General features: G+C 34.1%; 4 protein-coding genes across 8 annotated transcripts in view; 1 reads left to right on the top strand and 3 right to left on the bottom strand.

Annotated features, from left to right (window-relative positions):
• LOC130799902 (ATP synthase subunit epsilon, mitochondrial) overlaps positions 1–1,938 on the bottom strand; it is a 5,729-nt gene extending 3,791 nt beyond the window's left edge. Inside the window, exon 1 of the mRNA XM_057663190.1 lies at positions 1,596–1,938. Coding sequence (XP_057519173.1) covers positions 1,596–1,782 — 187 coding nt within the window. The 5' untranslated portion in view covers positions 1,783–1,938. The remainder of the gene's footprint in view (positions 1–1,595) is intronic.
• A 17,112-nt stretch (positions 1,939–19,050) lies between these two features.
• Positions 19,051–30,086, top strand: LOC130799739 (uncharacterized). 4 transcript variants are annotated; one of them, XM_057662947.1, is made up of 10 exons: positions 19,051–19,275; positions 24,314–24,414; positions 24,561–24,625; positions 25,681–25,813; positions 26,473–26,737; positions 27,863–27,991; positions 28,089–28,138; positions 28,648–28,745; positions 28,817–29,104; positions 29,457–30,086. In XM_057662947.1, the coding sequence occupies exons 3-10, from the start codon at positions 24,578–24,580 to the stop codon at positions 29,910–29,912; spliced, it is 1,467 nt and encodes a 488-aa protein (XP_057518930.1). In that variant the 5' UTR covers positions 19,051–19,275; positions 24,314–24,414; positions 24,561–24,577; the 3' UTR covers positions 29,913–30,086. The 4 variants fall into 4 exon arrangements, with proteins under 4 accessions (XP_057518930.1, XP_057518929.1, XP_057518931.1 ...); XM_057662948.1 differs by having other exon boundaries at positions 19,076–19,275; positions 24,321–24,414; XM_057662946.1 differs by lacking the exon at positions 24,314–24,414.
• A 3,395-nt stretch (positions 30,087–33,481) lies between these two features.
• LOC130799887 (uncharacterized) lies at positions 33,482–36,531 on the bottom strand. The gene is made up of 2 exons (XM_057663165.1): positions 34,399–36,531; positions 33,482–34,320 (listed from the first exon to the last, which is right to left on the bottom strand). The coding sequence occupies exon 1, from the start codon at positions 35,168–35,170 to the stop codon at positions 34,631–34,633; it is 540 nt and encodes a 179-aa protein (XP_057519148.1). The 5' UTR covers positions 35,171–36,531; the 3' UTR covers positions 33,482–34,320; positions 34,399–34,630.
• A 14,005-nt stretch (positions 36,532–50,536) lies between these two features.
• On the bottom strand, positions 50,537–54,572 carry LOC130799886 (uncharacterized). 2 transcript variants are annotated; one of them, XM_057663163.1, is made up of 4 exons: positions 53,483–54,572; positions 52,596–52,703; positions 51,163–51,235; positions 50,537–50,750 (listed from the first exon to the last, which is right to left on the bottom strand). In XM_057663163.1, the coding sequence occupies exon 1, from the start codon at positions 54,152–54,154 to the stop codon at positions 53,483–53,485; it is 672 nt and encodes a 223-aa protein (XP_057519146.1). In that variant the 5' UTR covers positions 54,155–54,572; the 3' UTR covers positions 50,537–50,750; positions 51,163–51,235; positions 52,596–52,703. The 2 variants fall into 2 exon arrangements, with proteins under 2 accessions (XP_057519146.1, XP_057519147.1); XM_057663164.1 differs by lacking the exon at positions 52,596–52,703.
• Positions 54,573–72,089: the final 17,517 nt, after the last annotated feature.

Raw genomic sequence — 72,089 nt, 5'->3', positions numbered from 1 at the left:
TTAAGTGAACACCTTTGTAATAGGAGTGGCTGTTACTCGAAAACAGTATTGTAATCTTCCTCTTTCTTTCTTTTAAATCTAATAAAATCTCTCTTCTCCTCTTTTCTCTAATCTGCTACTCAATTGAACCAGTGCATAGCATATAGCAATTTCTAAGTAATCTATGTTTCATTGACCAATGACCAATCAGCTACATAATCTCTAGTCCCTTATGTTTGCATCAAGGATCCGAAAAAGCTTTTAAAGTTAAAGTAAAGATATCAAATAATAAGGGATAGAAGGGTACTAACAGTGACAAGAAACACAACTTAAAATTAGCCCAACAAACCCATAACAACATTTATAGTGTAAAAACAAAGTAAACATCTCACAAAATTTACCACATGAAGAATATCATATGGTGAAATATTGAATCTTCATCCAAGCACAAACAACTAAAGATGTATTTTAAGTCCCTAAAGACAAAGTTCCAACAAGAAAATACCCTCCAAATTCTTAACAGCCCCTATATTTGTCGAATTCTAACAGTAACAGCTACAACGACTAAACTTATAAAGACTGTTTAAAAGCATGCCCATCTCATGAAAAAATCCAATGTCTCCATGCTTTTATTCATCCCTGCAACTTCAACTCTAGTTGACTCCAAACATAGAGTCTAGAAAGATTTTGATGCCCTTCATGAGAACTCCTTTATTTATTATGAGGTAGGCGTCTGAGGGAGGGGAAGGACTAGGTAAGAACTCTTAAAACAATATGACTATCAAAAAAACTTCATTGCCAGAGCCTAACCGAAAATTTATCAGCCCACTTGAAGATTCTGTATCCTTCTAAATAACATAGCTTATAAAAAAGCACCACACTGTTTCATATTTCTAAATCAACAATTAACTAAAAATTTTAGGCCACTAAAAACTCCCTATGTTCATGCAACGCTTTCCTATTCTTTATTGAAAAATCCCAGAAAACACAGCATAATTTGCAAATTGCCACAATTTACCTTTCTTCATCAAAACAAATCATAAACCCCTTAGCCCCCTTCAAAAGTTCTTATGCTACACAATGCACTTGAATTCTCTAGTCAACTATCCAAATATTCCTTTAATATTTATGGGCATGAACAACAAACGTTTTTCAAAATAAAACATTGTATTACCTGATTCACCATCCCAAATTGCAACCTAATTTTGTTAAATTAGCCCAAAAATGGCCAAGGATTCGCATATTTCAGGTCGCCATTAACGGAAATAAGCGATTTAGGTGACACAGTTATATACAATCAGCACTACAAGTAAATATCTCAATTCCCAATTCTCCAATGATTAATTTGATTTCTAAAACCAAGCACGAGACTGAATAACTTGATCAGCTAAACAAAATTAAATCATATTTGACCGATTTTCAACCGAAGTTTAATCAAATGAACAAAATTTAAACCATATTTAACAAAAAAAATCGGAACCCAGAAAACCTAAATTTCTATCAATCAAATTACAGAGGGATGATCGATTAAAAATAAAATACTACTCAATATCATTAAATCATAATGAGAAATGAAAATAGATAATAGAATTAAACAAAAGGGGGAAGAATAATACTTTGTTTCTGTGGTTTGCCATCAGCGAATTTGGAAACGGCATAATGAACTTTCTCTCTAGCCAGAGCTTCAGATTTGAAAGGCTCTTTGAGACAATTTCTGACGAGACTAGCACAGATGTTAGAGTAGGTTATGTAAGTCATTCCTGCAGCCCTCCAGAATGGTGCTGCTGCTGCTTGGCCACTCATGTTTTCTCAGAATCAAAGGTCTTCTTTGCAAATGGCGATTTACAGACGGTTTGGGGTAAAGACTATTTCAGGTTGGTGTTTTTAGGTATGTCAATGGTCATGTCACTCATCTGTACCGAGGTTTGTAGTTAAGCCCCATAAGGCCTCCTTGTTCGTTTTCGATGAACACAATTAGGTATAATTGATACCTTAAAGATATAAATTGATTTCTTTCAAAGCTATAATTGATCAGTTTATTATCAATAGGGCTGTATATAAGATAGAATTTTATATTTTATTTATGTAATTTAATACTCCCTCCATACCAATATAAATGTCTTATTTCCTTTTTTGGCAAAACCATATCATTTGTTTCATTTCTATTTTTGTCCATCTTTTTTTTACTTAAATACCCTTAATTCACACACGTAATTACGAATATACCCCCACATATCCCACTTACCCAAACTAATTAGCTAAATAACCCAACACTAATAATCTTAATCATTCCCTCCCTTTTTTAATACTTTTATTCCTATTTACTCTACTGAAACCCTATCTCTCCCTCTCTCTCATCTTCATCCTCAACGTCTATGTATTTCTTCAATGATATCCATGTTCATCCCCATTCTTACTGTTTACCGTTTATCATCTTCATCTTCATTTTTATTCCACCATCTTCGTCTTCGTTTGAAACCCTAATAATTTTAGGGGTTTTTAAGATCTGGGTTTGTTCTTTACTTTTTTGGGTTCTTCGAACATGGTGTCACCAAGGTCTTGTCTTTCTTGGTTGTCTTCGTCCCAAGAAAGTGATCCCACGTTGGACCTCCTAACCCATGGTTCGACTTGTACAATCGCCTACCTCCATCTTCTACGACTTCTGTTGAAATGGATCCTAACTAGGGAAGAAGTATAACTTCAGAAGATAAAGAAATACAGGGTATGTTTGATTTACAACTGGATCTTCAAGATCTATACATTGAGAACTTGTTCCCTTCCTCAGATGAAGAATCATTGGATGAAAAAGATTTAGTGTTTAATTTTGATGTTCGAGGCCCATTTTCTTGTATGGATACATTTTTCCTCTATGACTAATGATGATATTGTTTATGTGGTTTGTATGGTATGCATGTCTATGTTCGTGTTCTGTTTTTGTTGCCCTGTGATTTTTTTTTAGGGTAAACACTTGATTATAGCTACAAAATCCCTAAATTTATTCATTTTGCCACCAATCTAGGGTTTTCAGTTCATAAGCCACCAAACATTATGTTTAGGAGGCTATGTTCTTACCAAATGTAGGAGGCAATTAGTATGGGATTTGGGTTATCTGTGATGAGTTCAATTTGTTCTCTGAGATGCATTTGTTTTCATTTTGTTTTTGAAGCCATCAATAAATTGTTGAATATGACATTTCCTTCTAAATGTTTACGGTTAAACAACTTCAAGATTTAATTGGTACGTCGTGTTTAGACCTAAACATTTACCTAACAATGTTACCCAAAAGTGAGTACAAAAGATAACCCAAAAGTATACTCATGTGTGTCCTATTTACATGTTACTGGTGTTTATGTTGGCTCTGTTGTTTCTTTTGTTGGTGCTGTTGCTTCATTTGTTGCTGGAATATCAGGTGCTGCTTCTGTTAATGTACATGGATTCGGTGTTGGCTCAGTTGTTTCTTTTGTTGGTGCTGTTGCTTCATTTGTTGCTGAAATATCTGGTGCTGCTTCTGTTGATGTACATGGATTTGTTGTTGGCTTTGTTGTTTCTGTGGTTGCTGTTGGTAAATGATGTTGATGGAAAAATGCTTCGTTTTGATCCCCAAGTAAAATAAAATGACCTCAAATGTAGTTTCATCCACCTTTGTGTCCACATAACGTATTGCCTCATAAATAATTTCCTTTTGTACCTCCAAACAATGTGGGAGTCTCCCTTTCCTTGCAAGTTTGATTTGCTCATATATGGAATGTCATAATCTATACCACCTAGTTTCTTAATAACCTCAACTTTACATGCTTGTAGTGTGATCCATACATACTTCAATGTATTTGGTTGTAGATTGTCAAATGCTGCACTCACTGCGTTTACTAACTGTGCATAGTTGTATGCTGATTTTTGATGTTGTAACGATTGTATTGATCTAAAAACCCTAAGTCAAGCACATTCATATCTGGTGAGTTAGGAGGTTGTTGAACTAAGTGGAAGCTAAATTTATCAAGTGATGCCACCTCTCTAAACACTTCATCATCATCTAAAATGTGTGGCTTAGCATTGTCCTGTTGAATGAAAATGGTTTTGCTTAAATGTGGTGGCCATTTACTTCTACTTGCTGGTAGTATGTTGTGTACAATCATGTCTCTTGTGTGTACATTAGTGACTGATTATATTGGCTTGGTCTCTGGCTCTCCAATCTTCCTGTTGTTTGAACTCCTTTGTGCTGCCACTTCATGTGTAAAAGGAAATATGCCTATCTTTCCATCAAAAATCATCTTACCATCACTAGAAAAGATTGGTCTTGCAACGGCACACATAAACATGATCTTGGGCACAAATCTTTTAGATTGGATTTCTCTATATTCTCTATTTCAATTGATTTGAATTTTTTTTCATCAAAGGGAATGGATGGCTTTCCTTTGCTGCCTTTTCTCTTGGTGTTGACAGTAATTGGTACCTGATCATTATTTTTTTGATCTCGAATCTGTCTCCACATCCTTCCTACTGTCTTCCTATGCACATTGTACTTGTTCGCAATTTCATTGATGAACCCGTGTTTTGGCTTCCCTTTAATGTTTAGTGACAGTAAAAGCTCATGAATCATTTGACTCCTACTAAAATGATCTAGCTCTTTTTTTGTAACCATGAGTGTACTTCAATGTGGCTTGGTGGAAATTTAATGTTGATTTCTTTATTTAATGTTGTCTTATATATATGCACTGATTCTTGGCGTTTTGAGGTGTTTTATGGGCGCAATTTTTTTTTTAAGTTTGGCGCCATTCCACCAAAGCTAACTGTCAACTCTCTGGATTTGTTACATATCTGTTTATCATTCATCTGCTTATTTTTTTTCTAGTTTCATTGATGGCTTCATTTCAAAATCAAAACATTTAGATTTTTTGTAGCTATTTAATTAATTTTGAACACTAAATGCATACCGTGTTTGTTTTTTTATAAATCTGAAGTCAACGAAAGATTTAATATCCGCATGCGCATGTGGCGAGAGCGTTGCTCGTTTTCAATTGCCGTTCAAAAAACGTTGAAGAAATCGAAGAAGAATTGAAGACTTAGTTTATTTTATGATTTTGATGGTTTTTGTAATTTAATTGATGAAATTTTTTGTAATTTGAATTAAGTAGTTTAATGGTCTGTTAATTATAACAATCTCGAAAATGTATTCATGTCAATTAATTCTATTGGAAATGTGAAACTCAACTTTCCCTCCAAATTTCAATTCTATCTACTTTATTAAGCAAAAGGAGGGAATCATTAACAACTAATCCAATCACTTAAAAATACCCAACTACTACCTTTTCGATGGACCCCACTATACTCTTAATATTCGTGCCCAAGCAAATGAGACATTTATGTTGGTGTGGAGGGAGTATAAATTTTTACCTTTGAAAACATAAAAATTTAATTATACTTCATTACTTTAGCATTTATTCTTTCTTAGGAAGTAAAAACAATTAAATAAAATATTAATTGTTTTTCAATTTTTAGATTAGATTCTCTTGAAAAGTTAAAATTATTGATGATAAATAAAATTTGTTAACTTTTATGTACAATCCTAAGGACTGCAAATATCATAACCCTAAAATTAATTATAAATTACGGTCTTCAAGTTTAGGGTTTTGCGAATTTCAATCTTGATTTTTTATTTTTGCGAATTACAGTCTCGAAAGTATCAAAGTGTACATCATTCAAGCCAAGTGACCAGTGACCAACCCATATGACCTTTTACCAGCCTGAATGACCATTGAGGCATTGACCATTACTAATTATCTTTGACTTTTGTTGATCATCCCTAATGACTTTTGACTTTCCAAATTACCAATTGTACCCTTGTGTTTTAGCATTTTAACGTCGTTTTTATCCATCATAACGTCGTGTATTAAAACACAAGGGTACATTTGGTAATTGGGAAACTCAAAGGTGATTAGGGGTGGTCAACAAAAGTCAAAGGTAATTAATAATGGTCAACGGTCATTTAGGCTAGTCAAAGGTCATATGAGTTGGTCAACGGTCACTTGACTTGAATGGTCTACTGTGTACGCTTTGATACTTTCGAGACTGTAATTCGCACAAAACAAAAAGAAAAAAACATCAATGTTATAATTCGCAAAAACCCTAAACTTGAACGTTGTAATTCGCAATTAATTCTATTATATATAATTGATCACTTTAAATTCCAAATTCATCATTTTAACATCGAAATTGATTATTTTAAGATAATTGATTCATATAAGGTTATAAACCTAAGTAGAAATTGATTACTTTAATGTCAAAATTGATTACTTTAAGGCTAAAATTGAAATTTTTTATTTTAATCGATCTTTTTATGGTTTACTTTTAGTTGAAACTGATCACTTTAATGTCAGGATTGATACCTTTGAGGTCAAAATTAAAATTTTATTTTATTTTTTTTAGCTTGTGCGCCATTTTTATTTTTTAATTTTTGGCTTTTGGGCCTGCCCAATAGTATCGTCTCATATGAGGCGGTCTCTCCCAAGTTTTATTTTTATTTTTTAATTTTTGGCTTTAGGGCCCGCTTAATTGATACCTTTAAGATCACATTTAAATAATTTCCATCCCGATAGACTATTCCCCAACTCTCTATTAAGGTCGATTATTTCTTTATCAGTTAAGAACATTGGATCAAATACCCACAGTACTAGTCCTAGTTTAAGCAAACCGGATATTCACATGAAAATATTAATTCCGAGGCATACGTGACACGTCGGACATTTAAGTTAAACCGTTTTCTAGGACTGACGACGTTCTAGTGATAAAGAAATAAGTAAACAATAGAAAATAATAAATCAGCGGAAATCTTAATATTTACAACTTAGAGAACCTACTGGCCTCGTTAAAATTAATTAATGTTCAAAGCAAAATCATACTTGTGATGGAAATATAGCAAAGTTCATTCGAAAAAATAATATAAGTTTATGTGCGACAGTCAGCTCAATTACAGGTTCTATTGCTTGATTTCTCACACACAAGTCCAACCTACAAGTAAACCAACTAGTGTTCGAATGACGACAACATAGCAAGTTCTAAAGAACATAAACCAGGACATGTTAGAGACATCATACAATACATTATATAGGACTTGTAGGTTACATACGAGCAATGAATTCCTTCTAGCATGCAAAGACACTAATAGTTTAGATGTCATATTTGACTTTTCAAATCCTAACCCATGTCGTTGTCCGTCCAGTTCGGGTCACCAGAATATTACCACAGTTGGAGGAATACACATGGGAGAGCTATTCCAAGGCAACCTCCGACCTAAGACGTTGCCTGTCATGTTCAAGTCGTCAAAGGCAAAGTATGCATACCCCCATGGTGACCGTAATGATCTAAAACTGCCATGGGAACGATAATAATAGTAAATATTTTCAAATCCAATATAGTAACCTCATATGGGTAATCAATGCAATCATCCTCAAATTTCTAAGTTAAACTCCTTTCAAATTATTTTTAGTGTCTAAGCGTTAGGTGATATACAACATCACATCATAGAATGAATATAACATTACTTTAGATAAACAATTTAAAAAGTATGGTCTAAGCGTGTACCTTAGTAGCACGTTAGATCTACACAAGCACTTCACGAAGGAAATCTCAACCTCTTATGAACCGAGGTCCTAAACACAAACGCACATACAAAGATCACGTATTAGTACGTGTTTACACATTTAATCCACTTTATAACATCAACACTTCACTAAACTTTATAATTTTAATTGATTAAATCATAATCTCAATAATTTCCTAAATTCTAAAACAACCAGTAATTTTACTGTCCTTTTTGGACAGTTTAGAAAATTATAACAGAAAATCCGACTTCACCACTGCATCCAAAAGGCATCAATTACGTCAGGTACCGGATTTCATAAATTTTAACGCTCATTTACAATTTTAAATTAATTTTAGCATTTAAACGAATTTTAATGCAATCGGTGAGCGAAACGACAAAAATAACGCACTTAAACCCCGAGGTTGACTCCTCAGACAAAAATGTCACTATCTAGAATGTTTTCTATTTTGTTTATTTATTTTATTTGAATAATTAAATCCCTTTGATCTTCTTTTATAATTCAATAATTTTTATCCACAACACGTGCAAATCAACATATACAACCATTATCTAATCACAATAATAAAATCTGTTTCTGTTATGAAACGAGGAAGTGCAAAAGACATTTAAATACTTGGATATAAGGTGTAATCGAGGGTAACTTTCAGTATGCTGAAAGAGCTTATGATCCTTCCGTTGATGACCTCAAATCCTGCAATACAACGTTAGCCTTGTTCGGGGGTGATTTCCCGGAAAACCCTCAAGTCAGATCGGGAAAACGAAAGTAATGAATATATGATAATTAATGAATGTGTTATATTGGATGAAAACAAGATTAACGGATTATAGGATGAGTTCAGATCAATTGAAGGATAGTTGATTAAGAATATAGATTGTAAGTAGGACGGTAGTGTGTTTTTTGTGGAGTAATGGTAGGAATATATAAACTTAGTCCGGTGCAAATGATGTATGCAACATGTATTTATAATGGTAGAATGGAGGTTGGATGGTGAATTAATGTGGGAATCATGGGTATGATGGGTGAGTGGTAGGTTATGGTGAGTAGTGGGTAGTTATTTTAAGAAGTTATTGGACCGAGCTGGGTGGTTAGGGTTTGACTAAATAAATTATGGGTTTATTTATTTGACCCCATAACAAAATCAAACAAAACTTTAACAAATTCATAAAACAAAATATGCACATTTACATATACACTAAATTTCATCACCAAACTAAATTATGAAATAAAATATAAATAATTATTAAATTAGAATATTCTCAACAACCATCAATGTTTTTCCTATGTATGTAAATTAAAAATCATGACATCATTCTTCTAGCAAATTGAAATTTTGCTAAAACATCTTAAGTTATGATGACTAAAATAAATAAATGTAGACACATAATTCTTCTAACAAATTGAGATTTTGTTAATAAATTAGGATTTCATAAAAACCTCATCAATTAAAAGTATAAACACAATCCTTTTAACAAATTGAATTTTGTTAAGAAACATGAATTCATAAAGAATTATACTAATAGAAGGTATTAACATAATTCTTCTAACAAATTGAATTTTGTTAAAGAATTAAGAAGCATGAAAAATAAATAAACTAATGCTATGAACAAAATTCTTTTAACAAATTAAAATTTTGTAATATAGTGTTTGGGAACAAGTATTTCATTTTAAATTATGAATTTTAATTATGAAATCATAAATGAAGAATTTGAAAATGATAAAGTTTGGGTAGTCACTTTCAAATCCTCAATTTTAACTACTTTGAAAACAATGATGGAATTTGATTCAAATCCAAATTTAAAAATTTTTAATTTGCCAAACAATAGATTTAAGCCAATTCCAAATTTTCAAATAAAATCATTGTTCTCAAATATAGCATAAAAGAATTATGAATCAACGACTTGCATCTTTTAAGGATTAAAAGTTGAATTAGCACAAGTGAATACCCAACAACCAACTTAAGAATTTTAATCACTTTTTCCTCTCTTTTCTCCCTGTTGGCCGAAATTCTCAAGGCTTTTTGAGAGTAATTTTTCTGAATTTTTTTCCTCTATTACTCACTCACATGCAAGCTTAAATTTCACTAATTAATTTAAGGAATAAATGCCTACTGTTAATTGCTTATTTATCATGTAATTAGGGAGGAGTTACGTCAACTTCTCCATACTCACTAAGAACCGACCACCCTTTGAAATGCCTCCACATTTTATTTTTTTAATTTAAATAATTAATTGTTTGTTTCAAATGTAAGATGTAAAAGCCATTATGCGATAAGCTTGCTATACGATAAATTTGTTACGCGACAAAACGCGCGCACAATAAAAATATACTCAAATAATTATTTAATATATTAATCGACTAATTATTTATTAAATAATAACTTTTTACCCGGTATTTTAACGCGGTGTTATACAGAGTGATAAAACTTATAGCCTAAGTTGCAAAAAGTTGTTTAGCCAAGTAAACTTCTTAATACCGTCTTGTACCCAACTCAAACGACTTGAAATTATTATGAAGGTTAACTCGACTAGTGGTGACTTATGGTAACCTATTCCTAGTGTGATTTATGACAACCAAGTAAATCTCCCAATACCATCATAATGAGAGCGTTTCATACAACTATTAATGTTCAAAGATTGACGAACAGGTAGTGACTTTTTATAGACTTAAGTATGACTTGATGTTTGACTTATAATGTGATATGTATACTCGACTTAGATCAACAATCAAATTTGGACTATAACATGGCAAAGATTTTTATTAACCAAAATTTGATCGACCTTAACTTGGTAGATATTTGATATAAAAAAATTTCTTAAAAGGCATAAAATACAGTTTGAGTTACATAGATATCAATTGACTCGAGATAACCTGACATATTATTTATTAATTTATCTAATTACTTTATGTAAATCTTTTTGTGTTATGGGTCAAATAAATAAACCCGTAATTTATTTAGTCAAAACCTAACCACCCAACTCGGTTCAATAACATCTTAAAATAACTACCCACTACTCATCATAACCTACCACTCACCCATCATACCCATGATTCCCACATTAATTCACCATCCAACCTCCATTCTACCATTATAAATACATGTCGTGTACATCATTTGCACCAGACTAAGCTTTTATATTGTTGTCGTTACACCACAATAAATATTCATTCTCCTACGTACAATCTATACTGAACCAAATATTCCTTCAATTGATCTGAACTCATCCTACAATCCGTTAATCTTGTATTCATTCATTATCATATATTCATTACTTTCTGTCTCCCGATCTGACTTGAGCGTCGGAGGGGTTTTCCGGGAAATCACCCCCCGGACAAGGCTAACGTTGTATTGCAGGATTTGAGGTCTCATCAGCGGAAGGATCATAAACATTTTCAGCATATTGATGGTTGTACCCGATTACACCTATCTCCAGGTATTTTAAGTGTCTTTTGCACTTCCTCGTTTCATCACCGAAACAGTTTGGCGCCGTCTGTGGGGATACAAAACATAAAAGTCATGTCTGTTCTACCAAAAACACAATCAGCCTAGATCATTTTGTTTTTTCCAATTACGAGAGTTTCTAGATGAACACATGCACTCTTAATTTTTTCCCCGAAAATTACCTGCTCAAATGACGAGTATTTTTACACTAAATTAAGAGCCACCATTTTCTTTTATGCTATTTATTTCTGATTTTCGCGAGTAAGGGCACGTGACTGGCTATGCTTTCTATAATTATCATGGAAAGGATAAAAAATGCCTAATATATCAACATTTTGTGTCAAAGTGCATCCATTATAGTGACATGGCCTGGGTTTCCTAATCTACTGTTTCTTAGTCTTAAATATTTTGACGGTGCAAATGGAAGTTTTATTTTTGTCCTAATATTTTTTCTCGACCAGAAACAAAGACAATCATGTTTTGGTTGAGTATTCATCATCATTGGGGGCTAATGACTAACACTATAGGTAAACAAGAAGAACAATGATGATGATCATTCATGTATTTTTACCAATCAAAAAATGCATATATTTTTCATGGCTTGTTCGGACTCTATTTAGTCCATGAAATCATGAGTGGGAATAAATTAAATTTTTACCGATCAGATCTAGAATATTTGGGCCAAATCATTTCACGTGTTTGTCATTATTCAAGGATATAAAGTTGGATCTTATTGCTCTTATTCATCAATGTATACCGTTTCAATGTTGAGTTTGGTTTGATGCACCTTCTAAAGGGTTATTAGATCCGTAGAACGTTTCCAAACAAACTTCAATTGACTAAAAATTCCAGTCTTAATGTTGAAGTTCGGTTTGATGCACATTCTAAAGGATTAGATGACCCATAGAATGTTTCCAAACTAGCTTCAACTAAGTGGTTTCGGTCTAAAGGACCATCATCTTATCTTTACTGTGTCGTATGTGAATATTTTCTGAATTTTTCTCGGCACCCATTATTTTTGAGGATTCGGAAATTATTTTTTAATGATGAAGATTTGATTTGAAGATCATTTTGCTATGAGGAAAAGAAGGTTCCCACTCGTGTGTGACCGTCTAATTAAGTGATATATTTAATGCAGCTCTTTAATTTCACCATTTTTTGTCAACTCCAGCTATGTGACCGTCTAATTAATAAGCTATATATCATAAGCGATTCGGATGCGATGAGTTATTCTGTACCATCGAATAGCCGGATTCTCTTGTCTAAGGTTATTATACAAGTTTTGTCTTTTGCCGTATCATCAATTTGTCCGAAATATTAAAAACTCGGACCCCCCAAGGGCCTCCAATAATTTCGCAAAATTGTCTGAGTATTGAGAGTAGCTGAGTTATGCTATGACCGAATCATCGAAGACCCAGTTGAGTAATTGTCATGATGTATTATTATAAAGTCGGACCCAAGTTCGGTTTGATTCACCTTTTAATGGGTTATTAGATCCGTAGAACATTTCAAAACCAACTTCAAATGTCTAAAAAATTTAGTCCCAATGTTGAAGTTCGGTTTGATGCACTATCTAGAGGATTAAATGATCCGTAGAACATTTTCAAACTAGCTGCAACCAAGTGCTTTCCGTCGAAAAAATTACTCCAAATATTGCCCAATTCAACGTATTAGTTGGATTCGGGTACGATCTGACAGTGGTTCAAACTATATTAATCAGATCCCCGGAAAACTACCTATATTGATTGTAATGGCTGGATCCGGGTATGATCTGACAGTGGTTCGAACCATCCACCCGTGAGAGAACAATCTCAGGTAACTTGATACATAAAGCAAAATCATCACCATGGCCATCTAATGAAATGCTACATAAAGGATGCAAATCTTTGACTAGTATTGCCAAGTGAAGAATATATTGTATTAATCTAATGATGATCATATGGTTATTCTTACTTTTATTCATCAACGTATATCGGGTGTTCCGTATTTGTTGTATTCATGGGTCGATGTGGAAAGTGATCAAGTATGATATTGACACATATTAAAAGAATTATTTATTATTTATGCGTGGAAATTCAATACTTCACCATTATTATTCTTAATATATTGGGTCTTACTTATATGTGGTTTTCAATGATAAGTGTATAAAGTCATCTGAGTTTTCACCTAGTTTGAAAGTCATATTATTATTGAAGTTCCAACACGTGGGCGTTATTTGTCACATTATGGAATCATCTGAGCTTTCAACTAGTTTGAAGTCATATTGTTACTAAAGTCCCAACATGTGGGCATTATTTGTCATATTATGGAATCCTCTAAGCTTTCACCTAGTTTGAAAGTCATATTATTATTGAAGTCCCAAAATGATTGATTTTGGGCGATATATTCAAAGTATTTATCTTAATTATCAAACTTTCACCTAGTTTGAAAGTGAAATCCTTGCGAGTGTCACCTAGCTTGGTAACTCGGACTCTTATTAAGCCCCAAAACGAGTGATTTTGGGCGTTATTTGTCAATGTATTCATAGCGAGTATCACCTAGCTTGATAACTCGATCACTTATTAAGCGGACCTATGTCCGATCAGTATATTCATCAATGTTTTCGAAGGATTCACCTAGTATGATTTCTTATCTAAGTCCCGGGTGATTGACGGCTGGGCAATGCGGACCTATGTCCGATCCAAATATTCCTTAAGTGCAGACTTATGTATAATCCGAATATTCATCAATGCTTTCGAAGGATTCATCTAGTATGATTTCTTATCTAAGTCACAGGTGTTTGACTGCCAGGCCATATCGTCATATCAAGCTCAAATGCCGAATCATCATATCAGGCTCAAATGCCGAATCATCATATCAGGCTCTAAAGTCGAATCATCAAAAGTGGCCCAAAGGCCAAATATTTATAATTCATGGGGCTTCCACCATCATGGGCCCATCGAGGCAAGAATTCGAAGTTTACCTTATTCGGACCTTATTGCATGGTTTCTTCCGAATATTTATTTGATCTGCATCACAGGTAGCATCACAGGTATGATTTTTTCCGCATAAAGACTGATACCCTCGCTACATTAAATTCCCTCATCTATCGCTCTTCATGCGTGGGGCTAATGTTATGGGGTCAAATAAATAAACCCGTAATTTATTTAGTCAAACCCTAACCACCCAACTCGGTTCAATAACTTCTTAAAATAACTACCCACTACTCATCATAACCTACCACTCACCCATCATACCCATGATTCCCACATTAATTCACCATCCAACCTCCATTCTACCATTATAAATACATGTCGCGTTACATCATTTGCACCGGACTAAGCTTTTATATTGTTGTCGTTACACCACAATAAATATTCACCCTCCTACGTACAATCTATACTGAACCAAATATTCCTTCAATTGATCTGAACTCATCCTACAATCCGTTAATCTTGTATTCATTCATTATCATATATTCATTACTTTCTGTCTCCCGATCTGACTTGAGCGTCGGAGGGGTTTTCCAGGAAATCACCCCCCGGACAAGGCTAACGTTGTATTGCAGGATTTGAGCTCTCATCAGCGGAAGGATCATAAACGTTTTCAGCATATTGATGGTTGTACCCGATTACACCTATCTCCATGTATTTTAAGTGTCTTTTGCACTTCCTCGTTTCATCACGGAAACATTTTGTTTATTAATTTATCTAATTACTTTATATTAGAAAGCATATTACTTTATTGAACACGCATATAACCAAATAATGATAATGTGCTTGTATTCGTATGAACTTGATGATAATGTTGATTTTATTTGTATTCATGTAGAAATAATATCATTTCGTGTGACTATAACATGTTTTTGAAATAGTTTAATTCGAGAAAGTAGTAACAATGTTTATTATATTGGGGGTAGACGTAAAATGTTTGCATGCAACTCGAATATGGATTTGAATGAGTTCAAACTTTTCTTATGTTCTATGATTGGAATCGACACAACTAGAAGTACTGTAAATATAAATTTTAAATATGAAATGAGTGGACAACTCTTAGCCTTTCCTATTGAGGATGATAAGACTATAGATGATATTAGGGAACATTCAAAGTCTACCCAAATTCCTTCTTTGGAGTTATACATAGAAGAGGTACCCTCAGGGAATCTAGTTGCCTCTAATCCTTCTCCTACGCCTATGCATATGTTAACTCAAGAAACTCAAAATTCTTTTGTTCTTTTCCCATCTTGTACTCCTTCTCCACTCCTTCCAAATCAAGTTTCAGTCGATGTAGTGGTTAACTTAAGAGAGAGTAATGAGGTGGCACCTTAGGATGATGGTAATGAGGTGGCATCTTGGGATGACGGTAATGAGGTGGCACCTAAGTCTAAGAGGATTGCCAATGAAATGAATGAAGGAAGAAAGAAATGCAATACTTGTCGTCATTATGGGATTGAAGGTCACAACACTAGAACCTGTACATCTACGTAATTTATTATATATATTTATATTTTTTATAAAACAATCACATACATAAATTATATTACAAATACATAATATATATTATTATATTTTTATAAAACAATCACATACATACTATATTACAAATACATAATATATTAATCATTTTAAACACAAATTCATGATAAATAATTATATAATAAGAATATTAACTTATTCATCTTACACAGTAGTAGAACAGATGGATCCAAAAGCTCCAAGATCACAAGACCCTAGTGAGTTGACTATGTAGGAAGAGCACATGAGCACTCATTTTTGTGGGATGTCCAGGTTAGTATATTTACATTCTGTATAATTATTATATTTGCATTATAATAATGATAACATATTAATATAAATCTTATTGTCTCGTTTTGTAGGTCTCCGACACAGACACATAATTCACCAAACATCCTGATTCTATTTCATGGGTGATTGATGAGAGGATTATTCCATACCTTGAGCGCATGAGGTTGTATGGATTTTAGAGTTGACCGCGCTATTATCAAAACATTGGTTGAGAGATTGCATAAGTTGACACACACTTTTCATTTCCCTATTAGTGAGGCTACCATCATTTTGCTTGATGTAGCTTTGCTAACAGGACTTCCCATCGAGGGACGTGCCATGTCTACCACTGGAAGACAGCTTTCAAGCTGGCGTGATGTAGTTCAGCGCGTTTTAGGGGAGCGCCCTCCCGCAGATGTTGTTAGAGAGAGCGGTTACGCTTAATATGGTTGGTACAAACCTTCTCACACCTCCCCAAATGTGCTGATGAGGTTACCATTTCGAGATACACCAAGGGGTATCTGTTATACTTGATAGTTGTCTTGTTTGCTGACAAATAAAGCAGCCAAGTTCAGCTCCATACTTGACGTTGTTGGATGACCCTTGAGAGCGCATCGCCGAGTACAATCAGGGTTCCGCAACCCTTAGGTATTTATATAGAAGGCTTTGTGGTGCTGCAAAAAGGAATGTGAAGAAGATTGCGAGACTATTAGTCATATTATAGGTAATAATCATAATTAACTTTTTATTTTCATTTATGTTTAATTAGTTCAATACTTATTACATTTGCATCTATTAGCTCCACTGCAGCAACCACCACAAGATGTCCCATACGGATCCATGTGGATTTTGCGCGCCGTACACGCAAACACACAAGGACTAGGTTAGGATTACTACGACCCAACCAGGTAAACATCTTAGTATTCATTCTCAATATCATAATCAAATTAAAACATTATTTACATTAGATAACATATTTTATTTATTTTGTGGGACCCCCTACCTCGCCGAAGCGTACGCAGCTGTGCCCTAGCACTCGGTGATTCAGTCGGGTGCCTAAAGGGCATCTGTACCACTCATATGCTTCAACATAGTCAAAGTTCATCTACCTGAGCGCGTACTACACCAATATGAGTTGGTATAGGGCATTCCACCACCTTGCGACACTGAACTCGAGTTGCATCTCTCTACGCACAAGGGTTAGGGTACAAAGAACTAAAGCGAGATCAATGACCGCCACATTGCTCGTTGAGATCACAGGCTGGAGCTGCTAGCCCAAAGTGTGCAAATAAATGCCTTTAGTGCACCTACTACTGCTGACTACATGTCGTTGTTCCTCTCCATCACTTGCCGATGGATGACACCACAAGGTATTATTGCTACGACAAAGTATGCTCTTGTTGCGCCGACGATAACCCAATTTGTAAGTTCTCATTTGTATTTAATTGTTTAAACTAAAACTTACATAATATAATGTTATTTTAACTTACTATTGACTGTAGGCAAAAGGTGTGGCAGTTGTGATCTGCTCTAGCCATGAAGAGTTGGTTCGAGAGATTGTGCAGCGCATGCTCCTGGGCATCCAGTTCTAGCACTTCATTCTTGAAGTTGCGGAGGAGGCATCACCAGCTACCAACGAGGTGCACGTCTCGTCTCCTCCTCATGACATTCATTTGGAGGAGATGAACTTGTCATACCTCGGTGATGGTGTGGGCACTGCGCAGGCTGGGCCATCCCAGCCAACATAGTACCAGTCCCCTCCACTTTTAGAGCGACACACGAACGCTTCCTACTATAGTAGAAAGAGTAGGAGGCCATCTCAATTAGATAGGGTGGATGAGGGTGATGAGCGTTAAACTTGTATGTATTTTGATTGACTTATGTATATATTGGACATTTGTTTCATATTAAACATTTGTATATATTTCGTTTTGTGCGTGTTTGTGTGTATATATATATATATATATATATATATATATATATATATATATATATATATATATATATATATATATATATATATATATATATATATATATATGTATGTGTGTGTGTGTGTGCGTGTGTGTTTATTTAGTTTATTATAGTCTCCATGCCTTGACTTATGAATGCTCGGACTTTTGGCGATGAATCATCCCGCCTGGAACATACATTGATCTGTAATAGCTTATGATGATGTGTTTATTGCAATAATATCAAACAAAAAAGATTCATAAATTAGGGAAAATGATGCCAAAAATTCAACATAATTTCATTAATAACGATTACAAATACATTGTTTATTCATGAAATACAACAATTACAACCTAAGATTTCTTCTTAAACTTTTTCAATATTCTCTCGGTCTCTTCACTCCTACGTGTCTTATCAGTTGCTTCCTTTCTCAAGTTATGTATCTCGTTTCTAAACTCCTCATTCTCTTGATCGAGCTTAATAATGATGTCTTTTTGCCATTTGGTGCCCTCTGGATCAATCGACCTAAAGTAAGTACGTACCAATCCTTCATGGAAAAGTGGACAAGCAACATATTGACGACCAGGATCAAAATCGCTCCAATCACGACAGTATTCGACTTCACGACCATAATGACAATGCTCTTCCATTGAATGACGTTTTGAGATATACTAATGAAATAACATAATAACTTTAATTATAATTATCTAATAAATTCAATAACAACATTAAAATAATCAACATAAATTCAATAATAACATTAAACAATCAACATAAGTTATAGGAAAGTACCTAACTTCAAAACAATTTTGATGATACTTTGATTGAGTTTAGATGGAATGAATTGAGTTATAAGGTTCTAGTATTTATTGAGGCTTTATTTAACGGCTAGTTTGATTACTTACCAGTTAGTTTGACCACAAACTACAAGGAAAAAGTCAAAAATAGTCAAGTATTTGTTCGTAGTTAGTAACTGCGAACAAAGGAGACCTAATCAAATAGGGTCAAACTTTTGTTCGCAGTTATACTAAGTGCGAACAAAGGTTTGACCTTATTTGACCAGGGCTTCCTTTTGTTCGCTGCGAACACATACTTGACTTTTTTGATCACTTCCTTTTGTTCACAGTTAGTAACTACGAACCAATCCAGACCTCAACTCTGAAACTGGAGGCGCTTATCTTTGATAATGTGTTTGTCTGAGGCTTATTATATGTTGTTTTTTTTTTGATGATTGTGCTTATGTATTTCAAATTTTCACTTAAACTAAACATGATTTGGCTAGTGGAGTTTACAATTATAGCCTTAGGTTAAACCTCAAAATTGCCAAAGGGGTGGAGGAACCGTAAAAAAAATCCTGAACCGACCAAACGGAAGGCGAAAATATCATGTCAACAAAAGGCACCATTTTTGGTTTTTGGTTTCGTGTTTAAGATACCAACGATTCTTCTCACCAAATTTGTTCAAGAAAACTCCGGCATTTGCTTGTTTTAATATCTTGCTTCGGATCGATTATTTCTGAACGATTTGTCAAGATTTTGAGGTAAGCGCATAATAGTTGTGTGTTAATTCATTGGAAATTACTAAATTTATCTAGAAATTTATTGGGTTTTCTTGTTCTTAAATAATCGACTTTTACAATCTTTATATCTTGTTATTGATTATGTTATAAAATATTTTGTTTTAGTCGGAATCATTGTGAACATATATTTTACTAATATTAATAATCAGAAGCCTTGTTAGATTGTGCAATATTAGATTGAGTATGCCATTGGAGATACACGACTAAAGCTTTACATAAGAGAAGAATATTTGATTTTATTATTATTCAACAAAAGACATCTATTACTAGGAACCAGGAACATATAAAAGAGGAGGCAATCATAACAAGATTAACAGCTAAATATATTATGTTGGGGTGGTTTAGATAGAGTTGGCTGTCTTGAGGCATGTGATGGGCATATGTATAATTACCAACATCCCCCTAAAACTTGGCAATGTTAAGATCATGCCAAGTTTGTTCAGAACTGTTTGAAACTGAGAAGATAAGATTTTGGTAAAGAGATCTTCTAACTAACTTGAGGTTGGAATAGAAGTTCAGTGTATTAGATTTTCCATAACTTTCTCCCGACTGAAATAGCGGCCAATCTCTATGTGCTTGGTTCTATTGTGGAGTACAAGATTGTGAGCAATTTGTTGTGCTAATTAGCTGTCGCAGTGTAGTGTTACAGGTTTGAGCTATTGTACTCCTAATTCCTCTAGTAAACGCAAAAGCCAAGTTATTTTTGAGGAGGCAGCAACCATGGCTCTGTATTTAGCCTTTGAAGGTCATCTAGATACAGTCCCTTGCCTTTTGGATTTTCAACTAATAAAAGAACCAAGGGGAATGAGATATCTAATAATAAAGCGCCTTGAGTTGGTGTTGTTTCCCTAGTCAGAGTTTGAGTATGCTCGTAGAGTTGTTCTGTTAGTGGCTTAAAGTAATATGCCTTGACAAATAGTTGAATCCACATCATTTAACGTGTGGGGAAGAGCTTTGTGTTTGGTTGAGGTCTGCATAAATTGACTAAGGGTTTGTGTTGTGTAAGATAAATCTAGGAGAGTGTTTGTTAGGAAATTAAGCATGCCAACTAAAGATCTACATAAGGTTGGATTGTGGAGAGGTAGAGAGCTAGGAATTTTTATGAAGTTTGGTGTTTAGGGGTAAGGGTGTAACAACATGTTTGAAGACTCGATTCTAGAAATATTAAGTAATTCTTGTGCAAACTTTTTTTGAGTCAAATCCACACCATTAGTTAGATGAGAAACTTTAATGCAAAGAAAAAAACCTAAGTGGCCTAGGTTGTTGATGCTAAAATTTTGGATAACAATTATGTCATCGACATAAACAATAACTTTGTGATAAATGTTCATGCATGCTTGATGAAGAAAGAGTTGTCTTGTTTGGATATTTGAAAAACCTGTTGTAAAAGCTCAGTCTAGACAGTTGTTTGAGGCCATAAAGAGATTTTTTAAATTTGCAAACCATGAATAGAGGATAACAAAGTCCTAGAGGGGGAAATATGTGTACTTTATGGAGATCATCATGTAAAAAGAATTATTTACATCCAAGTAGAAGGTTGGAACAATCCCCACTTCTCGGATGCTGCAAGGGCAATGAGACAACGTATGGTTGGCATCTTAACAATCGGTAAAACTGTTTCTTGATAGTCCACCCTATGTTCCTTTGGCAACTAGATGTGCCTTAAATCTTTCTAAGGAACTATTTGCTCTCAATTTTACTTTAAAGACCCATTTACATCCAGTAGCTTTTTTTTTTTTTTTTTTTTTTTTTTTTTTTCTGGTTGCAAAGTAACATATCCCAAGTTTGATTGTTGTGCAAGGCTTCCAATTCTATGTCCATAGCTTTTACCCAAAAGGGAATCTTTGGCTGCTTTTTTGTATGTAGTGAGCTCATGCCAGTTGATATGAGTATCCATAATTGATCGATGCTGATATGGAAAAGTGCAGGAATTATAAAATTGCACAAATGTTTTTGATTATTAGCAGATTGACAGTAACAGACTTGCTAGTATGAGGGTAATTTATGACTCCTAATGTACCTTCTAGGAATGGGTTGAGGTGATTTAAGTTGCTATTAAATCAAACCCAAGATTTTAGTTGTCATGTATCAAAAGGATTATTATAATTGGACTGGTTTGTTTGAGAGATTGAAGAAGAGTTATTTGAGGGAGGACTGAGTAGAGAAGGACTCATAATGGGGAAGTTTAGTTTGTGTAGGTAGGTAAAAATGTGAAAAAAGGAGAAGAGAAATTGGTAGTTTACCATAAGAAAAGTGGTATTCATGGAAAGTAACATCCCTAGATATAAGGATCTTTTGAGTAACTAGGATTTTTGCCATATTATTTTTCATATGGAGAAACAAAAGTTAAACATGAAAGAGGCAATCTGTTGATAATATATGCACCAGTCAAAACACAATAACCCCAAAATTGGAAAGGAAGATTTAACTGAAGTTGCGAAGATCTATCAACTTTTAGCAGATGTTTGTGTTTGCACTCGACAACCCCATTTTATTGGGAAGTGTCAACAAAAGACTTTTGATGTTAAATACCATAGCTATTGTAGATATGTAAAGCCTCACCATCACAAAGTTATTTGGCATTGTCAATGCGAATAAACTGAATGGTGGTTTCAAAATGCAATGTAACAAAATTGATATACTGTAATAAAATTGAATAATATTTACTTTTCTATTTCATCAAATAGAGCCATGTAGGTCTAGTGAAGTCATCAACTATTGTAATACCCCAAATTTAGCTTGAAAAAGAATTGATAGACTACTCATATCAACAAGATGCATCTTCTTTTCTAGGGAGCTCATTTGCTAAGAACTCCACAGTTAAGCGTACTTGGTGGGGAGCAATTTTAGGATGGGTGACCTCCTGGGAAGTTTTCCCGGGTGCATACGAGTGAGGCCAAAGTGCGCTGGAAAGACTTGTGTTGGTTTGTGGGGCTAGTCTATAGTCTCCAAGAGTAGTCACCAGCGGTCCGAGGGGCCGGGGTGTTACAAATGGTATCAGAGCAACCTTGCGACCGTGGCTGATAGTGTTCAGTGCACCTAGCGGGGGAAGAGATCCTGAAGTTACAGTCCAACAAGGACGTTGTATTCTTAAGTGGGGGTGAGTGTAATACCCCAGATTTAGCTTGAAAAAGAATTGATAGACTACTCATATCAACAAGGTGCATCTTCTTTTCTAGGGAGCCCATTTGCTAAGAACTCCACAGTTAAGCGTGCTTGGTGGGGAGCAATCTTAGGATGGGTGACCTCCTGGAAAGTTTTCCCGGGTGCGCACGAGTGAGGCCAAAGTGCGCTGGAAAGACTTGTGTTGGTTTGTGGGGCTAGTCTCCAGTCTCCAAGAGTAGTCACCAGCGGTCCGAGGGGCTGGGGTGTTATAACTATAGTCAAGAAAAAAGTATAACCATTGTATGTAGTTGTATTGTAAGCTCCCCAAACATTTATGTTCAACATTTGAAAGGATCTAGTAGTTTTTATAGAACTAGAATGAAAACAGTGTCTAACTTGCTTCGCAATCGTGTAAATAGTGCAAATAATGGAATCTTTAAAATTTTTGACATCAAGAACTGGACATAAAGCTTGCAATTGTGGTAAAGAAGGGTGTCCTAACCAAAGACGTAAGAGCTTAACTTCCTTAAGACGAGCATGATGAGGAGAATTAGTAGCAATTAAACATGAAGTCTTGAAAGAATCTTTAGTAAGATAAGGAGAAAAATCAACATAGTAGAGGCCATGCATAATCCTACTATGAATTATGAGCTCCTTCTTGATAGGATCTAAAACCAAACACTTTATTAACAGAAAAGGTTAGTGACATATCCCTAATAGAAAAACCTTCATATGTTGCGGTTTTTTATATACTGTGATTTTGGCCCTAAGTACTTGAAATAGCAACAAATAGCATTTGTTTGTTGCTTCGATTTAAAACTGGAGCATAAAAGCCACTATATGTTGTGGTTCTTTGAGAACCACAAATATAGTGTGTGACTAACTCTATCATATGCATAAAATTGAAAGAAAACGTGCGATTCTGTCCTTAATTTCTTTGATTTGACCTTTAGCAAAAGGATGTTCTTCTCTTGGTGTGTTTAAAACCTAAATATAATAATAACAAAAAGTACAATAGATTTTTTTAATATAATATTAAATACCACTAATAAAATATAAGAATGTCAAATACCTTTTCAACATTTTCAGCCTTGATTTCCATGATAGTGGATAACATATCGTGAATATATCTTATCATGTAGTAGCCACAATCAATATTATTTTGCTGCTTTGTGCTTTAGTACATTAGAGAAACAAATTACAAAAGATTAGAGTCAAAATTTGTTTAAAATGCAAAAGCCCTTAGAAGCTAACTTGAAACGTATTTTTGAACATATGCCTATTTTTTTTCAAGTCTAACAGTTTCAAAATAGTAATATATACTAGTTAGTTTTGTGTGCCAAGTTTCATGTGAAATAAATCAAGATTGACCTAGTTTAAGCAAGTTAGTTGTAAACAATCCTTAAAAAGGCTACTTGAAACATAATTCTACACATATGCCTAATTATTCAAGTCTAAGCATTTCAAAACAGTAATATATTCTAATTAATGTTGTATGCAAAATTTCATGTAAAACAAATCAAGATTAACCTAGTTTAAACAAGTTTTTTTGGCTGAGAAAGAAGATGTATTAATGCTCAAGAAAGAGTAAACATACAAGACCGAGAAGGGTTTAAGGGGAGAGAAAATGTCCTTGAATTTTTGTAAGTAAAATTATTGAGAGTTCGTGTGTCTAATCGTTGGTAAACACTAAGCAATTATCAATACAATTGGCTTCCCCTTGTTTCGATGAGTTTAATAGTTTTGGATGTGCTTGAGGGTTTTTCCCAGCACCCAAAATTGTTTTGTTCTTTCTATTATTCTTCATTTTTAATTTCGTTTTTGCCTATCAAATTTACAATTGTTCAATTTTTGATTGTGTGCACAAACATTGGTTGTCGGTACTAAATCAAAGTTATTAGCCACCTAGTTCCAACGAGCTTCAATACTGGAGCAAGGCTAAAATTAGAATGTGCTGAAGATGATAAGCCGTTAACTCATGACGTTGATAGATAAGTTAAGGAACTCCTTTTTTTTGTTTTTTTTATATGCTTGATTGTTGACATTTTGAAATATTTAAGAAAGTTAAGATTTTGAGTATGTGGAGTTTTTCTTGCTTTAATAGTAGTGACATTTGTATTTCATCATGATTTGTTTTGTAGGAATCATCGCTTGATTTATGGACACTAGAACTTCGAAGTTAGAGGAATCAACCTCCTCAATAATGGTAATTTCTTTTCCATGATGTTTCTTATGAAAGATAATTCTATTGATCTTCTAAAGCTAAGGCTTAAGATTGTACTTAATCACTCTTTATGAGCTTTGCACTGTTATTTTGGAGTGTAAAATTGTATCACTGTGAAACATTTTGAAGGTTATAACCTCTTAGCAAAAGCTAGATGGAGAAAAGAGGGTATTTAGTGGAGAAGTGCAAGCAAAACATGTAAGGAAGGGCTTAGGTTAGGATTTTTGGCCTGAGTATCTACATTACAGCTACCTGGCCTTTCTGGTCAAAGAAAGAGGCCTCTTTACTAAAAAAACTTTTGGCATTGGTTGTTTTGGGGGATAAATTTACATTTTATCACGTCAATTTTATGGCTCTGTAGAATATAGCAAAAACATGGAAAAAGAAAATAATATGAAAAATCATTAACTCTTCTTGTTTCATTGCACTACACTTCCTTTGCTCAGTATAGATTGTACACCTTGAGCTCGGATGTCAATTGCTGGTTATTCATAGACCTTTACCACTTTATTGCTTATTTGTGAACACATCTTTGGGTTTTGGAGGCTAACCACAGTATATTGTTTTAGCTATCTCAAATGGAATGTTAGTACTGATTGATTGAAGAGTCTAGTATTTTATCTCAAATGGAGGAAAAACACATTAACAACTAATGATTTTTTTGTTTGTTATTTATTTTGATTGACTGCTTTATTTAAATGATAGGGATAAATTTGTTATTAGTTTACATGAAAATAATTATAAAATGACTAATTGAAGCATATCTTTTCATAGGCATGGAAAATAACATTTAGTAAGTTCATTTTATCAGTTATGTTGCATTTGGTAAAACGTATGAAGTATGCTGAACTTGCAAATGAATGATATCCAAGAGATGCATAGCTACACTACTAAATTCATTTTGTGAGGGCAAGGGTTGAGGCATTGGTCCATTAATTTTGTGATTACTCTGTTTGGCACCAATCTTTTTATGTGTCTATCTTAATTTCATGATTGTAGCTCACTGTGTTTTTCTGAAAGGGTTTCTTTTTTCGCAGGCACCAAATAATACTTATAGGAACGGAAGGCTTATCCCACAAATATTTACTTCAGTGCCAGCTCTCAATGGAGCTGTTTCTTATCTGGCGGAAACAACTTCTTACATAACCAGTTGTTTGCCTGATTTTTCTGGTGAGTTAGACTTTTCGAAGGTTCTACATGCATTTCATACTGTTTTTTTTATTGGTGTTTTTATGTTATGTATGCTTATAGGCTGTACAGTGTAGATCTGTTACACATTGAGAGCTAAGTGTTGAATATAGAAGATTGTTTAAGAAATTTGAAATATAGATTGAGACTCTAGGCTAGTAATTTGTCGGAACTTTATTTGATTTGGGTTTTTGATTCACTATATTTCATACGTAATAAAATACAAGTTAGATTATAATAACTTAAATGATGTCTGGTCGCCAATCTTTATTCTTATTTTTCGAACTTGCTGGAAAATTATATTTTGTCTCTAGTATTCATTTTTGAGCAAACCTCGAATGCTCAATAGTTGCTCTAATATTTTTCCCATAGTTAGCTACTTCGTCTAACCATTGTACTTTAATTGCTCAATGAATCATGTTTTAGCAACTGAACCATTATACTTTCAAAGATTGAATTAAGAGTTTAGCTATATCAGAGAAGCTATTATATGTATTATTTCATAATTTTTGAAATATATTATTCCACTTTCACCTCAACATAGTAAAGCATTAATCAAACTCAAGTGATTCAATGCTAGTGTTGTGCTACTTTTTTTAGCATTTTTTTTCTAGCTTAACTGTATGAGGATGCTGTTGCAGACCATAGCACAAGGGCCGATGGTAATAGAGAAGCGCAGGAAAGAATGCATTTGGTCTCTGAACAAATGTCAGGATTACCTTCCGCGGGTCATGTTTATTCAAATAAAACACAGGACAGTGATTTAGGATATTCTGCTTCGGTAAATACAACTGAGGACCCAATATTAAATGTTGCTGAAAGTAAAGATGCAGCAGATGTATCGTCACATAATGCTGGTGATTTAGTGCCATCTACAAGTACGACTGGAATTTCTCTCTTTCAAGGGTAAGATTTTATTTCCAAGTAACTCTGATGACCTTCATGGTGAACAAACTTCTAATGTTTCCAAATGGAATTTTGTAATTTCCAGTGGGTTCATTTCTGTATGTTTCGCTTTTCCGCTGAAATTCCTCTTTCATAATGGTCCTTCCTTTTTAAAAACATGTTATTATTTCGAAGTGTAAGATGCTTATTCTTTGCACATTTTTTTATTTCCCTCTTCTTTCAAGTTGAAGCTGATCTTTTATGGACTTCCTATCGATAATGTTTGTTGGTATTTTGTATCCAGCTCCGTATATGGGATTTAAAGTAGTAGGTGTCATTGAGGCTTACTAAAGGACGAAATAGTGTTGTCATTGATAAGGTTGCTCCACCGTCGTAGGGCATCATTGCATATCTGTCATGTTAAAAGTACCATTAATATTCTCAATAATTAAATAGCTACTTAATGATGCGGTTAGGTTTTATTGAGTTTTGATGTGCAATCTGGTTCCATTGATTTTTTGAAGGTGAATGTGCTGGTGGATTTATGAGGTGTTCCATTGATGATAATATGATATGGAGATTTTTTTTAAGATGTGATAGTGTTCCACTGATATTTTTGTAACTCTTCAGTTTATATGGATGATGCTCCTCTTAATGCTTTAAGAATTGAAGATTCGAGATGACAGAGTGAATTTTAAGTTTTAAATTATATGGTCCTAGTTCTTCCTATGTTATATCTTGGAACTGAAGCATTTTCACTTATGTAGTTCATCACTTGAAGGAGAAATGAAGACATGTCTGTAATAATTCCTGTAGATTAGTAATATAGTTGATATTTGTCATATCATATTTACAAAATATGATTCCTTAAAATAAGGTTGCTTTATTTGCTTCTAAGGAAATCACTTTAAGCCCATGCAAGTTTGGTACTGCAAAATTAGCTACATCTTCTAAAACATCTTCATCTTCAGTGATCTTCTAAAATATGACAATACATCTTACCAGGCGCGTGAAAAAGGCATGGATAAACTTTTTTATTAATTATGTATTTCATGATTTAACTTTGTAATATTTGTTTGACTTCAGAGATAGTGTGATATTGCTCATTGTTCTCATGTCGAGTTTGTGTAATGGTGATACTATTAGATTGGTTGAAAAGGCACGAAGAACTGTTCGTGGGTCTGCCGATGATATTGGTTGGCTTCAACGTGATCCACATATGCCTCCCGTGGAAGATGGAACTATTAGATTTATGGAAATTCTTGACAGCATCAGGTGTAATTCATATTTGCCTTTTATTTCCTTTATGCTGTTTGTTGTGCAAATTCTGATTTTCTTAAAATTATTTTATTTTATTTTTTTTTGTTATCAGGCATGGTGTCCACAGGCTTCCGAAGTCAATGATTTATTTATTGATTCCAGGTATTGAACATATTTTTCATTCAAACAAGAGTACTTGATGTGTTTTGGATGGGTCACATAGTTGAGGATAATTTGTTTCACTGTACTTGGATTCGGACTTGTGAATGATGTGGCTTATAGGAGTGGGAACGTTTGTTGTGTGTAATTTGTTAGGAGGTTCTTTTATCATAGTGTAACCACAGATTTTTGATTATTGACAAATTCAGGCTTACTGTAGGGCTATATAAGATTGGTCAAATGAAACCAAGACCAGCGCTAAACTTGAGATACTGTCAATGTTTAATTTCCTAGACGTTAAGGTTTTCTTTTAAATTTGATAAAGAACTTGCTGACTTTTAACTAGTTAGACTCCTCTAAGTAATATCTGGTTGCAATAAGACGGTATTCTGTATAATTGTATAGTATTGCCTAGTGACCAACAATATTGGAGCCAGAATAGGGATTGGTTGTCCTTGGTTAATTATTATTGACCCTTTTTTGCACCTCATTACTCCAGTTAATGGTTGCAGGTCTTTTCAGTAACCATGGACCACTCTATTTCACAAACACAAAAGCTTGCTTCTCAAAGATGGGTTTAGCATGTCATATTGCCAAGATTCATAGTGAGGTAGTTTTGGCTCCAACGCCTATGTGTATTTTTGTGTGCATCGAATTTACTAATTGAAGTATTTATGATAGGCTTCAGTAGAGAGAAATGCCAAAGTTTTAAAAGAATACATTGAGGAGATTTATTGGGGTTCTAACAAACGTGTCATGCTGCTTGGTCATAGCAAAGGAGGAGTAGATGCTGCTGCGGCTTTGTCTATGTATTGGCCTGAACTGAAGGATAAAGTTGCTGGCTTAGCATTAGCTCAAAGTCCATATGGTGGTAGCCCAATAGCTTCAGATATTTTGCGGCCAGGACAGCTTGGTGATTATGTCAATGCACGTAAACTCATGGAGATTTTGATTTGTAAAGTAATTAAAGTAAGCCTGCTAAGACTATTATGTCTGTTTCCTTTTGTACGACACTACACAAATCTTGGGTGATTATGTGTTCTCCCAAGATGATGGATTTTTTTGTCACCATCTATAAAACCAGTCAAATTCGTTTGATCAGTTTCGTGTTGTTTATGTTTGTCCCAACGGCTCATAAATTTATTATTCTATTCGTACCGTTATAAAATAGCTAAAAAATAACAAGTAGTTTTCTTCAACAAAATTTTAAAATGCGTTTTTCTTATCATAGTTGCTAACAGAGCATTGAAATTTTGAACGAATGCAGCATGTATTGCCTCACTTGGTGATTCTTTCTGATATATGTATGTTGTTTATGAAGGGTGATTTACAAGCTTTAGAGGACTTGACATATGAGAAAAGACGGGAATTCTTGAGGAAATATCCCTTGCCCACAGAGTTGCCTGTTGTATCGTATCACACACAGGCTAATCTCTCTCCTGCTGTACTCGCAACGTTATCTCATGTGGCACATGCGGAGTTAGGTCAGTCTGCTAAACTTCCAGTGATGATACCACTTGGTGCTGCCATGGCTGCTAGTGCCCAGCTTCTTCAGGTGAGGTATGGAGAGAAGAGCGATGGCCTTGTGACCTGTCGTGATGCTGAAGTCCCTGGCTCGGTGGTAGTCCGCCCAGAAAGAAAGTTAGACCATGCTTGGATGGTTTACTCTTCATCAAATGATGACCCATCTGAAGCAAATGCTTCACAGGTCTGTGAAGCTCTTTTACAGCTGCTTATGGAAGTTGGGAATGCACAGCAAATATCTTTCTCCAAATGATGAAAGAGTTAATTTGGTTTTTTAACTGTTATTTATTTATGAAGATGTAGGATGCTCTTGATATTGGTTCGTCCTTACGCAAATTCATTATTGTAAATAATGTATTTGATAGGTAAAATTTGCAAACTTGATACTAGTGTTTAGATCTATCAGTTTGTCTTCCCATTGGTGACACTCTTGACACTAGGGCTCCATTTAATGTTGGGTTTCTTGGTAATCTTTTCATCCTATTTTGGTCTCTGTTTATTGAGTGGATAATTCTATTTTCATTTTTCTTTCTCTCTTTTGGAAAGTAAAAAGATAGGTTCCACCACTCCTTTCTCTCTTGTACTCGAAGCAAAAATATTACCCTTCATTCTCTCTCCTTCTTTCACCTTATCTTATCACCCTTTTATAAGTGGGCAATCCTGTTATGATGACAAATAATTGTCAACCCAAGTTTTATAATTGCACTAAACATAATTAAATAACACTTGTTTTTGTCGTGAAATTTGAGTTGAATTTGTTTACAAGGGGAATGATAGGTTGAAGCTGTCCGTGGTAGTCTACTGGCAGAAGTTTGATTATATTCGACTGGTATCTGCTAAATGAGCACCAAATTACTTATCCGGGGGCGTCTCCCGAAAAATCGAAAAACCCTTTCGACACTTATGTCAATGATCGGAAAAAAAAAACAATGTAATGAATGAGAAAGTGATTGATGTGATAACTCAGGAAAAATGCCTCATGCTATAAAAATGAGGGTATTTATCGCTATCATTTTCATTTTATCGCCACCCCTATTCTAATGAATTTACGATTTTTCTCCTGGACTTAAAATTTCTTTTATATATTCCAACCTCGCTAAATAACACTCTTATCACTTTTAAAACACTAAATTAAAATATAAAATTTGTGGAGCAAAAGCTAAGGAATTCAAACCGCAAACAATTAATCGAGATAATTTTTATTCGAATTTAATTAAATTAAATTTTTTTGAAAAAATAAATTGGGTGAATCGCAGGCGACTTGGCCGCGGGTCAGTCACACAAAACTGAACTCACCCAATTTTTTTTTTCAAAATAATATATTAAATTAAATTATTTTTATTTTTATTTTTCTTATTATTGTTATTGTTATTATTATTATTATTATTATTATTATTATTATTATTATTATTATTATTATTATTATTATTATTATTATTATTATTATTTTTATTATTTTTATTATTATTGTTGATATTATTATTATTATTATTATTATTATTATTATTATCATTATTATTATTATTATTATTATTATTATTATTATTATTATTATTATTATTATCGTTAATAAATTTTTTTTATATATTATTATTATTATTATTATTATTATTATTATTATTATTATTATTATTATTATTATTATTATTATTAATTTAGAAAATTAATTACAATATTAATAATAATAATAATAATTAATATTTTTGTTGTTAAATTATATTTGTTGATAATGATTAGTTAAATATTGTTGTTGTTAAATTATATTTGTTGATAATGAGTAGTTTTATATATTAATTAATTATTGTCTTTTGTTCATGTGGTTAATTTAACGTAACGTTTGATTGTTTTTATTTATTAATAATAGTTAATTAAATTATCAAAAATGTAGTAAATGGCTGGTAATAAAGGGAAAGGAAAGGGTTTTTTTTAGACACTTGTTGAGCGGTAATAGTTCTAGGCCTACCCTACTCAGAGGGGACCCTCATGAGAGGGGGGTTACGAGTTCTGCTACGAGGGCTAGGCAGAAAGAGGCTGCCAGACACAGTGAGGCCCAACGGTCGAGTACGTTGCACCAAGCGCGCACTCGGTTTGATGACCAGGCTAGCGTCCAGAGTAGTTGGGGGGTTTCTAGTGATGATGATGATGAGTACCAAGGCGCTGTTGGTCGCCCAGTGGATTGGATTGTTGTCCGCGGGCTCGACGGTAAATTCACACGTGCCGGCCCTAGATCTGCAGGCGCATCTGAGCATGCCGGAGATAGTCACGTTGATAATGAGTCGCCACGGGGGAGCAGGTGCTCACAGTCCGCTGGAACAGACTGGTTGATCACATCGCCCCAGCCCGGGGGCCCCACTGATACGAGCTTCCACATGCCCTGAGGGGAGATGACGATTATGTTGCACGACGTGCAACGCATTTTAGGCATAGGTATTGAAGGTTCACTACCGGCTGAACCTGCTGAGGGGGAGTGGAAGCTCGCTATTGTTGATCTATTTAGGGAGCCCATGTTCGAGCTACGACGGAAAGGGATATTCACCAGCGGTTGCATCAACGTTGGTGAAGTTATGCACTTGTACCATCAGTTTCAGGCTATGGAGACCCAGTCGACAGCTTATTACATGGCTATTGTCGGCTTTACACTGCCGGCGGATAAGACCAGAACCGGCATGCGACCTCACCCGATACTAACCGTCAATCTCGATTAGGATGAGATCGCTTGGGTTGCGGTCACGCTGGCGTACATGTATTGGCAACTGGGAATGGCGTCTAGGGCTGGTTGCAAGACCATTGCTGGTTGCCTCACATTGCTTCAGACATGGATTTGCAAGTACTTTCCAGCCTTTTGCCCCCATCCTCGTCAAGCAGATGTGCCTAATAAGACTAGGGCGGAGATGTTGTCCACACTCAAGCTAGGTTGTGAGATCAACAGGCTGAGAGACTACAAGAGTATATTGGACTCCCTGACGGAAACTCAGGTATTGTACATCACATCACACTTTGTTATGCATGTTATTTTAATTTTAGATTATTTTTTTATGTTAATTTCGCTTGTATGCAGGTGGAATGGACTCTATACATGACTTCTCCGAGGACGTTGCTAAATGTGCACCCACGCACCGCCTACATCGGGGGTATCACTTGCTTTGATATCGTCGAGGTGTATTTGCCAGAGAGGACAGTGCGACAGCTGGGCTTTGTGCAGGCTATTCCCCCCCTCCTATGAGACCCACTCACGCTCTACGACCTGCTCACGGTACCTATTCCGTGACCTTTGCTTCTCCGCCTATTTACACGGAGGCATGGAGTAGGTTCCCCTTTTGTGGCCGCATTGGTGATCAGGCACTTCGTCGGGCATCTGTTCCATCAGAGGCTGATCCTAGTTTCGTTGAATGGTTTAGGGTGTCTTCCCACCCTTATGTCCTCCCCGGCGAAGGACCGAGTGCCGATTTTGGTCCAGCTGAAAGCATAGTGGAATACGTTAGTTTTTTCAATTTATTTGCTTTCTATTATGTTTTTGTGTTATTTAGATGCTGTTTAATATCTTGTTCACACCCTTTTTTTGTTTATTTTTTTACAGTTTGTAAATGAATGGTCAAGTTGAGTCGCTTCATTGCCGAGATTGCCTCCTGTTGCGAAAATGAGACCCCGGGAAAGACAGGCTGTTGATCTATACGTTGATGATGTTAGAGATTTATTTGCCGAATGACAAGCTTTTAAGGGGCATGGCCCTTCATAGACCGTTTGATTTTGTAATTTAAAACTAATTTACATCAATGCCTTTTATATTAAAGTTAAATTAATTTACATCAATGCTTTTATTAATTTACAACAATTCTATACATATTGAATTGTATCCACATATTGAATCCCATCTACTTATATAGTTAAACTAAATATTGATGTACACAATAGTAACACTATGGACTATCTACAAATTGAATTCTATCTACATGTATAGTTAAACTAAATAATGATGTACACAATAGTTACACTATGGACTATCTAAATTTACAGCATCTTCAGTGGTGTTACTACCTTTTGGTGGTTGTGTCCCGTATAGTCTATTCCAAAGCAAAATCCTGCTACAAAAATGTGTTTCTATATGTCTTGAAGAATTGTCAACTGCTTCTCTTCATGATTGCTGGACTGGCGGCAGTGGAGATGAATCATCATTCATTAATAGTTGAACAAAATGATTTCTATTCCCCTAACATATATGTATAACTTTATTTACACTACGCACACCCGCTGCTTTCCTTAACGGAAGAATTAAACAGTTATAGTATGGATTACCGTCAGCAGAACCATAATAAGTCATGACAATGTTAAGAAACGTTGCTGCAGAGTACAATGCCATCGGTGCATCCAACCTATGTATAAACGGAGCAGGTCCATTGCTATGCGAACCAATACCAAATATAACGTTATCTAACGCCTCTGCCGATAGATACACACGTAGGTATTGCTCTCTGTTCATTTGCATTTCCATACACATTGCACGTCTTAAAAGAGGCCATGCCTCCTCGCCTCCCAGCTCTGTGACGGCAATTCACAATTACCGTCACCCATAACATCAATCCAATCAAACAAGTAAGGAGGGAGAATATGCGGGATGTGATTCGGCCATGGAAACAGTGAAAAATCACGACCTGCTGGACCATCTGCAATTATTAAAAATAAAGTTAGTAACATTAAGCTGTAATAAACGTATGTGAATAACGGAAAGGAAAGTCATGTACCGGATAAGTTGAAAGTAAACTTAATTCCAACTGAGGATTGCATTTCTCGACCACTAGATCTCCCGCGGGATGAAGATCTAGACCCTCGATCACGAGAAGATGATCTACTATATTCAAATGCGCTTTTATTTGTTCTAAGGATTTTTGTTGTGGTTGGTCTTCCCTTTCTAGGTGGACTTGCGTAAGGCTCAGGTATATCGGCTCCATCAGGGTGTAATTCATCTTCAAGTACCTAAGACAAGCGTCGTACAACTGCGGGATCAGCTTTTAAGACTTCATCGACCAATGATTGAAAGTACTCTTTGTCGTCGGCGTTTGCGTGCCGTACTTCTTCGTTGGTGTCAGCTCCTACCTCTGTGTACTTCAAAGTTCTCCAGAATGGATGAATGTCATCCAAATACAAAGAACCATGTGATCTGAGCGACAGATAGAAATAACAAGCACACGGCAATCCATGGGTGCGTTGAAGTGCACAACCGCATTTGTTAAATAGATAGTCACTCAAATCTAACATACGGTTATGCTCAAGCCGCAACTGTTCCAAGGCAAAAATAGATACATGGCGATATAAAGGTCTAAAGAAATGATGTCGCAACGACCTTGAAATAGAATTCATGGATTCCTGTAACGCTTGTCGGATCCTGGCTTGCTGATTTGTTATCTGTGCGTGTGCCCTTTTAAACAGGGTATCAAATGAGCTAATACCGCTACCAAGATAGTACTTGAAAGATGATTGTTGGCTTTCAACTCTGCTGGTAGTCTGGTTACCCATATTTAAACAGTCATTCGTCCATGCACGCACAAATTTCTCTTTAAGTGGAATCCATGTTCCAGCCAAATATCGAACGACCTTTCTGTTCCTAACCGACTAGGTAGTCACAATCGATTGCCATCTGTCTTCAAATTCGGCAAGTGTAGAATTGTCAACCAAGGGGTTTCATCTACTTTAACTGAATAACTGCCCTTGTTGATTTCTTTTCCTGCCACACAACTTGTCCACCATGTTCTCAACGTCGTTGGCTATATGCCATACGCATAACAAATGTCGCATATCTTCATTAAACACAACATCGAACGTAATTAAGACATATTCAATAATAGAATGACAATAATTAATCAACAAAACCTTTTTACATGGGAAGACATCACGAATAGCTGCAGATAAACCCTCATCTCGATCATGACGCTAGGAGTCTGAGCTGTGCCAAAAATATCTTTCAATCCCTGCAACACCCACGAATATGACATAGCCGCCTCATCTCGCATCAAACAAAACGCAACAAAGAAGTTGTGATTGGCGTCATTCCGATTACTTCACATAGTGGCCACTTTTGTTTGTTTGTTTTGTACGTTGTATCTATCAACACAACATACGGCCACGTACGTATCATCTGGATGGAGGTAGGATTTGCAACTAATAATCTGCTCAATTCCCCTTCATTATCCAAGTCTGTCCAAACCACGTAATTATGCTCTGTGGCCATATAAAGACAGTGTTGAAGGGGAGTCCTATCCTCCATCTCTTCTCTCCTTATTGATTGCCTAACATTATATATCTAATTCATACTAGCAAAAAAACCAGGAAAATTTTCTCTAATTGAAGTAATGATAAAGGCAGGTTGCATGCCGGTTGCACTAAGCTCTCGTATGTGCTGCCGAATATCTATATTCAACCTATTTGCCCTTACATGACCATCTCTGTACACTAAGAATCGGTGGTTATGTCTACCTTTTCCTCAGGACACACCTTCACCGTCCAAGGTCCTTCTCCTGGTTTACGACTACTTGCTACAATCATAAATTTACACCGACATGTTCTACTTTTAGAACCAGGTCAGGCAGCATTATCTATCTAGGTTATGCAAATCACCCCTAATATTACCATAGCATTGACATCTTAAATACAAACTAACTCTAGATACTCCTTCTTTTTGTTTATAAGAAGCACGTGTAAATTGAAAACCAATCCCTATTGCTATCTCATTGGCCCAACTATGTAATTCATCTACGGAATCAAATTCCCTATCCGTAACAAATCTACCAGAGTAATCTACATTGTTCCCTAAGTTTTCCAAGTCCTGCAAATTTAAAATATAAAATAAACAATACATTAGGTTAATAAAACATTATACAAACAAATAGTAATAATAAAAATATTCAAAATTAAATAAAAACTAATTTACTTTAATAATTAAAATTTCAACTACATTAAAAAATATATAAAATAAAATAATTCTAATAATAAAAAAATACATAATAATATTAAATAATAAAAAATAATAATACTAATAATATAAATTATAAATTATTTAAGTTAATAATAATAATAATAATAATAATAATAATAATAATAATAATAATAATAATAATAATAATAATAAGAAGAAGAAGAAGAAGAAGAAGAAGAAGAAGAAGAAGAGGAAGAAGAAGAAGAAGAAGAAAATAATAATAATAATAATAATAATAATAATAATAATAATAATAACAATAACAATAATAATAATAATAATAATAATAATAATAATAATAATAATAATAATAATAATAATAATAATAATAATAATAATAATAAGAAAATAATAATAATAATAATATAAATTTTAAATTATTTAAATTAATAATAATAACAACAACAACAACAACAACAATAATCATAATAATAATAATATAAATTATAAATTATTTAAATTAATAATAATAATAATAATAATAATAATAATAATAATAATAATAATAATAATAATAATAATTATAGTAATAATAATAATAATAATAATAATAATAATAATAATAATAATAATAATAAGAAAATAATAATATTAATAATATAAATTATAAATTATTTAAATTAATAATAATAATAATAATAATAATAATAATAATAATAATAATAACAACAACAACAACAACAACAACATAAACAACAACAACAACAACAACAACAACAATAACAACAACAACAACAACAACAACAACAACAACAACAACAACAACAACAATAATAATAATAATAATAATAATAATAATAATATAAATTATAATAACAGGAATTATAAAAATAATAATAATATAATTTATTAAATAAATAAAAATTATTTATATAATTTAGATAATAATAATGTAAAATAATAAAAAATAAAAAAAACAAAAATTGGGTCGCGTGCGACTGGACCACGGATGAGTCGCACAAAACATGCAATTCATCCGTGGTTCATTCGCACATTTTTTGCGACTTCAGTTTTTTGTTTTTTTTTTAAAAAACACCAATTCGAATCGATTAAAGTACGTACCCAATCGGATCTTTGGGTGTGTTATGTATGTCCATTTACCCGAACTTGCTCGAAACAAACTGGAACCCTGGGCTGTTAAGTGTATCTTTGTGGGCTATGGCAAAAGGGATATCGCTGCTTTGATCTGACTCAGAATAAGCTGTATACCACAATGGATTGTGACTTCTTTGAGCATTCCTATTTTTACTCCCAGCTAGGGATGGCCACGGAGCGGGTTACCCTGAACGGAACCGGTCCCGAACCGCTTGGAACCGGAACCGTTTGCGACAGGTTCCGAACCGGCCCGAACCGCGGAACCGTGAAACCGCCGGAAAAAAACTACATGAACTGGACCTAAGAACCGCGGGTTGGAATCGGAACCGGTCCGGATGAACCGGTCCAAAACCGGGACCGGTCCGGGTGAACCGGACCTTGAAACTAGCCGTTGCAAATTTTCCTATAAATACCCATCACTTTCAATCAATTTCATTCACAACTCATCTCTTCTCCTACTCTCTCTACTTACTCTCTCTACTTAATTACTTAATTACGCAATTATTTTCTTAATTAAATAATTAGTCTTTTAATTATTTCTTAATTTAGTTAATTACATAATTAGTCTATTAATTATTTATTTATTTATTAATTCTATTATTATTATTTCAATATTATCAATCATGTCTTCTTTTTTGAAAAAAGCCTCTAAAAAAGTTACTAAAGTGGCAAAATCATTGGGAGGTTCTAGCTCCAAAAGAAAGGCCACTTCAACTCCGTCGGTATCAACAACACCTTCGATTAGTAATTATAATTATGAACCAAATTATCCAGAAGGGTACGACCAAGAATTACATAATTATGCAGAAGAAGTGGAAAGATAAATACAAATTGATGAAGAAGAAGAAGAACAAGAAGAGGAACCAACGACCCCTACTGGGATACATATATCTCGACAGTCATCAACAAGATCACATGAAGAACAACTACAACAACAACAAAAAAGACAAGCTCGTGGTAAACGAATCAATTTCCAAACTATCGGTTAGTTTTGTAATTTTATTCTTCAAATTGATTAAATTTTAAATTATTATTTATTTATATATCGTGGTATTTGAGTATGTCTTTAATTTTAAATTTAGATGAAGATGAACCAGTAAGACAACCTTTTCCGACAATGCCACCTCCTAGTGGTAGAGCTGTTTGTTTTCTTATGCGCTTGTCAAATTTGTGAAGGTCAAGGAGTAAAGCCCTTAGTTTCATACAATTTCGCCAGAGGTAAATACTTTTTCAGTTTTTTATACATACATTATATATTCATATTTTATAAAAATATATTTATTGTGTTTTGTGAATACGTGTTAAGTGGTGGTACGGGATCTTTTAACAAACATTTGGCAAAGAAGCATAGATAGATCAAAATTGGATTATTCAAAAAAGAATAATTGCTTTTGAGACAATGCTAGAAAGACATACGAGTGAAAACATAAAATATAGATTAGTAGAGATATGTAGAGAATGGAACTTATTAGATAAGATATTTTGTTGTTCTACCGATAATGCAACCGTTAACATTAAATGTATGGAACTTTTGTATAACGAACCTGCATTTAGTTTTATCCTTGGGGGTAGCTTATTACACATACGTTGTTGTGCTCATATAGTTAACTTATCTTGCCAAGCAGGTATAAAACAATTAAGCGATTTATTAGATCCAATTAGAGACATAGTGAAGTGGCTTAGAATTGGACAAATAAAGAGACGATATAAGCAATTATGTGACCAATATCAACTAAAAAAAGTGTATTGGTCATTAGATACTCCTACACGTTGGGGCTCAACCAACGATTTATTAAGAAAAACGATTGATTATCGTCCAGTTATAACACAACTTTATAGTGAGTGTACAGATAACTGTATAACTGATGACACATGGGAACTAGCTATAGGTGTACATAAAATATTAGAAGCTTATGACCACGCAACTAAGATTTTTTCATATGTTTACGAACCAAACGTTCACTTAGTAATAAGTGAGTGTATTACTATTTTTTATCATCTTCTTAAACATACGCATGATGATACTAACCCATATTTAAAGTCGATTCTTGCAGATATGATGGATAAGTGGAAGGCATATTTTACCGATTTTCTTTATATTTATGGAATTGCAATCATTTTAGACCCATGTTTTAAAACAAAAGTCCTTACTAAAGTAATTGGATTTTACTACCAATCATTAGATCGCCCGCCTAGTGATGTATATAATTATGTTGGAACTTGTAAAAAACTTTTAGCAGAACTTTATGATTACTATGCTAGTGTATATAACCCAAAACGCGATACGTCTAGGCGTGCTAGCGTCTCGGCACGTCCCTCTTATTATAATTCCGTAATAGCTAATATAATGAGCCAAGATGATAGTTGTGTAGGATAATCTTCTTCTTCACCCTCCACTGCATATTTAGAATTAGATAGTTATTTTAAACATCACTTTGAAATTGATCAAGGTAACTATAGTATTTTAGAGTGGTGGAAAGAAAAATCAATAAAATTCCCCATATTATCGAGAATTGCAAAGGATATCCTTGCAATTCCTGCTTCTACGATTGCGTCGGAGTCTGCTTTTAGTGCAGGTAGAAGAGTTTTGGACGAAAAGAGATCTCGTCTTGCTCCACATAGTATTCAAATATGTGTTTGCAAGAAAGATTGGGATCAAGCGGAGATTCGAACACAAGGACTAAGGAGTGATAATGATCAATGCGATGATGATGATCCATGGATGATGATGGGTACATCTGTATCATCGTCAGGAGGAGAGTCAGCGGAAGCATCTAACCAACCAGATGATGATGACGAAGACGAATAGGATCAATCGGACAACGATAAATCAACATTCAACAACTACAAATAAAAGGTATGACAAAGAACTACGTGGGCTTTGATTTCTTCGGGATACGTAGGCAGCTTAATATTCCTTTGGATACTAGGTTCAAGTCTATTTTCTACCTCTTTTTTTATTAATCATCTTTATTGACATTATCGTTGATTCGTTTCTTATTAATTTATTTTTTTATTCTTTTTAGTAAATATTTTAATAACGATGACAACTTGACAAGCAATGAATTTCGTTAATAATCAAGTAATCATCAAAGGTAGGTCCGCAATATTATAGTATTTTTATATTATATAAATGTTTAAAGGAAAAATAAAAATGGAACCGATGGTCCGACCCGCCCGTCCTGCAAGTTGGAACCGCCGGAACCCCCAAGGAACTGTTTGGAACCGCCCGGAACCAGAACCGGAACCGGAACCGTTCGCGACAGGTTCCAAATGGAACCGGAACCGGGTGGAACCGAAACCGGATGGAACCGGAACGAAACCGGCCCAACCCGGACCGTGGCCATGCCTACTCCCAGCTTCGTTCTCAGGGGGAGACTACATGTGATGACTTGAGCTGGCTTACACACTCCGTAACTAATGATCTGAACCCCAAAGAGCAAGTAGGTAATCCCACAGACATGCTACGGAAAACATAGTATTACTTTCTCCTCAGGCCTCCCCTACCTTGTCTGAAGCATCTAATGATCAAGAGGATGTCTGTGAGCCTCAAGAGGTATTAACTGAACCTGAATCTCAAACTAATGATGATATATCTGGTGTTGTTAATTCACCCTGCAGATATGAATTACCTCCAAGGAGCAAAAGAGGTGTTCCTCCAAGAAGGTATGATCCAGAATTCGAATCACAGAGATCTCGGTATCCTATTAACCGAGAGACGAATAACTTCGCACAGACAGCTGTGGCATTCCAAGCCAGTCTATACTCAAGTTCCCTACCCAAAAGCACTGAAGAAGCCCTCCGAAACCCAAGGTGGAATGAAGCAATGGAAGATGAGATCTCGGCTTTAAAAAAAAAATAGAACATGGGACAAGTGTATACTACCTAAAAGCAAAAAACCAGTAGGCTGCAAATGGGTTTTTACAATAAAGTATCATGCAGACGGAACTATTGAGAGATACAAAACTCGCCTTCTGGCAAAGGGGTATACACAGACTTACGGGATTGATTACTTCGAAACCTTCTCTTCCGTTGCCAAGATAGACACCATCAGGGTCATATTCTCTATAGCTGCTAATAAAGATTGGCCCCTCTACCAGTTCGATGTAAAGATCGCATTCCTACATGGCGAGATCGAAGAAGAGGTGTATATGCATGCTCCACCCCATTTTTCAGATGAATTTGCTCTAGGAGAAGGATGTAGACTTAAAAGAGCGTTGTATGGCTTGAAACAGTCTCCAAGAGCTTGGTTTGGTAGGTTTACACAGCAATGAAGAAATTTGGGTATGAATAGAGCCATTCCGACCATACTCTGTTCCTGAAGAAAGGAGATGGTCAGATCACATGTCTAATCATTTATGTAGATGATATGATAATAACTAGGAACAATGAAAGGGAGATAAAGGAGCTTAAGAGGAAATTATTCATGGAGTTCGAGATGAAGGATTTGGGAAACTTAAAGTACTTCCTTGGTATAGAAGTTTTTCGGTCCAAGAAGGGAATCTTCATCAATCAAAAGAAATATGTCTTAGATCTGTTAGCAGAGGTAGGTATTGTAACAACCCGACTTACCGTTGACTGGGTAAACAGGGTCGTCACGGGGATTATTTCCCAAGAAACTTAAATCATATCCCAAAACCTGGGCAAAGGAATCACCAGCTCTATTAAGAAACCAACACGGCTAACTCTCAAACCAAATATCTAATCTAAACATAAAGTGACCATACAACTCACTACGAGTCCATTATAATCAACATAATCAGAACTAATCAGAACTAATATACATTAAACAAATTCCTAATACAAACTATAAGCTTCCACGGCCTCAGCTCAAAAGAACATCCTTAGCACTCTCATCAACATTGCTAACCCGATTATTCCCGACCGGATCCGACCTGTAATCAGCTAAAAGATGGAAACAACAAGGAATCAGATTAAACTGAGTGAGAAGCAACAATCCAAAACAATTAAACACAACAATTCAAAATAATGGTTTAAAAGCAACATCAATTTCCTAGATTTATGTGCGCACAGGGAGTGTAGTTGAGAGGAACATCCATAGCTCTAAGGCTATGTCTCTCTCGGGTGAAGCTAGTCAATATCTCAATGACAATTCACTTCAAAACAGGGAGTAGGGAACCATGTTCCTCAACTCCGTCAATGACCAGCTCGCAAGCCCGATCCATTGACCATATCAATATCAGCATAATCATTCATAAACATTTATCACATTCATGTAAATTTCACAAACTTTAAATAAACATTTTACAAATAGTAGCCTGGCCAGACCCCTTTTTAAGGGACTGTTACTACTCACCAAAAAGTACGCTTCAAAAGGCCAAAACTGCTACCCTGCGATTACTAGAAGGGCTCTTCGATAAAGTCGCCTCCTGAAGCATAACAAATATAGCATCACAACAAAGCATACGGTACTACGACTAGGTTCATATAGTTTATTACTACTCATCCTAAGAACGCATAGTTTCACCAGCTATTCTAATATTTCCACTTAAACACCAATATATACATTCAAACTCAATGTTAGAAATCCTCAAAGAATCACATAATACTTTCAAGAATATCAAATTATTCGATACTTACCCATAACTCTTGGTTTTAACATTTCTAAGCATCATATACTAGTAAAACTTGATCTTTAATTCACCATTTACATCTTATTAAACTGGAATTAACCATTCTAGCCCACAATCGCTATTGCTCATAAAGAATTTAATAATCCATCTAAAATATTAAATCATCTAACAATTAGCTTTTAACGAGTATCCACAACCCAAAATGATTAATCTCAACTTCACCCAAATCTATCAATCAACATAATACCCATAACAAGTTCTCAAATCAACAAACATCTAATATATCACCTAAGAGTATCACTTTACTCAATTACTTGTCATCATCATTATCAAAACCTCCATTAACAGCTAACATTTACGTGAGAAGTTCATTAACCCAACTAAAATCAAGACATCATCATCATCATCATTATTTGCCATAAGTTTCTAATTCCTAACAATAATTATCCAATATCTCATATCCAGCTAATACTCCCAATCAACATAACTCATCCAATTAATTTATATAACCTCAAGATTCAATAAAATTAAAGCTTAATTCATGACGAAGGAGCACGCAAATGAAAATATGCCAATAAAATCAATCTCATATGAATAAAGCCCAATTGAAGGATAACTACTAACCCTAAACACATGATAAAAAGAGTACTCAATTTGAACTCCAACTTTAATTATGAACAAGTAAATCAAAAATATCATTTTCGAATTTACAAGACACCATGCTAGCATTTTGGGTATAACTTCCTCATACAAACTCATTTTGGGGCATTTCAAGTGCCCACGCGACCGTGACTTGGAGCTCTACAATTCTTATGAAGGAACCAGAACCCAAAAACAATTAGAACTACTTCGAAAGTGGCCAAAACAGAATGTTCAAATTCCGGACTGAAATTTCAATAAATACCAAACTTTAATAACCCAAAAACCAATACTAATCAACACTAAAAAGAACCCAACTAAAGCCTTCGAAATGGATGAACAAAGAACACAAAAGAATTTTCAGATCTTTCTTCTTTAATGGAATAAATTCTACAAATATATTCATTTGTTTACATATAATTTCGATTAGAAATAGTTAGGGTTCGAACATATGAGAAGAAAATCGATTATAAAAGATGAGTAAAATGAAATTACACATAGAAATTAAGAGATTTAATACCTTAGTTTGTTTACACCAACAATTACAAGAAGAAGGAACGCCGGTATTGGTTGTAGAACCACCGTGAGAAGCGGTGTTCGTGTTCGGTGAAAGCCGCCACTGATTTTGCTGCACAGAGAGAAGGGAACACGAAAGGACCAGTTGAATTAACGAGAAGATGATTAATCTAGCTTGAAGGCACTCGAAATTTCAAAAGAAGGAGGAAGGTGATGAAGATGTTGATGGTGTTGCTGATTGCTCGAAGAAGAAGGAAGGAAAACGGAAAGGGGAATTGGGTTACTGATTTGGGGTATGGGTATATAATAATCTTTTTTTTTAATTTTAATCTTTCCCTTCTTATGCAAGAAAATTAGGATAAGACTAAGTTAAGGTTTTTGGCACTTAGCCTACCTTGCCGCCCACTTCCAAGTTTTTTTATTTTTTTTATTTTTTTTATTTATTATTTATTTATTTATTTATTTTATTATTATTATTATTATTATTATTATTATTATTATTATTATTATTATTATTAATATTATTATTATTATTATTATTATTATTTTTATTATTATTATTATTATTATTATTATTATTATTATTATTATTATAACCTACTTAACTCACTTGATTCATGGTAAATTTTCTAATTAGTTTAAAGCCCTAAATAATTTTATTTATTTTAAATTCCCGAATGTCACATTCTACCCAACTTAAGAAGAAATTCGTCCTCGAAGTTAAGTCAAGTCTCAAGCACAAACTCTAATATCCAGCTATCATACATATCATAAGACTATGTTACCCAATTACTCATACTTATGCATTGAAAGAATCTATATAACTCGTACAATTATGCGAACTAATAAAAATTTTAAGGCTTAGCATCGCTAAAACTTAGTATTGTTTCGAAATATTATGATTCTACCCAACTTAGAATAAAGTTCGTCCTCGAACTTAACTTTATAAGACTAACGAGATGCAATACATATAAAACGATAAAAATATAAATACCTAAGCAAATAACCAAGGATAATCGCGTCTCATGGCATCTTGTGCCTCCCACGTGGCTTCTTCGTTAACGTGATTAGACCATAGCACTTTCACAAGTGCTACACTACCTCGACGAGTATCACGCGTCTTCTTATCTAGAATCTGAATGGGAGTCTCTTCATACTGCAAGGTGTCATCAAAGGTTAATTGTTCGGGTTGAAGAATGTGTGAGTCATCCCAGATGTACTGCCTTAATTGAGATACGTGAAACACATCATGCACTCTATCAATAGATGCAGGTAACGTAAGTCGATATGCGACCTCGCCTATGCGTTCAAGGATCTCGTAGTGTCCAATGAATCTTGGACTGAGCTTACCTTTCTTTCCAAACCTCATCACATCTCTAGTTGGTGAGACTCGAAGGAAGACTTTATCTCCAACTTGAAATTCAAGAGGTCGACGTCGTTGGTGTGCGTAACTCTTTTGGCTATCTTGAGCTGCTTTCATCCTCTTGCGTATCAGCTGAAATTGCTCGATCATTTCTTGAATCAAAGGCGGTCCCACAACTACCGTATTCGCACTATCATCCCAACATACAGGGCTACGACAACTACGACCATATAGTGCCTCGAATAGTGTCATCCCAATACTCGAATGATAACTGTTATTATATGAGAACTCTATCATATCCAACTTATCGTCCCATAAACCACCAAAATCTAAGACACAAGCTCATAGCATATCCTCAAGTGTCTGTATAATCCGGTCTGTCTGTTCGTATGTAGCTGGGTGAAACGCTGTGCTCATTCTCAACTCAGTACCCAAAGAATCCTGTAGCTTTTGCCAAAAATTAGACAAAAACCGAGCATCTCTATCTGAGGTTATGTTTCGTGGGACTCCGTGGTGTCTCACCACTTGCTGTCGATACGCTAAAGCCAACTGATGCTTATTCCAGGTGTCCTTCATCGGAATGAAATGTGCCAATTTTGTCAATCGATCAACTATGACCCAAATCATATTGTTGCCCTTTGTAGTCCTTGGTAATCCACACAAAAAGTCCATAGATATCGATTTCCACTTCCATTCGGGTATCGGCAACAGATGAAGTAAACCTTGAGGTCGACGGTGATCTATCTTGACCTTCTGGCAGGTTAAGCATTTGGCAACAAAATTAGCAACATCCTTTTTCATACCATGCCACCAAAACGTTCTCTTGAGATCTTGGTACATCTTATCAGTGCCCGGATGTGTGGAGAAACATGAACTATGCGCCTCTCTCAAAATGCGAGTACGTAGGTCGGAATCGTTAGGCACACACCATCTATAGTCATATCGCAAACTGCCATCCTCTTGAATACTAGAATGTGGGTCAGGTGTTTCTACCACTATGGAAGCCTTCTCAATCAGATGTATATCTTCAGTCTGTTTCATCCTTATCTCCTCAAACAAATCAGAAGTCACCTCCATCATTGACGCCACTGCCCCATGCTCTACTATCTCGATACCCATCTCCTCTATTTCTTCTCTTAAGCGCACTCTGGCTAGGGCATTACATAAACTATGTACAGCTTTCCGGCTCAAGGCATCAGCGACGACATTAGCTTTTCCCTCATGGTATCGGATCTCCATATTATAATCTGAAATCAACTCTAGCCATCGCCGTTGCCTCATATTCAACTCCCTCTGGCTGAATATGTACTTCAGATTTTTGTGATCAGACAAGACCTTAAAATTAGTACCATACAGATAGTGTCTCCATATCTTGAGAGCGAAGACTACCGCAGCTAACTCCATGTCATGTGTCGGATAGTTGATATCGTGGGTCTTTAGTTGCCGTGAAGCATACGCAATGACGCGCCCATTTTGCATCAACACACACCCCAAACCATTCTTCGACGCATCAGTGTACAACTCAAATTCTGACTCTCCGTCAGGTAATGCTAAGATAGGTGCAGAAGTCAGTCGTGTCTTGAGAATGCTAAAAGCTTCATCGCACTGTTCATCCCAAACAAATCGTATATCTTTTCTAGTCAACTGCGTTAACGGTCGCGCAATCTTGGAAAAGTCGCGTACAAATCTTCGGTAACACCCCACCAAACCTAAGAAACTTCGAACTTCAGACGCGTTCCTTGGTATGGCCCAAGTCGAAATCGCCTCCACCTTCGCCGGGTCTACCGATATACCCTCAATAGACACTATGTGCCCAAGAAAAGAAACCTTGCGTAGCCAAAATTCGCACTTTGAGAATTTGGCATACAACTTATGCTCTCTCAAGGTCTGTAATACGATCCTCAAATGTTCGGCATGCTGATCTTCGTCCTTAGAATAAACTAAAATATCATCAATGAATATTACAACGAACTGATCAAGATACGCGGTAAAGATGTTGTTCATGAGGGCCATGAATGCCGCCGGTGTGTTGGTTAAACCAAAGGGCATAACCGTAAACTCATAATGCCCATATCGTGTTCTAAAGGCTGTCTTAGGAATATCCTTTGGCGAGATGTTCAGCTGATGATAGCCAGACCTCAAATCGATCTTAGAGAACACCGATGCACCTCTGAGCTGATCGAGCAGGTCATCTATCCTAGGAAGAGGATATTTGTTCTTCACAGTAGCCCGATTGAGCTCTCAATAATCTACATAACCTAAAGGATCCATCTTTCTTCTTAACAAAGAGAACGGGTGCGCCCCAAGGAGATACGCTTAGGCGTATATAACCCTTATCTAACAATTCTTGCAGTTGCACCTTTAACTCTGCTGTCTCTCTAGGTGCCATGCGATATGGAGCCTTAGATATAGGACTCGTGCCCGGTACAAGATCAATCGTCAAATCAACTGGTCTCGGAGGTGGTAATCCAGGTATCTCAGAAGGAAAAACATCCTCAAACTCACGTACTACACGTATCTCTCCTATCTCGGGTGTGCACATCGTCGTGTCTACTACGTGACATAGAATCATTGGGTAATTCTTCCTCAGATATGTTTTCAGTTTGATAACAGATATGATCTTAGTGTGATTCTTTGGCACAAAACCCTTAAAAATCACTTTCCGCCCTTTAGGTCCTTGTATAGCTACCTTCTTCATCCAACAATCAAAACTTGCCTTGTACTTCCTCAACCAATCCATACCCAAGATAACATCAAAATTATCTAAGGGAAACTCTATCAAATCTACGCGTAAATCCATTCCCATGAAGTCTAAAGCTATATCCTTGTACACTCGCTGACATAAGATTCTCTCGCCCGATGGTTGTGTAAACTCACTATTTATCTCAAGCGAATTAGGCAAATGCAACTTTGATACACACGAAGATGCAACAAAAGAATGTGATGCTCCCGAATCAAATAAAACATATGCAGGTTTATTGTTGACTAAAAACATACCCGTAATAACTCCTGGTTTAACCTCTGCTTCATCTCTCTTGAGAGTCATAAGCTTCCCTGAGGCCTTGGTGCCACTAACTGGTGTACCAACAGATGGTCTAGATGAACTTCCCATAACAGATCCCTGACTCTGCGAACCACGCCCAAAAGATGCCTGCGGTCGACCCTGTCTTCTATCCTGAGTCACACCAGCTTGACTACCTGTCGGCTTCTGCGCTGGACCTTGCGGTGTACCCCTTAAACCTTGCTCACGTATGTACTTGTAGCAGTCAACCCTCTTGTGACCCTTCTTCCCCCAATGGTAACACTCGATGTTCTTACTACTCTGAGGAGTGCTCAAGGTTGATCTCCCAAAACTAGATCTTGACTCTCGGTGGAACTGTGTAGGTGTTAGAAATCGTCTACCCCCAAAGTTTTGTACTATATCATGGGTGTCCTCTCTGCGTCGCTTCAGCCCTTGAGTGGCTTTCCGCTCATCCCATAGGCGTTCAGCCTCACAGGCATCGTGATACACATCCCTAACATGTTCATGTCCCAGGTTCCTCATACGTTCCCGGATATCCAGACTTAACCCTGATAAGAACCTCTGAGCCCTGAATCTCTCCCCAATCTTCATGTCGTCCACATACTTAGCTAATTCCATAAATCGAACGTAGTACTGGTGAACGGTCTGGGTTCCCTGCGTAAGTCGAGAGTACTCATCGAACATCCTCCGCTGAAGATGTAAAGGAAAGAACTCGTCGCGAAGCACTGACACAAACAAGCTCCAGGGAAGAGGAGATACGGTAGAAGGGTGCTCCGATGTAGCTGCGGAAGGAGCTGATAGAAGAGTATCTCTATGAGTGACCCACCAAGTATCGGCGTCACCGGTCAGGTAATGAACCCTAGATCTACTCTCATATCCTCGGGTGTCTTCAGTATCACGAATATCTTCTCCATCTCCCGGATCCAGTCGTCTAGCTTAGTAGGAGGACCCTTGCCATCATACGTCTTAGGGGCTAACCTTTGAATACCTTCTGCTTGTGACGCCCCTAAATCGTGCCCAGAACTACCCTTTGAAGATCCGGCGTTAAGTGACTGAAGCACCTGCTGTTGCAGAAGAAGGTTTTGCTGCTGCTGCGCGTGGAGCATCTTTAGCATAGTCTCAAACTGTTCGGCTGTGACGGCAGCTGGAACGACAGGTCTAGAGGTCTCAGTATGATCGGATCGCGCATGAGATGCCTCATGTGACGTAACCGTACGCTCAGAATCATGGGAGCTCTTAGACTCTTCCTTAGTCTCATAACTCTCGTGACGAGGCACAAGATTCTGAACGCTATACGTTCACAAATAAACAAAGATCATACATTTTAACAACAACAAATAACTCGATGAGGATGCATGCACACATACGCATATGAAACACTGTAAAACAATAATTGAATCAAACGTCCACTTCACGATACTCCACTAACTAGCGTCTACCCAATCTCTAACTTCACACCTAGTGTCTTTCTCTAACTCACACTTATCCTATATCCTTATTACCCATCCAAAGGTCCTCAATTCACAAACCGGCTCTGATACAAACTGTAACAACCCGACTTACCGTTGACTGGGTAAACAGGGTCGTCACGGGGATTATTTCCCATGAAACTTAAATCATATCCCAAAACCTGGGCAAAGGAATCATCAGCTCTATTACGAAACCAACACGGCTAACTCTCAAACCAAATATCTAATCTAAACATAAAGTGACCATACAACTCACTACGAGTCCATTATAATCAACATAATCAGAACTAATCAGAACTAATATACATTAAAAAATTCCTAATACAAACTATAAGCTTATACGGCCTCAGCTCAAAAGGACATCTTTAGCACTCTCATCAACATTGCTAACCCGATTATTCCCGACCGGATCCAACTTGTAATCAGCTAAAAGATGGAAACAACAAGGAATCAGATTAAACTGAGTGAGAAGCAACAATCCAAAACAATTAAACACAGCAATTCAAAACAATGCTTTAAAAGCAACATCAATTTTCTAGATCTATGTGCGCACAGGGAGTGTAGTTGAGAGGAACATCCATAGCTCTAAGGCTATGTCTCTCTCGGGTGAAGCTAGTCAATATCTCAATGACAATTCACTTCAAAACAGGGAGTAGGGAACCATGTTTCTCAACTCCGTCAATGACCAGCTCGCAAGCCCGATCCATTGACCATATCAATATCAGCATAATCATTCATAAACATTTATCACATTCATGTAAATTTCACAAACTTTAAATAAACATTTTACAAATAGTAGCCTGGCCAGACCCCTTTTTAAGGGACTGTTACTACTCACCAAAAAGTACGCTTCAAGAGGCCAAAACTGCTACCCCGCGATTACTAGAAGGGCTCTTCGATAAAGTCGCCTCCTGAAGCATAACAAATATAGCATCACAACAAAGCATACGGTACTACAACTAGGTTCATATAGTTTATTACTACTCATCCTAAGAACGCATAGTTTCACCAGCTATTCTAATATTTCCACTTAAACACCAATATATACATTCAAACTCAATGTTAGAAATCCTCAAAGAATCACATAATACTTTCAAGAATATCAAATTATTCGATACTTACCCATAACTCTTGGTTTTAACATTTCTAAGCATCATATACTAGTAAAACTTGATCTTTAATTCACCATTGACATCTTATTAAACTGGAAGTAACCATTCTAGCCCACAATCGCTATTGCTCATAAAGAATTTAATAATCCATCTAAAATATTAAATCATCTAACAATTAGCTTTTAACGAGTATCCACAACCCAAAATGATTAATCTCAACTTCACCCAAATCTATCAATCAACATAATACCCATAACAAGTTCTCAAATCAACAAACATCTAATATATCACCTAAGAGTATCACTTTACTCAATTACTTGTCATCATCATTATCAAAACCTCCATGAACAGCTAACATTTACGTGAGAAGTTCATTAACCCAACCAAAATCAAGACATCATCATCATCATTATTTGCCATAAGTTTCTAATTCCTAACAACAATTATCCAATATCTCATATCCAGCTAATACTCCCAATCAACATAACTCATCCAATTAATTTATATAACCTCAAGATTCAATAAAATTAAAGCTTAATTCATGACGAAGGAGCATGCTAATGAAAATATGCCAATAAAATCAATCTCATATGAATAAAGCCCAATTGAAGGATAACTACTAACCCTAAACACATGATAAAAAGAGTACTCAATTTGAACTCCAACTTTAATTATGAACAAGTAAATCAAAAATATCATTTTCGAATTTACAAGACACCATGCTAGCATTTTGGGTATAACTTCCTCATACAAACTCATTTTGGGGCGATTCAAGTGCCCACGCGACCGTGACTCGGAGCTCTACAATTCTTATGAAGGAACCAGAACCCAAAAACAATTAGAACTACTTCGAAAGTGGCCAAAACAGAATGTTCAAATTCTGGACTGAAATTTCAATAAATACCAAACTTTAATAACCCAAAAACCAATACTAATCAACACTAAAAAGAACCCAACTAAAGCCTTCGAAATGGATGAACAAAGAACACAAAAGGATTTTCAGATCTTTCTTCTTTAATGGAATAAATTCTACAAATATATTCATTTGTTTACATATAATTTCGATTAGAAATAGTTAGGGTTCGAACATATGAGAAGAAAATCGATTATAAAAGATGAGTAAAATGAAATTACACATAGAGATTAAGAGATTTAATACCTTAGTTTGTTTACACCAACAATTACAAGAAGAAGGAACGCCGGTAATGGTTGTAGAACCACCGTGAGAAGCGGTGTTCGTGTTCGGTGAAAGCCGCCACTGATTTTGCTGCACAGAGAGAAGGGAACACGAAAGGACCAGTTGAATTAACGAGAAGATGATTAATCTAGCTTGAAGGCACTCGAAATTTCAAAAGAAGGAGGAAGGTGATGAAGATGTTGATGGTGTTGCTGATTGCTCGAAGAAGAAGGAAGGAAAACGGAAAGGGGAATTGGGTTACTGATTTGGGGTATGGGTATATAATAATCTTTTTTTTTAATTTTAATCTTTCCCTTCTTATGCAAGAAAATTAGGATAAGACTAAGTTAAGGTTTTTGGCACTTAGCCTACCTTGCCGCCCACTTCCAAGTTTTTTTATTTTTTTTATTTATTTTTTATTTATTTATTTATTTATTATAATTATTATTATTATTATTATTATTATTATAACCTACTTAACTCACTTGATTCATGGTAAATTTTCTAATTAGTTTAAAGCCCTAAATAATTTTATTTATTTAAAATTCCCGAATGTCACATTCTACCCAACTTAAGAAGAAATTCGTCCTCGAAGTTAAGTCCAGTCTCAAGCACAAGCTCAAATATCTAGCTATCATACATATCATAAGACTATGTTACCCAATTACTCATACTTATGCATTGAAAGAATCTATATAACTCGTACAATTATGCGAACTAATCAAAATTTTAAGGCTTAGCATCGCTAAAACTTAGTATTATTTCGAAATATTATGATTCTACCCAACTTAGAATGAAGTTCGTCCTCGAACTTAACTTTATAAGACTAACGAGATGCAATACATATAAAACGATAAAAATATAAATACCTAAGCAAATAACCAAGGATAATCGCGTCTCATGGCATCTTGTGCCTCCCACGTGGCTTCTTCGGTAACGTGATTAGACCATAGCACTTTCACAAGTGCTACACTACCTGGACGAGTATCATGCGTCTTCTTATCTAGAATCTGAATGGGAGTCTCTTTATACTGCAAGGTGTCATCCAAGGTTAATTGTTCGGGTTGAAGAACGTGTGAGTCATCCCAGATGTACTGCCTTAATTGAGATACGTGAAACACATCATGCACTCTATCAATAGACGCAGGTAACGCAAGTCGATATGCGACCTCGCCTATGCGTTCAAGGATCTCGTAGGGTCCAATGAATCTTGGACTGAGCTTACCTTTCTTTCCAAACCTCATCACACCTCTAGTTGGTGAGACTCGAAGGAAGACTTTATCTCCAACTTGAAATTCAAGAGGTCGACGTCGTTGGTCTGCGTAACTCTTTTGCCTATCTTGAGCTGCTTTCATCCTCTTGCGTATCAGCTGAAATTGCTCGATCATTTCCTGAATCAAAGGCGGTCCCACAACTACCGTATTCGCACTATCAACACTAAAAAGAACCCAACTAAAGCCTTCGAAATGGATGAACAAAGAACACAAAAGGATTTTCAGATCTTTCTTCTTTAATGGAATAAATTCTACAAATATATTCATTTGTTTACATATAATTTCGATTAGAAATAGTTAGGGTTCGAACATATGAGAAGAAAATCGATTATAAAAGATGAGTAAAATGAAATTACACATAGAAATTAAGAGATTTAATACCTTAGTTTGTTTACACCAACAATTACAAGAAGAAGGAACGCTGGTAATGGTTGTAGAACCACCGTGAGAAGCGGTGTTCGTGTTCGGTGAAAACCGCCACTGATTTTGCTGCACAGAGAGAAGGGATCACGAATGGACTAGTTGAATTAACGAGAAGATGATTAATCTAGCTTGAAGGCACTCGAAATTTCAGAAGAAGGAGGAAGGTGATGAAGATGTTGATGGTGTTGCTGATTGCTCGAAGAAGAAGGAAGGAAAAGGGTAAGGGGAATTGGGTTACTGATTTGGGGTATGGGTATACAATAATCTTTTTTTTTTTTTAAATTTTAATATTTCCCTTTTTATGCAAGAAAATTAGGATAAGACTAAGATAAGGTTTTTGGCACTTAGCCTACCTTGCCGCCCACTTCCAAGTTTTTTTATTTATTTATTTTTTATTTTATTATTATTATTATTATTATTATTATTATTATTAATTATTATTATTATTATTATTATTATTATTATAACCTACTTAACTCACTTGATTCATGGTAAATTTTCTAATTAGTTTAAAGCCCAAAATAATTTTATTTATTTTAAATTCTCGAATATCACAGGTATGCTTGACTGCAAACCAACAGAAACACCAATCGTTGCTAATCATAAACTTCAGACAACACTTCAAGGAGAACTAATTGACAAGGAGAAGTATCAAAAACTGGTGGGCAAACTGATCTATCTATCTCACACTAGACCCGACATATCATATGCAGTTGGAGTTGTGAGCCGATTCATGCACTTACCACAAACTGCACATATGAAAGCAGTGGTAAGAATTTTGAGATACTTGAAAGGCACGAGTGATAGAGGAGTCTTCTTTGGTAAAAACCATCACCTTGACCTCGTAGCCTACACAAATGCTGATTGGGCAGGCGACCGAGACAGTGGAAAATCTACATCAGGATACTTCACTCTTGTAGGGGGTAACTTGGTTACTTGGAGGAGTAAGAAACAGAAAGTAGTCGCATTATCAAGTGTAGAAGTAGGGTTCAGAGGGGTAGCAAGAGGAATAACAGAGATCCTATGGCTAAGAAAACTCTTATGCGAACTCAACTTTCCACCAACAAGAGCATGCAAGTTATTCTGTGACAATAAAGCAACTATTGATATCTTAGAAAATCCGGTCCAACATGATCGAACAAAACACGTGGAGGTTGACAGATACTTCATAAAGGAAAAATTAGAGAAGGAAATCATCAGCATTCCACATGTGAGATCAGAAGATCAGCTAGTCGGCATCTTTACAAAGGGAGTTTCAGCTGAAGCCTTCGAGACTACGTTATCCAAGTTAGGCATTGGAAACCCTATAACCTAACTTGCGGGGGAGTGTCAGAATATTTGTGTATATTTTAGTTTATTCTCCAATATTTTATTACTTTAGTTATTTTGTAATATTAGGGTAATATTCTTTTCCTAGAATAGTTGTTTCCTTCGTTAACTCTTAATCAGTTGTATAAATTAGGGCTGTACTATTCATTCAAGGTAATACAAAACAATATTCATTAACCCTAAATTCAGCTTTCTTTAATCTTCAAATTATTTTTTCTTCACTCCAATTGAGTGAAATTTTCAGTTCTAAAGAGTCCTTCCATAGTTGGTCAATGTTTGTTTTTGTTAGTGTTTATTTGGATATCTTTAGGGTGTTCATGTGATCTAATTTGCCATTTATTACCACTACTTTAAATGTAATCACTCATATTATGTTACTATATCCTATTTTAATGAAACTATGATATGATATAATTTCATTGTGAAAGTTACAATGACTATGTAATACAATGGTTATTTGTTTATTAACTATAAATTGGTTACTATTACTCGAGTATATGTTTCTACTTGTTATTGTTGGATTTGGTACCATTGTGCAGCGTGCTTGTGCTGGAACAGTACTTGCTTCTGAGAGTGCATAATTATGTTATAATTCATAACATATGTTAGAGTATATGGTATAACAAAATCAAGTGCCAAGACTAGGTGTTCGACCCTGTATTGAAGCTTAGGTAATTAAGCATATTCATTGAAGCCTCTTCTTCTAAGCAAATGGGTGAAATGGGGTTCGGGGGCCTTACTACTAAGCCGGGAAAATCTGCTTGGTTAGGGTGAAAAATTCAATTTGCTCTTTGAGTATAATGTCGGAGATATATTTTTGAATGATACGCTAGCTTGGTTAGGGTCTAATGTTAAGTGCAGTTCTATTCTGAGCCTAATCACTAAGCACAACCGAATTAAATCCTCCTACAATTGAAAAAGATTCTTATTTGGGTTGTTGGTAATGTTACCAATAGGGTATGCATAATTAGGAATTTGGTTGTTTTGCAAAATAAACTCTTCAGAACTGATTTTGTTGTAAAGTTATTATTGCGTGAATTATTTATTTATCTTAATGTAATTGATTTTTAATCATTGTTTTTAACTATAGTAGAATTTTTAAAATTATATATAATATATTTTATTTAATCATTAAAATTATTTTTAAAACGACAGGTAACAACTAGTAAATTAAAAAATATCAAATAGATTTTCTTAAGACTTTTTCCAAGTTCTTGAAAATTTGTGTACTTTCATGATTCTGACGACTGCCTTAGGAACCTACTTTTCATTAAAACAATGTTTGGTATGTACTTTGATCTCATAAGAGTATACTCATTTAAATTAGTTCAATTTGTATTTTATTCGTCTCAAAATACATTAATTTAATTTATAATATTTTTAATTATATATTATTAAAGTTTATAAAAAAAATTAATATTAATAACCTTTATATTAAGACGGATCAAATAAGATTTCAATTGATTATATTTAATTTATAAATTAAATACTAAATACAAATTAAAAGCAAAATGTCAATAGAGTCCAAAAAGCAAATGAAATTACGTTAACTTTAAAGAAAAATTACTTAAAATAATCCAATCCTTTTGCGATTTTCCTTAAAAATGTGGATGGCCATTGTCGACATTATAAGAATTTTTTAGCAAGGAAATTATACTTCTGATCTATCTTTCTAGTGTGAGTTTAATTAAGAACATGGAAGCATGTTACAGTAGTTTTGCTATGAATATTAATGAAGTATATTCTTGGATATAACATTAAGATTACAAATTTCCTCTATCAAAGAGAACCAGTAGGAATGACGTTGTCTTACGACAAGTATTAGCTGTAAACCTGTAGCAAGCTGTTCCTTGCAAGATATTGACAGGGGAGGCATTGAAGGAAAGGAAGGGGAGGGTGGATGGCAGTGAGGGTGGGGAGGGAAAGCGGTGGCTGGCTGGAATGGTGGATTGGTTGAGGTGGGGTGGTCAGAATGGGGTGGATGAGTGGTTACTAGAAGTATTTGAATTTTTTTGTGTTATTTTTGTTAATATTTTTGTAATTTTAATTTATTTTATCATTTTTATTTAAAAATGTTGCCTATAAAAACAGGTAACTTTTGGAAGAACAATATTTTTGGATAAGTAATTTAACAGTTGGAATTATTTATGATTAATCAATAGATAAATTATTGTAGGAAACTTGTAAATAGATTGGATTATTCATGGCAGCTGTATAACAGTTGTTCAAGATGGAATTCATACCCCAAAACTTTTTGCTACTTTCCAAATTTATAAACGAGTAATGAAATACATTTCCGATTGTTTAAATTACAAAATATCATACAATCTATTCTATATCTACCTCAAATTAAGTAATTAAATAGCCATTAATCATTAATAATAGACTTAAAGAAGCAGTAAAATCCAACTCACCAATATTAGGTTTATTTTATTTGTCTCTTACTATTACCAATGGATAGTTTACCTATTGAGTACCGAATCAACCAAAATTTTCTCGTATAATACGAGTTTAGCTACATCTACTCAATGAGTCTCTTTGTCCTGAAATCACTGCTTCAGAGGGAGTATAAGAATAAGACGGAAACGAAACGCCATTTCTAAGGAGAAATATTTTATTATCTTGCTAACAATCAGGGGGTGTTTGATATGTGGGAATGAAACTTTAGGGATTAATAGATCGGATTGAGATTGAAAATTATTTGTTGGAAATTGTTAATAATATAACCTAAACTCTTATTTGGTATATGTGAGGATAAGAATAAATTATAAATTTACCATTTTGCACTTTTAAAATAAAATAACATATTTGTATTTTTTTTATTGACTAAAGGTAGTCTTTTTGCATTTATCTCAATTCTCACCCCTTAACAACCCCCATGATATTATTTTCTTAGGAATTATGGGGGTCTAATCTCATTGCCAATCCCACCTCCATTCTCAATCCCATTAAACAAACATATAATATAAAATTTTTTGAATATAAAGTCCCGTTCTCATCCTTTAATCCCACTTACCAAACACCCATAAGAGGAAAAACCCCTCTTATAAATACCTCTATTCCCAAAAATACAATATGGTTATACTTGCTATTAAAGGTTGATGTATAGTCACAACCAGGATATCCGCAAGGTCTATAAAAATTGTTGACCATATCAATAATATGTTGAGGTTGATCCCTTATATCGGTTGTTGGAAAACCCGACCACACTTCCTAAAAACCAGTCTGCGATGTTGAACATTCCATTTTGGTTTATCTAACCTAACAAACATGCTTACACAATTAGGAAGGGGCTGTTTTGTTCCACAAACATATGCTCCCTGACATCCTTGTCTAGTGCACACTATGTTTTTATTAGGTTTATGAGCTACGCAAACCACCATATTAAGTTTCTTAACGCAAAGAATACAATTGTTAAATTGTTCTTCATTTGGATCATCATTTGGATTCATGATGAAAGTGAAGGGAATGGTTGATAAGTGGGTAAAAGTTTAACTAAGTCCTATACACACACACTATATATGGTTGATATAAAGGTTAGCAAACAAGTCATATTAGATGCATGTGTTTGTAGTCAAGACTTATGCAACATTGATTTGTTCATGTGTTTGTAGTCATATATCATTATACTTAGGCGAAAATGAATTCAGCCAAGTTCAGAAAATTAAGACTAGGGATAGCAATTTAGTCCAAATTTGTCTCGATCCGAGAAATTTAATCTGATTCAAGTTCGAGAAAGATAATATCCGACTCAGAATTCGATTATATAGTTCGAGTCTAATTCAGCGACGGGCCATAGTTGGATCTCATGACCCGACTCGATTGGACTTGTAACACCCTGGCCCCTCGCACCGCCGGTGACTACTCGTGAGACTGTAGACAGGCCTCACAGACTAATACAAGTCTTTCCAGCGCACTTTGGCGTCACTCGTGCGCACCTCAGGAAAACTTCTCAGGAGGTCACCAATCTTAAGATTGTTACCCACCAAGCATGCTTAACTGTGGAGTTTTTAGCAAATGGACTTTCATGAAAAGAAGATGCACCTTATTGATATGAGTAGTCCATCAATCCTTTTTAGAGTTTAATCTGGGGTACCACATGAACTGACACTCAACTCCGAATTAAAAATAATTATAATAATTAAAGTTTTAAATGCAATGTTTACGTTTCATAATTGAGTATTAAAAGAGAGATTAGGTGAATAATAGCAAAGGTTGTTAAAAGCGTAAATTTACCTCAAATCAAAAACAAGTCTCATAACATTTTTGTTGTAAACCAACACTTAAAATTCATTTAATATTTTAAAATTTTTGTTATTATTTAAAAAATATATATGTGCTTCTTATTTATTTCCTTTTTCTATTTTAATGACTTGACAAATATAAAAAGATAAACACTAATCATATAATCAATATATAATTTAGTAAAACAAACACAAAGTAAATACAATAAAAATAATCCTTATTAAATTAAACAATGTTAAGTAGAGTGACCTTGTATATTGTAACAGTTTTAAAGCCAAACTATTCATAATAGCAATTAATAAATAAACTCAATAGTTTCACAATCTATAAATCAAAACTTACCAATGATAGACACTAATTCAATAATTAATATATAAGTCATTAACACCAAATTAAACCAAATCTTAACTGGCAATCTAGGTTAAAAAGAACAGCTCTAAGATAGCAAGAATTTTCATTAAAAAACTAATAATTCCAAATGTCACGCGTGCTAGTCATAAAAGTAGATTTTTTCGTCCAGGATATAGTTGATTGGGTGGGCTAAGGCCTAATTTAGCATTTTTGTGCAATATTTACAGAATCGTGTAGAATCGGTAGAATCGTATGATTATAGTCGCAATTCTGCAATTCTATACGTTTCTAATTGCGATTCTAGAAGTTTAAGGACATATTTTCTTTGTTAAGTTGTATTTGAAAGGCTACTCTATTAGTTTTTTATACTTTTAAATTATTAGTATAATTTCGATAAGAATAAAGCTAATATTAATTTGAAATCCGTCGAAGGTTGATCGGCTCCCCGAGGTAGTTTTATTTCTCGAGGGGTCGGTCAAACAATAAGTTCCACATTAGCTACTACAACTAGTATAGTTAGCAAGTATGGGGTTGATCCACAAGGAAGCTAGTTAAGTTACATCATCTATAATATCTGAATTTTAGGTTAATCTCTTGCTAATGGTGAAAAATAAAGGTTAATTTCAAATTTTTGATACCAATGATTCGGTTAAATATGGAATGATAAGAATATGATTTAGTCAATTAGATGCATATATGACAAATAGATTGCTTAATCTCTTGATACAAAGTTAAATTGTAGGTTTGAATCGATTAATTTCTTATTTTCAATGTTATAGGAAAGTGTAAATATTGAAGATGAATGTGGAAGAAGATGAATATTCAAGCTAAATTCAACAACATTTCGAATCATCAATTTCTGAAATTAAGCAAATTCTAAAGATCAAATTAAACAATGCAACATTAAATTTAGAAAAGTTGAGGAAGAATTAATACCTCAATTGCAAAATTTAATATCTTCAATTGCTTCTTGAAGATAAATGTTTGAATACAATAGATTGTGTGAAGAACTTACAACAATTACTACTATTTACTAGAGATTACAAAATAAAGGTGGAATTTTACTTTCTTGTCCTTGAATTGGGATGCCTAACAATGGAGGAGAAGAACCCTATTTATAGGAGAACAAAATCAATTGTGACCACTAATTTATTACATAAATTAATAGAAATATCTCCCTAAAATATCTTGACTCTGAAGGGCTAGAAAAGTCTAGAGCGTTTTAAGTCGGAGAAGATGACGAAATGAATTTTTCGAAACTGATTTCTAAGTTGTTTTAAATTGGGGAAAAATTTGACCTGGACTCGACCGAGTCATGCTGCTTTTTCTCTTTTCTTGTTCTTCAAAGCTCCTATGCTATCAAGGGTCCATCTCCTAGTCAATGATGCTCTAACTAAGTACTTTGAGATCCTGCAAAATATACTAAAAACACCACTAACTATACAAAAGAGTAAATTATCTAGAATTTAATTTATTATAAAGCTATTTTTGAGGAAAAACTAGCAAACAAAGTGGCTTAAATGGGGTACAAAAGTATGATAAAAAATGTTTGTCAGAGGTTTGAAAGTCTAAGTCGGAGCAAAGTTGAAATATGCATAATCCGACTTCAAGTAGAGGTGAGCTGAAAAACATAATATGAGTTTTATCTAGAAGAATGTCGGAGGGTGGATATAATTCGAGTTGAGTACGACCCATTATTATCCCTAATTAGGACCAAATGCAACTCACAATGTTCTTGAAAATTATGGCAAGTTGAAAAAAAATAAGAGAAATTCTAAAAATTCGCTTTATTGTCTTTTTTTTTTTTTGAAGTTTCTTTTATTTTAAACCATTTAAAGCTATAAGAAATTTACTTAAGGCCTCAAATAACTGCTGCAATAATTATCAGCTAGATTACCTGGCATGTAGGCCTCAAACAACGTAAGAGTGTTTGGAAATAAGAGTGTCTGAAAATAAGCTTCATCAACTTCAATAATTTCAACTCCGATCCAATTTCAGGGTTATTGTCATTTTGATGTGGTTCAACTTTAACAATGGGAATACAATTTGGAGATTGTGGGGAATGAATTGAGCTCTAACAAGTTGGTTGAGTTTTCCATGTATTGGAAACCCAATGTCATTATTTCCTTCCTAAAGTCACTTAGAAATGAGCATTATTTCAGCCTTTTCAATCTTCCAATAACCTTGTATTTACTTTTATTTTGGGAAATATAAATATGCATAATCTTACCAAAAGTGGTGGTATTATTAGTGTGTTAAAATGAATAAATAAGATTAAAGAGAAGAAGAGAAAGATATAATAAGTGGTTGAAGGTTTACATATATGGTCTACTTATATATGGTCTACTTCTAAAAAATGATGCTTGTATAAGGAGAGAAATGAAATATTGATTAATAGTGTGTTGTGTTCATTAAATTAATAGTAGACATTATTCATTTAATTAAAATGAAAAGAATTAGTTAATTTCCTTTAGTTTTATACTTAAAGAGAAAAGAGGGGAGCAAGGAGAAGGAATGTAAGAAAATCATTTATCAAAAATCTTTGCATTTGATCTCCTTATATAGGAGTTGGAATACAAATTCTACTAACCCATGATCTCCACTATCTCATGTCACTTAGTGAAAGATTAAGGGGTAATTAATGTTAATTAAAACTCTAACCGAAAAATTAAAGAAATTTAAGGTCACAAAAAACAAGTCTAAAAGAAAGCAATGACTCATCGCCGAAACTCGTGAGCCGCAAAAGTAGTCACGAGTCGCAAATAACCTTCTGCCAAAGCTTTACTTTTTCAGAGACGTAGCGACGACTCGTCACTAGTTTTTATTTGAAATTTTAATTCACATAGTTTCTTTTCTTTCTTTTTGGATACATGATTTTACCTTTTTATTTCTACTATTTTAGTAGTACTTTTAGCCCACTATTTTCATAATACTTGATAGTTAACATGGGCTTTAACTTATTATTACTTAATATACTAAGTATACTTCATGTTTTACACTTTTATACTCACAATTATCTAACAACCAGTTTAGAAGCCCGTAGAATGCACAGATTTTAGTATAGAGACATATATAAATAAAAATTTCAATGTATAATGTAAGAAAAAAAACTCTTTTGTTTAAGAAAAAAAAATGTAAATACTACATATTTTAATAAAATAATTACTTTGGATAATAATACAAGTTACTTAATAAAATATTTAATTGAATTTAGCTTGTAAATTTGACTAAAAGATGTTTTTGATGGTCTTCTAAAATTCATTTAAATAAAATAAACTAACTATCTATGAATAATTTTAGCTTAATTTGAGCCGATTTAAACTAATATATTTGGTTTTAATTTGAAACTAATTCAAACAACATTTAATTATTTCAATAAATATATTATTAAAAAAATAATTTTACTTTCGTATAAAATATATTTTATACATTTGGAAAAACTCTAAAAAGTCTTCATGTGTTATTTTCTATTTTTTAATAGTTTATATTTTTATGATTTAAGATTATGATAAATTTTGAACAATTTCAAAAAATATTTAATAATTTAAATAAATATATGTTTTAAAAATAATTTTTGCCTTACATATAAAATGGGTTTTTGAAGCAATTAATTTCTTAAAGATTTTATTTTGGTATAAAAAATTAATGTAATGAAATTTTTAATACTTATTTTATTTAGTTTAAATTTATTGTGGAAAATAACTTTTTATGCAATTAATTATGGCCTTAATAAAAATAATTACCTAATGTAAATTTTAATTTATTTAGGAAAAAATGTCATGCAATCAATTATAGTCCAATTAAATTAATACATTTGACAAAACTCTATAAAGTCACCATGTGTTATTTTTCGATTCTTCTATTACTGGTAATTATTATTTAAACAAATTTATTTGGTTTTAATTTTGAACTAATTCAAATAGCATTTAATAATTCAAATAAACATATTTTTGAAAAATAAAATTTTAACTTACATTTAAATTTGTTTTTATGATACATTTAAAAAAACTCTAAGAAGTCACCATGGGTTATTTTCCCCTTCGTTTAAAAGTTTATATGTTTTTTGAAAGAATAGTTTATAATTTTATGATTTATGATTATGATAAATTTTAAATAAGAAGTTACCATGTATTATTTTTAATTCTTTTATTACTATTTATTTAGGAAAAAAATGTCATGTAATCAATTATTGTCCAATTAAGTTAATACATTTGTCAAAACTCTATGAAGTTGCCATGTGTTATTTTTCAATTCTTTTGTTAATATTTAATTATTATATGATATGATTTTATTTAATGGAAACAATATTTAATAATTAAAATAAATTTATTTTTTAAAAAATAATTTTTTACTTACGCATGAAATATGGATGTTTAAAATTTTTGTCTGGAAGAATATCTCTAGAGATTGAGTGACGTTTCAAAACTGTTTTCTGAGACAGTTTTAGGTTGATTTGCATAACTATAACGTGTATGCGGAAAATAAACTTAAAGAATAACACACGATATGTTAACGAGGTTCGGTTCTAAACAACCTACTCCCCGCCTATAGGTTCTCTTTCAACCCGTAGAATTTCAACGCCTTTTATTAATAGACTTTAAGACAAACTAGAAGATCTCACTATCTTCTCTCACCGCGTTCTTCCTCTTGAATAAACTTCTTACAAGTCCCTTTAATAAAAGCAAATCCCAATCGCACAATAGAGATTATAAATCAAACACTTTGAAAAGTATTCTAAGTTACGCGTATTAAACTATGAAATAATCTAACTCTTTTTAACACTTAAGCCTATCACAAATTGTAAGAGCTAGATGAACTAAGAATTACAACTCTTTTGAATACTTAGAGAATACTAGCACTAGTGGAAAAAACATCATTTGCTGCGGCAATCTTGTCTTTCAATTGGCACATTTCTCCATCTCTCAAAGGGCGTGTTTCCCTTGGAGTGTCGTATAAAACCTATAATATAATATTAAATTAAATGATACATAAACATTAGATTTTACCAATAGTAATAAATATATAATATTATAATTTAAGAACGTGACAAATACTTACGGCGTCAATGTTTTCGACTCCAACCTCCTTCACGGATTGTAAGCTATCGTCCAGGTATTTGAGAGTGTAGTAGCCGCAATCAACGGTATTATAATCTTGTCGAAAGCACTAAGAGAAAATAGATGTTAGTGTTGTCGAAAGTGCCAAAAAAGCTTAAAAAACCATAAAATCGCAACTTAGCACTTAATTTCTAGCATATGACTATGATTTTCAATTCCAACCACTTTAACATAATAATATATACCAAATAGTGTTGTGTGCCAAGTTTCGTGCAAAACAAACCAAGTTTGAGCTACTTTATGCGCAAAAGTGCCAAAAAATCTTTAAAACCCATAAAATCGCAACTTAACACGTAATTTCTAGCATATGACTATGATTTTCAATTCCAACCACTTCAACACAATAATATATACCAAATAGTGTTGTGTGCCAAGTTTCGTGCAAAACAAACCAAGTTTGAGCTACTTTATGCGCGAAAGTGCCAAAAAAGCTTAAAAACACATAAAATTGCAACTTAACACTTAATTTCTAGCATATTACTATGATTTTCAATTTCAACCACTTCAACACAATAATAAATACCAAATAGTGTTGTGTGCCAAGTTTCGTGCAAAACAAACCAAGTTTGAACTACTTTATCCGCAAAAGTGCCAAAAAAGCTTAAAAACTCATAAAATCGCAACTTAACACTTAATTTCTAGCATATGACTATGATTTTTAATTGCAACCATTTCAACACAATAACATATACCAATTAGTGTTGTGTGCAAACTTTCGTGCAAAACAAGCCAAGTGTGAGCTACTTTATGTGTGAAAGTGCCAAAAATGCTTTAAAAACCTTAAAAGTCATACCTTGTGAATCACTTAATTCAAATGTATTCCTTCCCTTTGATCTATACGCATATAACCAACATCTACATCATCTTGATCCACTGATTTTGGATTGATAAAGGGCGGGGAGTCTTCAAAAGCTTCATATTCTTCCTCATCCTCAACATCACCTATACCAAGGATACTTCTTTTTCTCGGTACAACAACAAACCATTTTTTATCAGACGGGTCTACAATGTAGAATACTTGCTTGGCTTGTGTGGCTAGTATGAATGACTCCTCACTATCACGCAAACAAGCTAAGTCTACAAGAGTGAATCCACAAGCGTCGTCATTTTTATGCATCGTCGATTATCATCTACCCACTTGTATTTATATATGTCAAGAGAGAGGTGCATCCTTAATTCTGAAATGAAGCCTTGTATTTATATATGTCAAGCCTCAACATATCCTTGAAGAGCAAGAAAGCTTCATCCATTAATTTTGTTGATCTGGATATTCTGTGCCAGTCTTCAAGACCTTGAGCTTTAAATCAAACTGACGTTGCACTGACAACTCATATAATATTGTCATTGTGTGCTGTAATTTGTTTTTAACAACCAATGTTGTGCTGCCACGTTAGAACTCATACAAGATAATGAAAACTCAGCAAAAACCAGATAAAATAACGTGTAAATAATTATTCAAATTAATTCATATTTTTAGCACTAATTTAAATTGTCATTTCCTATTTTTCGTATCAATTTAAATTACCATCTTATTTATAGGAAACTCTTTAATTAACTGAACAACACATTTTAAATTCAAATATTAACGTGTACTAATAATAACAAAACGTGTTTAGCTTGTACTATGGATATTTAATCATCCAACTATTTTAAGCACATATTTTAAATTCAAAACAAATATTCAAACGTTAATAATAAACATGTAAGAATATATTCAAACTTAATTTTAATGAACCTTGACCTATTAAAATATTTCGAAGTCAATTTTAATAAACCTTGACCTACTAAAATATTTCAAAGATAATTACTAAACTAAACTTTTTATAAAAATAATTATCTTAAAGACATTTAATCATATTTCAAGACTTATAAATTCAATCTCCCCCTTGATGAAAGTCAAAACCATATTTTCCTAAATCATATTTCTAAGTTAACATGAATTGAAAAACATGATAAGAATAATAAGATATCATTAATCAGAATGTTTTCAAGACTTTGAAAATAGTTTCACAACAAAACAGGATAAAATCAAAATAGTATAAACCAATAAATTTTCATGCATCTCATTATCACAAACCAATAAGATTTCATGCATGGATAATAAAATTATTAATAAGATATATTATTATCACAAGTAAACAAGTAACTAATCACAATACATGCAAACATAATAATCAATATTATATTGTAGCATCATATCATCATATCAATATTTTAACACTAGTGGAAAAAAACGTATTTGCTGCGTGTCATTTGCTGCGGTTTTTAATATACGTAGCAATAAATAGGAAAAAGAATTTAGAAAAAAAAACCAATTAAATGCTGCGGTTTCTTCCATGCCCATAGCAAATAATCACTTTGCCATTCAAATGCTGCGGTTTAAAATAAGCCCGCAACAAATAATTCAATCAAATGCTTCGGTTGCTTCTACGCCCGCACCAATTAATCTTTTGGCCACGCAAATGCTACGGTTCCTTGTTAAACCGCAGCATATGACTTGTTTTTTTCTTTCAAAATCCCGCCAACAGCATTATACGACAAAGCCTCGAAATTTTTTTACACTTCTTGCATATTACTGTATTGTTCTTCTTCCTAAACTTCCATACTATTGTGTTCTTCAAACCACGTAAAATTCAACTTTCATCTTCACAATCTCGCCAGCATTCTTCTTCGAAGACCCACCATTGTTCCTTCTTGCATACTACTGTTCTTCGTTTCCTTCAAAAACCCACCATTGTTGCTTTTCCTTCTTCATCTACAAAGACCCATGAAATTGTTGGCCATAATGCGGTATTGGCCCCAAGCGTTAGTGATAACAGCAGATGGCCTATTTTAATTGCTGCGGTTTTAAACCGCAGTAGAAAAGGGCACCAAATGCTGCGGGCCACTTGAAAACCGCAGCATATAGTAGAACACTATATGCTGCGGGCCACCAAAAACTCGCAGCATATAGTAGAACACTATATGCTGCGGTTTTTTTTGTGGCTCGCAGCATATAGTTTAATTTTTTTTCTTTTTTCGTTTATACTAAAAATAATCCAATAATAATGTAAAATGTAATAAGCAATGATTAATCCAATGATAATCACCAATAATCACCAATAATCTCTTTGTAATAATAAACTCACGATCGTATATATATAACAATAGGTACGTACATATATACATTAAAATCCTAAAAAATCTAAACTAATTACAATTTACCAAGCACAAAAATTAGCAGGATACGCGACGATCTTGTCTTTAATTCGTGCATTTTTCCATTTCTCAAGGGGCGTGTATCTCTTGAAATGTCGTATAAAACCTATAACATAATATATAATTCAAAGATTAATAAACATTAGATTTTACCAATAATAATACTATATATATATATATATATATATATATATATATATATATATATATATATATATATATATATATATATGTATATATATATATATGTATATATATATATATGTGTATATATATATATATATATATATATATATATATATATCTATATATATATATATATATATATATATATATATATATATATATATATATATATATATATATATATATATATATATATATATATATATTATAATTTAAGAACGTAACAAATACTTACCACATCTATGTTTTCGACTCCAACCTCCTTCAAGGATTTTAAAATATCATCCATGTATTTCAGACTGTGGTACCCGCAATCAAGGGAATTTGAAGGTTGTCGAAAGCACTAAGAGAAAATAGATGTTAGTGCCAAAAAAACTTAAAAACACATAAAATCTCAACGTAACACGTAATTTCTAGCATATGACTACGATTTTCAATACTAACCAATTCAACACAATAATATATACCAAATAGTGTTGTGTGCCAAGTTTCGTGTTAAACAAACAAAGTTTGAGCTACTTTACGTGCGAAAGTGCCGAAATACCTTAAAAACACATAAAATCGCAACATAACACGTAATTTCTAGCATATGACTACGATTTACAATTCTAACCAATTCAACACAAAATATATACCAAATAGTGTTGTGTGCCAAGTTTCGTGAAAAACAAACCAAATTTGAGCTATTTTATGCGCAAAAGTGCCAAAAACGGTTAAAAAGCCTTAAAGTCGTAACTTAACACGTAATTTCTAGCAAATGACTATGATTTACAATTCAAGAAGTAGGAACGTAAGCATCTAAGCCCAGGACCCGGTCGGGTCTAGCTTAAACCCGGCCGAGTTTGTCTAAAATCACTTGCTTGAATGTTCAACCCACGGACCCGGTCGGATCTTTCTTAAACCCGGTCGGGTCCTGCAATTTCTACTCTCTGGAAAACTCTCAGCACATGGACCCGGTCGGGTCTTCCAAAAACCCGGTCCGGTCCTGCTTTAATAACCGCTTTCCGCACAGTTTTCTTATTTTAATCACTAAGGAATCTAATAGAAAAAAAGGAGTTAATTTGGCTCTGCTTTTTCAGATACAATGAATTCTTCACTTTGAGAGAAAGAAACTATGTAGCTTTCATTTACTTTCGTTCATCATTTGGTATTCGAATTCAAGTATTATTTCTTTATCCCTTCCTTGCTATTATTTTTAATCATGTTTCCTTTAATGAATTCTTATTTTGTTGCATTTGATATGTGTGAGTAGTTTCTTAATCTAGGGTTAGATGGAACCCTAGCCATGATGTTGATGATGAATTATTGAATGCTAATCCCTTTTTGTTATGCATAATCCTTGTTCATGCTTGGTTTCTTATGCTAGTTAACTCATATATTTTCAAGAGAAATTTTGGAAATTGTAGTTAACAATTCACTCAATCGCTAACGAAAGTTAGAGTTGAATGAATTACCTTTTAAACCAAGGGCTTGATAATCTTCATGAAAATAGATAGATTTGATTGTTGGATCTTATAGAATACTATGCTCAATGTCATTACTATACTTGATTCCATGAAAATAGGTTTGATAGTATGGTAGTGAAGCTAATAGTCTTCGAGAGGAGTTATTAGTATTCTTAATGGTGTATTCGTCCTATTAAACTCGGTTATGATTGTTGTAAGGGTAGTAGGATCTCATTGTCATCATATCATTCTAGTGTGGAAGTTTATCCCTAGATGTTTTAGTATCATCGATTTACCTTTCTAATTTAATTGTTTGTGCTCTAGTCATTTAGTTAGTTTAGACATATATTCTCCAAATTTGTGTGTTACTTCGAATCAATTGGTAGCCGGAAAATAATTATTTACTACGTTGTTCTCTGTTGATTCGACCCTAACTGCTGCTATACTAGTTGCATATTAGGATTTGTTTGATAGTACATAAACGACCTATCATGGGACGTGAGAGAAGAGGGAAGAGAGGGATTGGGAGCCGTGGGTTTTGAATGAGGGAGTAAGGGTATCTCACATAAACCCTAATCCATTCCTTTTTTGATTTTATTTATTTACTTATTTATTTATTTATCTAGATTCAATTTCTTGCGAGGCCTAGCTTTTTAACGTTTATATTTTCATAAGACGAAACCCTTCTATTTCATTATACCACACACGCACGAACACAACGGTTCATCTTCTCCATACTTCAAACTTCAAAGTTCTACTGTTCTTGTTCATCATCAAACTTCATCTGCTCTTCATCAAACTTCAAACTTCAAACTTCATCAAACTTCAAACTTCAAACAACGGTTCATCGTATGTTCTTGTTCATCATCAAACTTCATCATCAGATTTCAAACTTTGAATTTTCATAAACCCCCTACTTGTTCATCATCTACTCGACTATTCTTCTTCTCCCACGACTTCTACTGTTCATCATTCTTCAAAATCGTTTGAAACCAAAGGCATTTGGTCTTGTTCATCTTCAAAACTCACAAATTAAGGTATTATTCGTCTTTTTAAATTCTCAAACCTTTAAGTTTTTTGCAAGTTCATAACATACAAAAATTAGGCCTAATTGTTTTTTGTTTTTCTTTGTAGGTTATTACATAACCCACGAAATCAAGGTAATTTCTATTTGTTTTGTAAATTTGCAAGTTTATATTTTTATTGTTTCACTTGTAATTTAGTAATTTAGTTAAAAATGTGGTTTGTTAATTATTTGCATATTTAGTAATTATTTGTGAATGTGGTTTGTGTGGTTTGTTAATTATTTGCATATTTTTTTAAAAATGTGGTTTGTTGTTATACTTGTCTTTAATTATTAGAATTAGAATACTTATATTTCTAAGGTTAAATGATTTAATTTTATTATTTATATTTTGAATATGATTTTATTTACAATGTAATGCTTAATATTGAAGTATGAAGTATATAATTAGAATATGTTTGGTTATATAGAATTAGAATATGTTTGGTTATATAGAATTAGAATATGAAGTATATGAAGTATGAAGTATACAATGTTAATTATTCAAAGTATATATTTTTAGGGTTAAATATGTTTGTTAGAAATAAGTATATATGTTTAAAACTTGTGTATTAATTTTGTTTTGAATCAATTAATCACACTAAATAGGATGACAAAAGATCGTTCTTGGATGTATGGAAGCATTGAATCGTCGGAATTTATTGATGGCGTATTAGAATTTTGTAGTATTGCGGTTGAACATCAAGTTAGGACGGGGGGAGTTGGTTTTTATTGCCCATGTGTCAGTTGTGGCAATGTATCAAAGGTAGATAGTGTTGATATCCTTAGGGAACACATAGTTCGACGTGGGTTTAAAAGCCTCAATATCATGTTTGGGTTTGGCA

The sequence above is a fragment of the Amaranthus tricolor genome, chromosome 14, assembly GCF_026212465.1.
Source record: "Amaranthus tricolor cultivar Red isolate AtriRed21 chromosome 14, ASM2621246v1, whole genome shotgun sequence".
Classification (NCBI taxonomy): domain Eukaryota; kingdom Viridiplantae; phylum Streptophyta; class Magnoliopsida; order Caryophyllales; family Amaranthaceae; genus Amaranthus; species Amaranthus tricolor.
This window is presented reverse-complemented; position numbering and strand designations above follow the sequence as displayed.

Coding starts and splice junctions, on each gene's coding strand:
- LOC130799886 (XM_057663163.1), bottom strand. CDS start 54,154: ATGAATATATTTGTAGAATTTATTCCATTAAAGAAGAAAGATCTGAAA.
- LOC130799739 (XM_057662946.1), top strand. CDS start 24,578: ATGGACACTAGAACTTCGAAGTTAGAGGAATCAACCTCCTCAATAATG. Junction 27,992..28,088: donor GAAATTCTTGACAGCATCAG/GTGTAATTCATA, acceptor TTTTGTTATCAG/GCATGGTGTCCACAGGCTTC. Junction 29,105..29,456: donor TGATTTGTAAAGTAATTAAA/GTAAGCCTGCTA, acceptor TTGTTTATGAAG/GGTGATTTACAAGCTTTAGA.
- LOC130799887 (XM_057663165.1), bottom strand. CDS start 35,170: ATGGGTAACCAGACTACCAGCAGAGTTGAAAGCCAACAATCATCTTTC.